We start from the raw sequence: 70768 nt of genomic DNA, 5'->3' as shown, positions 1-70768 counted from the left end.
CATGGGGCGGTGACAGCGCACACCTTTAATCCCAGCACTCAGAATGCAGAGGCAGGAAGATCTCTAAGTTCAAAGCCAGCCTGGTCTACAGAGTGAGTTCCAGGACATCCAGGGTTACACAGAGAAACCCTGTCTCAAAAGAACAAAAAAAGAAAAACAAGAAAGAAAAAAGGAAAAGAAAAAGAAACCAGATAGCCTCTCAGGGCCCTGTGAAGCTTGGTCCCCATGAGTGCTAGCAGGACACTGGGCCAGCAGAGTGATCTGTGCACGGCTATCAGTTCAGGATGAGGCATGACTTTTAATTTAGTTAGCACATGCACCATAGGGAGCAGAGGTTACCCTCAACTGTGTTCTTCAGGACCTTAGGAGACAGGGTTTCCTGCTGAACCTGACTAGCAATCAGGCCATCGAGCCCCTGAAATCCTCCTGTCTCTGCCTGGCCAAGGCTTTGATTGTAAGTACATCTTACCACACACACACACACACACACACACACACACACACACACACACACACCTTTTCACATGGGTTCTAGAAAGCAAACTCAGGCCTCTGTGCTCACAAGGTAAGCATTTGGCGAGCTAAGCCATCTCCCCAGCCACAGGCCTGGATTTGAACCTCACACAGAGCCAGCACATTTAACAGACACACAGGCCTGGCCTGCTCTTCTGCCCTCCAAATAAGATTAAAAATCTTCATCCACACGGAAACTTTTCCAAGAGGGCAAGAAAAAGGACCCTCCAAGAAAAATGACTCTCAGCAGGGATGCAGGCTGGACAGAGCGGTATACAGATCTCCCTCAGCAATGAAGCAGGGACCTGGGTCTCTAAGACTCATATCAGTAGGCCAAGAGGGACCCCCATGCCAGGGACCAGCTCCAGCATGACCTGTTGAGTGACACATGGCGCCTGTGTCTGTTTGTACTTTGCCTTCAACATTCCTCAAGGTGAAAGAGGCTTGATGACTGGGGACGTGGTGGGCTGGTATTGCCTTGCCTTCTTAATCAAAGTGCAAACATTCCTATAGGAATCGCTCTAGGGCAGAGGCCAGGGGTGGCAGAGAACATCAGGGAGCGCTAAGAACAAAGCCCTGGGCTTCCTGCTGGCGGGTCCCCAGGGTGCCCCCAGGATGGCATGCAGAGCAATGTGTTGTGACACTCCAGAGTGGGCAGGGCACACACCCAGGGGTCAAGTTTGGTTTTTCATGTGACCTTGAGAACTCTTGTCTTGGATCCTTTCATAACAGGGCTGCAAACATTCCCACCAACGGTCCCTGGGTATTTTAGGAAACACTGTAAACACCATGCTTTTACAACTGTGCTGCTCTTTAAAACACTTTTTTTTCCAGTATTACTCTTTTGCAGAATAACTGTTTTCGCGCAGACATAGAAGCGGGTGAACTCTCTGGGAATCACCATCACCCCCCCCCCAATTAAAAAGGTTCCTGCTGGTGGCATGAGGAAACCAGATGACCCAGGAGACCACCGCTTGGGGTGTGATCCCTCTGGGAAGACCTAGCTCAAACCGGTCACACACTTCCCCTGTCAGGGTCTCAGGCTCAATGTCCAATAAATGCTCCAGCATGCCTGCCCCATCTCATTTCCTGTGACAAGAAAGAGTCACCACGGAAAGGGTCCCCAGACACAAGGATTCCCCCTTCCCTGGAGGCATGAGCCCCAAGCCCAGAGCTCTGCTAGGGCCAGCTACACTCAAGCCAGCCTCACTGGAGAAAGCCCGGCTACGAAACTAAAGATCCCTCAGGATGCAAAGCCATGGGTGGTGGACACAGGGGACCTGGGATGCCTTATAAACTGCTAGCTCATGAGCTATGAGCATCTATTGCACACTCATCTATTGGATCTATTGCAAGAGCTACTGACAAGTCTGAGCATAGGGAAGATGTCCACCTCTGCCTTTGCAGTTTTAAAAATTTTTATAGTACACTGCCCTCTCTCTGGAGGGTGCATGCTCACACATGTGTATGTATACACAGGTACTTGTGTATACATGTGCGTGTGCGTGTGTGTGTGTGTATGCACGTGAATACAGAGGTCACCTCAAATGTTATCCCTCAGGAGTCACTTGTTTTTTCAAGACAAGATCTCTCACCAGGACTTGAAACTAGCTAAGTAAGCTAGCTGGGCTGGCTAGCCAAGTCACCTCTGGGATCCACCTGTCTCTGCCTCCCCAGAACTAGGAACAGGGGTAGATTTCAACCACACACGGTCAGTAGGGAGAGCTGAAACAAAGACACTGTCCCTCTAACCCCACAGAGTTTGCCACATCATCTCCCAAGTAGCAAAGAGCCAGTGGCTCCTACAGTGCCTAGCCTCCCTGTGTGCCTGCTGCCTCCTCACGGTCCCTGAAGTTAACCCTGGGGGCGAGGGAAGTAAGGACATCATCTCTTCCACTGCCTGTGAGGAGAAACACACGCAGACAGGAGATGGTGGAGCTCTGGAAGGACAGTGGACAAAGACAGGACAATAGGGTACAGGGGAGCAGGGTGTCACACCTCAGGAAGTCACCTCCCCTGCATAAGGCTAACTCCACAGATCGGGACCTCAGCGAGCCTCCCCGGGTAAGTTAGAAACAGCCACAGACCCATGTCCAGCCACACTGGACGGGAAGAACCAGGCAGGAGGCTGCATCATTGCTGCAGAAACCTGTATGCTTTGGTGATTTCTTAAGGAGAGAGAAAGTAATCCCAAACTGTCCCCCCTGCCGGCCATCCAAGGTCTCTGCTCTCAGACTGTAACTGGCCACCAGCCCCACCCACCAACTCCCCGTTGCAGGCTAAAGCTGGAAGGACCCACAGAGAGAAGCGAGGCTTTGCCGTGACCCAGTGCTGAAGGCCTTAGGCAAGGATCTCACCCTTTGGCAAGCATGGGGCATATCTAGTCATCCTGTCCTGGGCACTGAGGTCTAGGCTTCACCTCAGTGACTCTGACCATGACCTTCCCTGCTTCCCATGGGACAGCATGTGTTGTTTGCTGTGGGAAGCCTTTGAGAGCCAGGTACCTCACCTGGAGGCTTTTCCTCATAGACTGGTGGCTCTCACCCTCACCCTATGTTATAACTGCGATGCTCAGAAACCTGCCCCCATCTTCATAGAATCCAAATGCAGATAGCTGTGATTTCTGTGGGGATCAAGAGCAGCAGAGCTGACTGGAGCACACCGGTCACTCCAGTTATCAGCTGCTGTGCCTGGTACAGAGGTCACACACAGCAGCCATACAGTCCCTTCCTGCCCTGCTGCTCCACATATACTCCAAGCATGTGTAACTGCCACCCCCTGCCTCCCTGCAGGCTGGGCGTTACACCTGGCTCAGTAGTCCTGAAACCCACTGTGAGCCTTGACCCAGAGGAAGCACAGACCCTACAGAGAAGCATTTCTTCCCAACCTCACCTGGCCCCACTTTATCCTGCTGGCCCTCACCTCTGCTGTGTCTATTCCAGCTGGGACATTTGAGTCCTCCACGGGACCACCCTTTAGCCTCAGCATTCAAGACTGAGCTACTGTCAGTGTGACTCAAACCCTACTGAAACTTTGGCCATTGGGGTCAGCTTGGACACCCACTGTGACTTCTGTCATCGGTGTCACCTCTGTCATTCACAGTGACCCAGGCTGTGAGTGTCACCTCCACCACCCAGTGTGACCTCAGCTGTCAGTCTCACCTCCAGCACCCGCTGTGACGTCAGTGGTCAGTGTCACCCCTGGTACTTATTGTGACCTTGGTCATCAGTGTCACCTCCACCACCCACTGTGACCTCATTTGCAGGGGTCATCTGTGACACCTGCTCAGATCTTGCTTTCCTGCCACCCCGCTCCCCACTTTTAACCACACCCACATGCACCAGTTAACTGTGGTGTGAGTCTTTCTTGCTGGTTACAGCTAACCTACTGGTCTGGATGGGTCCTTGCTTTAGTCTTAGCTTTCCCACAACTGCTCCACTTGTGAATAAGTGCAGCTGTTCCTGGTGTTCAAAAACTTGCCTTCTGCCATCTGAGCTTCCTCTTCTCAAACTCCTCTTCACTTCCCCTCCATTGGCCAGCTCTGGCCTGTGGTGACCTCTCCTGCACAGACTGTCCCCTAACCAGTGTTTCCCCAATCCCTCACTGCCACAGCTATATCTGAACTGGTGCCCCTAATTAAGCCCATTGATGGACATGAAGAAAAATGGATGGATGATGGATGGATGATGGATGGATGGATGGATGAATGGATGATGGGTGGATGATGGGTGGATGGATGATGGGTGGATAGATGAATGGATGGATGATGGATGGATGGATGATAGGTGGATGATGGATGGATGATGGGTGGATGATGGATGGATGGATGGATGGATGGTGGGTGGATAGATGAATGGATGGATGATGGATGGATGGATAGATGATGGATGGATGGATGGATGGATGGATGGATGGATGGATGATTGGTAGATGGGTGATTGATAGATGGTAGATGAATAATGAATTGATGGATGGATGATGAATGGATAGATGGATAGATGATGGATGGATGGTAGATGATGGATATATGGATGGGTGATGGATTGATATATGGATGGATGGATGGATGGTTGGATGGGTGAATGGATGATGGATAGATTATGGATAGATGATTGGTGGGTGGATGATGGATAGATGGATGAATGGATGATTGATGGATGGGTGATTGATGGATGGTAAATGGATAATGAATTAATGAATGGACAGATGGATGGAAAGATGGCTAGAAGAACAGAAAGATGATAGATAAATAGATAGTAAATTCATTGATCCACATATTTCTCAAATCCCAAACACTTGAGTAGAAGTGGCTCAACCCAAAGTGGTATCCACAAAGCTGGCCATGCCCAGAACTGTGGCCTGTGGAGATTCATGACTCTTGAGTGCCAGTGGCCTGTGGAAGGATGGGCAGAAACTAACCAACCGTCAATTAGATCCAATGCTTCCCCCACAGGTCAAGTTCACTGTTGAGATGGCCCATTGGTCAGCTGGAAGCTGCAGGTGTGGTGAGTGTTTAATTGCTCAATGGCCAGCACTGAGGTCCGGATCTGAAGAGCCACAAGAGCTGATAGGAGCATGTGACTGCATCTGTCATTAAAGGCAAATGTGAATCTGGCATGTTCATCAAGAGTCTATGAATTGAGAGACTGGTCTGCACAGTGTCACTGTGGATGCTGGTGTAGATGCTGGTGTGGATGCCGTTAAGAAGCAGTACTTTGGGGAAGTCATGGGGTCTCTAGCAGTGCTGACCCAGAAGGAATTAATATACTTTATTTGGGAATCTGGTTACTTCTCGTTGTAATGACTCTCTATGAACACATGTATACGCACATATGCACACATACACTCCCAGACACATGTGTGGTGTGTGTGTGTGTGTGTGTGTGTGTGTATGTTTGTGTGAACATCACTGTGCCCTCACTATGGCCTTTACTGGAACCAGCACCAGAGCCATGTTCTCTGGGCTTTCAGTCTCCAAAACCACAAGATAAACAAACTTTTTCTTGTAAGGTTTCTGGTATTTTGCTGTAGCAACAACACAGAGATGACACGGGAGGAGGAAACACAAAGCCTCCATGAGATTCTCTACTCTCTCTTCTTCTTGCTACCTCATCTGAGGAGGCGGTAATGCATAGAGAGTGGAGAGAACCTGCAGACAGTGGGAGAACCTGCAGACGGTGGGAGAACCTGCAGACAGTGGGAGAACTTGGGAGACCTGTGGAGGAACTTCTAGATTGAGTTAATTAAGATGGGAAGACTCATCCTAAATTTAGATGGTGTCATTCTCAGAGCTGGGGACTTGGACTAGCTAAAAGGAGACCGTGAGCTGAGTGCCCACACCCATCTCTGCCTCCTTGCCAAGCATATGGCAGGAGCAGCTACCTCCTGCTGCTGAGGCTTCCCACCAAGATGGACTCACCCCCAGACTTCGAGCCAAAGTCAACCATTCCCTAGGTTGCTTTTATCTGGCATCTGTTGTAGCAACGGAAAAGGGGGCCTAATACAGAAGCTAATTTTGTTGGATCAAAATCAAGGTGCTCAAAGGGCTGGACTTCTTCCGGAGGCCTAGGAATAAATTAATCTCCTTCCCTCTTCTGGTTTCTGATGGTGGCTGGCATGGCTTGGCCGGTGGTGGCCTTGTCACTCAGCCCTGCCTGTGTGGTCACCGTCATCCTTCCTCTCTGTGAGGAGTCTCCTTTGCACTTGGGCCAGCGTCAAGGCCCTGCCTGGATCATCTCACACATCCATGTCTATAATTCAGCAGGACCTGCAAAGATTTTTATCCTGTGTTTAAGTTCTCGGTAAGAATGCTCCTGGGCTCTGGGGTTAGAGTGAGCTCTCTGAAGGTCATTGCTGGGTCTGGAACACCACCACAGACAGGTTGCCTTGGGCCTGGCACAGGGCACATGCTCCGCAACTCTAACTGCTTTCTTTCTTCTACATGGCATCCAAGGCCCTGGGCCACTGGGGAGGAAGAAGCCGAGGCCGACATTGTTACTGTTGCTGTGAGTTCTAAGGGTACAGAAACTATAATAATGGCATTCACAGAGCCCTTGAAACAGATGTACCCACTGTTTGTGTGCGTGGAACCTTCCTCTGCTGTGTGGTCACAGACCCCACCATGGCCACTTCCCTGAAAGGTGGCACCATGAGCCAGAGGAAGTGTGGCTTTAGCACAGCTGGGACATGGTCCCTGGGTGCTAAGATGGGTCAAGAGCCAGGGCTGAGGAGGAGGCACAGAACCCCTGCCCCTCAAGCTGAGAGCCACCCCGAGATATATTATCTCTGGCTAAGGGCCCAAACTTTCTGGAGACAGAGTGTTTGAACTGCAGACAGCAGAACCTGGTGTCTGTCCTGCATGTGACCTGAGAAGCCACTTCCAGATTAGCAGCTGGACATGGGAAGTTGGGGAGGACCTCTGTCTGGGAGCACTGCAGCTGTTTCTACTAGGTCAATTAATTTAGATCTCAGAGGCTGGATGAAGTTAACAATCTCTAATAAGATCCAAGGTTGGTGTATCCTGAAGAATCATCAAAGAATTATACCAAGGCCAGTGAGGATGGCCCACGAAGGCTTGAGGGCCTCAGTTCAAACACCCAGAACCTGCTTAACGCTGGGCAGACACTGTGGTGTACGTCTGCAGTTCTGGTGTTCCTACAGTAAGTGGTAAGATGGGAGGCTGAGACAGGAGACTCTGCAGGAGCTCAGGGGACAGCCAGTCCAGCAGTCTCTACCTCCAAAGAAAGAAATTCTGCCTCAAACCAGATATAAGGAAAAGGCTGACACCGGAGGCCATCCTCTGACTTCCAGTGTGCACATGGCAGGTGAGCCCCTGCATGCACACACACAAATGCACATGAGTACACATCAGCACATGCACACACACATATGCACACATGTGCACACATACATATGTGCACATCATACACACAGAGATGTAAAACCCGAAGCTGATCCTCTGTGTTTTGGGACTGTGGGGGAACGAAGTCTCTGTTCTTTGTAGATGTTCCCAGCATCTTTGAGTGTGGCCAAACCACACACCTAAAATCCACCTTCAAATGGGTCAATAAATTCAACCCTAAAGATACAGTAAGCAGACACGGCACAGGGCACACAAGCACCTGAAGCTGGGGAGGAGGTCAGGTCAGGCCGTCTCGGTGTCGGTCTCTGTAAGTGAGGCTCAGGAGCAAAGAAAGTCAATGACACAAACCAGAAAGTCTGACTGTCCCTTACCCAAGATTCAGTGTGGTGGTGTGGGGGAGCATCCCTGTGTGTCTGAGAGCAAGCACCTGGGTACCCAGGCCAGGGGTGCAGCAGAGAGATGGAATGGGAGGAGTAGCTGTGTTCAGGAGCTTTCCCAGAGCCACACCCAGGCAAGTGGCGAAACAACAGGGTGGCAACTGTCAATCACCTGAGGATGAGCCTCGGTTAAGCCCATGTTGCTTGCAGAGGCTATGGGTGGCTGATGAAAAATCGGGTGCAAAGGTACATACATCCTGGAGTCCCCAGACAGTCTCCTCTGTATTTGCAGGTCTACGCTGCAACACTCAAGGATCCAGATACCCGGACTCAGGAAGAAAAGCAGCAACGGGCACACATCCTGCAAGCTCAGGTGAACTCTCAGCAGCCAATCTGAGTTCATCGGGTCTTCCTAACCCATGCAAAATGGCTGGCTCATAAATGGCCATATGACCAGTTCTAGCCAGTGGCTTCTGGGAAGATGCCCACAAAGCTGGTGTCTTCTGTCTGCAGTCTGTAGATGTGGGACACAGAAACCATGGCCACCATCCTAGGGCAAGCCCAAAAAAGTGGGTGATGTCAAGGCTCCAGAGTAGGGCTATGGAAAGGAGCTAGGACCTGAAGCATGCTCCTGAGCGTGGAGCTGTAAGCCTTCAGCTGCATTGCTGCCTGCCCTGTCCACACTCTGCATGGCTGCAACCTTGGCTTCTGTGACTGCTACAAGCCCAGGATATGAAGTCATACAGTACCTTTGCCTTATCTGAGCAAGGAGCCCCTTCCCCTAGATCAGGGGTCCTCAACCACCCTAATACTGCGACCCTTTAATATAGTTCCTCATGTTGGGGTGACCCCCAACCATGAAATTATTTTTTGTTGCTACTCATAACTGTAATTTTGTCACTGTTATGAATTGCAAGGGAAATATCTGATATGTGACCCCCCCCCAAAGAGTCGCGACCCACAAGTTGAGATCCACTGCCCTAGAATGATATTACCCATCTCTAGTACAGAACACACAGATTCCCCAACACCAGGAACCTGTGCAGGAAACACCCCACACAGAGCTTTCACACTGTGCCATCTGCCTGCCTAATGCACCCAGCAGGCTGGGGAACTCATCCCATGACCTCAAGGTTTTTAGCCTTTGCAACGTTCACAGTGGTACCCAGGGATGAGCAGAGCCCCCATCCTCCAATCCAGGCATCCTTCCATTAAAATCCCAGATTCTTATTCAAATGTAGCTTCAACCTCATTCATTCCTTCCTTTCCAACTAAAGAGAGACTGTGGACCCCCATGTTGCAGTCCTGGACACAGGCCTGCCTGAGCTGCCCTACCCCTACCCCACCCCCCAAAAAAGACTTGCACAGGAAAATCAAGGCACAGAGAGAGCTGCCCTCTGCTGGACCGGCCAAGGATCTGAACCACAGGTCAGTGTCAGATGCAAGTTTTTTGTGAAATGGCCTCGAGATAGACAGATGAGTTCAAAATGGCTCAGAACCTCTGTGCTCAGAACCTCAGCACCCACAAGCCAGCCAGGACTCCGTAGCTTGGGAAGCAAGGGGTGTCTGCAGAACCCAGAGGACCCAGAACAGGATGAGCTTCAAGAGCTACGCACATAATTTAGTCTTAAACCCTGGAGTTCGGAGCAAGAGGCAGCTGGGCACTTAGCCTGTTTCCCAGCTCTCAGGGAACAGGACAGAGCTGTCTTCCTTCCTTCCTTCCGGGCTGGGACACACTGCCAGAGCACAAGGGGTCACGGAGAGCCCAGCAGAACCTCCGAGGACCGAGGAGTAGAGGGCTAGCTACCGTGATGAATTCCTTGACCGTCATCCCCTGCACTTCCACTGAGCTTCTCCAGCTCACAGCCCGAATCCTCTAAGGAGGGCAGTGCAGCATGGAGATTAAAGACTTGAATTGTGGGTCAGTGGGCTCCAGGCTGCAGGGCTGCCTCTGTGCCAGACTACCTGCCTGTTTCCAGCTGTGTGACCTTCAGCAAGCGACTTCACCTCTCTGGTCCTTTTTCTTGTCCACAAAAATGTGAATGACACCAGAAGGTCCCTCTCAGGACTTTTGGTGGGGCTAAGATGATGTGCGTGCACCAAGCGCCCAGGACCCACCACCCACCCTGCCGCACAGAGAGCATCTAGAAATATGTAGCAACTGCTAAAGATCCACAGAACTAGACGGTATGGAGAGTGTGTTCCTGAACACCAAAAACCTCTTCTCTGGCTGGAAGACACAGTGAACTGGTTCTGGAACGGCTCAGAGATTCCTCACGCTACCCCGGGCTGCAGAAGCTGACCCCCTTGGGCCAGTCTGTGGCCCCAGGCTGGGTTTCAACATCAGTACTCTGTGACTGACTTCCCCTCTCTGCTCCCAATGTCTTCATCTAAGAAGTAAAATCCTGCATGGTGTCCAGGTCTCCGGGGTCTCTGGTCTCATCATCAACCTGATGATACTTTCTGCTAGATTGACATCTCTGGTCCTGGTTAAATTCTGAGTGTTTGCTTAAGCCTTGTTGTCAAGGCCTCAGTGGGTGCCTTCAGTACCTTTCCAGTCCTCAAAGTAGCCTGGACAGATAAGTCACTGTATACTCGTTGTACAGATGGGGAAACCGAGGTACAGAAATAGGCATTCGACACGACAACTCCCTATACAAGTGATACCCATGAGATGGGAGTCTAACTCATATTGGTCAAATTCAACCTTGTACCCTGGTGTTGTCTCCACCCAGACTCTCTAGGGCTCTGAGCCAGTAAATCACCAGACTTCTCCATGGGTCTGTCACCTTGGACACGTGATTTTGCAACTGTGATGGTGGCCATACGGCAAGACCAGACCCCAAAGTGGATGAGCCCATGCAACCCCGTCATCACTGGGATCCACATGAGGAGAAAGCCAGCTCAATCCGGCTTGAACATCCATGCATAGTGCTGTGTGCTTGTACTGCAGAGGCATCTGCACCAGGTGTGTGAGGCGAGGCCCTCGGGAGCCAACCCCACCCTGGAGCGCCTCAGTGATGGGAGAACCCCAGAAAAGCCCAGACAGGACCACCAGGTCTAGGTTTACAAACTGCTTCTTCCTCCTTCTCCTTCTGAAGCCACAGGAACACCTGAGTCCCACTGGGGAGTCATGTGACTACACTCCAGCTTGTGTAGCCCAGAGCTGAAGAGACCCCCACACACACATCGTTGAAACTGCCCTTACCCCCTTACCCAGTCTGTAGATAGGAGAATGAGAAGTCTGGTGAACAGGGACCATCACCAAAAAAAAAAAAAAAAAAAAAAAGACCCTTGCCTGCTTCTCTGCAGCCTCAGAGTCATCATATTGATGCCAGTGGCTCTTTACATATGATGGAGACTTGAAATGTTCTTTAGCAGCCGACCCAAACTGCCTACAGCTCAGAACTCTGATTCTAACCCTGGGACTGCTTGTGCGCACTGCGCCCTTCTCCAGCCAGACTAAGCTTGTCAGGCTCTGCAAGGAACTGGGTTCACTGTCCCTGGCAATCACCCATGCTATGCCTGGGTTGACGCCCTCATGAGCCAACTGAGACATCTGATCCAAGCCCTCAGTCATGGTCACGCCGGAAGCTTAAGATCAGCCAGGTGGTGAATTACACCACAGAAACTGGACACCCTTCCCGCCCCTCCCCAGGAGCCCTAGCTGCTAAGTTTCTATCAGTGTGAAACTTGAAGTGGCCCAGATGCCCTTAAAGCATCTAGTTTTGGGGGCTGGAGAGATGGCTCAGTGGTTAGGAGCACTGACTGCCCTTCCAGAGCTCCTGAGTTTGATTCCCAGCAACCACATGGCGGCTTGCAACCATCTGTCATGGGATTCGATGCCCTCTTCTGGTGTGTCTGAAGACAGCGTACTCACATAAAATAAATAAATCTTAAAAAAAAAAAAAAAAGCCGGGCGTGGTGGCGCACGCCTTTAATCCCAGCACTTGGGAGGCAGAGGCAGGCAGATTTCTGAGTTTGAGGCCCGCCTGGTCTACAAAGTGAGCTCCAGGACAGCCAGGGCTATACAGAGAAACCCTGTCAAGAAAAACCGAAATAAATAAATAAATAAAAGGTTTCTGGTTTTATCTTTAGTATCCCATGCATTTTGTAGTCATCCACAGAATATTTGTTAGTTCCTTGCAGGATTTGGGGCTTGCATATGGACTGATATCAAACTCAACATCCTCCTGCCTCAGCCTTCTGAATGGTGGGATTACAGGCATGCGTCATCACACCTGGTTAAAATCATCCTTGGCTTCCCTAGGACATTTTTAAATGGCCAGCCACCTTGTTAGCAGTGGTGGGGAGATGGCCCAGTGTTGCCTCCAGCAGCCTGGAGGAGCCCCCTCCCCTCTCAGAGACCTCCACCCAGAGAAAGCTGGATTTTCCTTTAATTTTGCCGCAGAAAAGAACTTCAGGACGAGCCAAAGAGAAGTGAAGGTAGTTGGTTTATTAGATATTCAGATGGAGCCCCACAGAGAAAGACACTACACAGTTCAGACCAGTATGAGTTCCTCAAGGACAAGTGGCCCTGAGGTATCTTGACAGTGGCTGCACCTATGGTTCCCTAAGGATTTTATTCTTCGAGGATTTAATTTATGCTAAGGTATAAAGATTAGGCAAAGCTTAAACAAAGCTGGCTGAAGTCTGTTAAAGAATTTCCCTTTTGTGAATAAAACTGTCAGGTGGTCTGATGAAGCTCATTGTGTCGCCTTAGGCTGAACGAGCGACGCTGATTCAGTAGCACCCACATCCTGGCCCTACTAAGCACAGCTCACATCTTGTTCTGAACATCTTCGTCAAAGCTGCCTTTAGAGAAACATCTCAGTAGGCGACTTCGGCCCTGGGAGCTGTGTTGACATTTCTTGGCTCACAGCAGCGAGGAAGAGCCAATGAGATCCCTCCCGAGGGCTTCTTTGACGTTTGTGTTCTATCCTGCCTCAACATGACTGCCCTGCTCAGACTAGCTTTTGTGTGCTTGGCCGGCAGCCATGCCCCGTGGAGGCTTGATGCCTCTGACAGCCGTAAGCAGCGTCCGTCCTAAGGGTGGTGGCACACAGATAGAACTGAGGGGCACCAGAACGTTGAAAGTGTCCTGCGTGGCAGGCAGTGGGTGGCAAATGACATCTGCATTTGTTCAGCCCATGGGGTCCACCACCAAAATGGCACCCCCGTGTCAGCCAGCAGCCAGGCCTGGGTGATGATGACATGTCCACAAAGACTGGGGACCCTAGTGAGTAGGGTACTCCAGGGAGGGTCATGGAGACATAGAGGGAAAGAAGATCTGGGGTATGTGGGAACCCTTTGTGTCTCTCACCATCTGGGATCCCATATAAGGTTTATTTTTACATTTTTGAAAGAAGAAAAGTTGCAGAACATCGCCCAGGCCCCAGGTGTTCCCCCCTGTACCCCAGATCCCATCCCTCTGCCTCTTGGCTTTAATTAGCACAGTGAAAGTGGCCGGTCCTAGGACCGGTTCCTCCTCTGGTAGAGAAGAAGCTGCGGGCTGGGCAGGTGCCGCACCCTCCCCGGCAGATGTCTTCACCGTGCGGTCAGGTTTGGGGAAGAAGTGGCTGGAAGCCTTGAGTGGTGGTTCCTCCAGGTGTCTTTGGGCACCTGGGATGCGTCCTGTTAGGACCCCATAAGCTAAACTACAAGGGCCAAACCTGACTCTGCTCTCTACCGTCCAGAAGATGGTGATGGGTAGGGCTATTCCCAGAGTGTCAAGAGAATGCGGATGCCTGACTCTGTCCTCCCAGATAACTGTCCCCTGGGTCACCCTCCACAGATACTACTTGCTGTGTAATGGTGGGTAAGGTTCCAGCCTCTTTGAGCCTTGGTTTCTCCAGCTGTGACAGGGGCAGGGTCATTCCATTGGCCTTGTGTTACTAAAAATCGTGACTGCCCAAGCCTGGAGTCCAGCAGCCCCAACAACCCAGAATCTGCAGATGGCTCAGACACACATCCTCAATAGGCCAATTAAACAGAGAGGACAGATGACAAAGGAGATGGACAGAGAAAGGAGATATACTCGGTGTGTCCACAATGGAAGGAGGTGCGATCACACACACATACACACACCACCGCCACCGCCACTGCCACCACCACCACCACCACCACCACCACCACCACCACCATGTGTATCCAGGATTCTGATGGTGGCAATGTTTAAATAAAGGGCCAAGGGGTGCACAGATCAGCTGTCCTGGCCCAAATGTGGCCCTGTCCATCACTGTCCCAGCTCCAGACTCCCATGCAAGGTGGTCTGACAAGGTCAGAACAGTGTGAAGTCTCTTCCCAAGAGACAAGCTCCCCTCTGGCTGACAGCGGACCTCAGGCTTTTCTTTCCCCGGGATGAGACTTTCCTAGCACAGGTCATTTGTCTCCAGCGTCAAAGGAAGGTCACAAGGGTCTCTTTAGAAAATCTTCACGCTTGCCAAGACCCCTTTTTACAGCCACAGGGCAGTCACATAAATTAAACGACACACGCAGGCTGGAAAGCACGCAGCCTGATAAGCTTCGAGCCTCCAAACCTGCAGCCAGTGTGAGAGCCTTGTGCTTGGCAGTGTCTCACTAGCGTCCCACAGGTTCATCTAGATAGAGAACATTGCGCACACACACACACACACACCTCCTGGAAACAGTGGCTCCCCCACTCCTCAGTCTTTGGGAATGAGAGGCTTGAAACTCGAGTACAGTGCCGTGGAGCCCAGGCTGCAAGCACAGAGAGTACTGAGCACCCAGCACTAAGAGGATACTGAGTATCGAGCACTGAGGACTGTAGCAGTCATAGCCACAGAGACTGAAGAGGAGAGAGGTTGCCCACAGCCTTTTGAAATGGCCTTCTGGGTGGGGTATTCCCTTTAAACAAATTCTCAAGGTTAATAGCTGCCTGCTGTCCCTCTTTAGTGACTTTGGAGACATGTCTGTTTATCCACAGCCACCCCGTGAGACAGGATCCACCACTGTCCCACTGACAGGATGAGAATAATTAAGTGGCTGCATAAGAAACCATAAGATACCAGGCCAGTGTCCTTAGTAAGAGGATGCCAGTTCAGACCCGAATCACTAAGACTAGGTTTCTCCCCAGGTGCCAGAGTCTGAGTCTTTCTAGGTGCTGGAGTCTGAGTCCCTTTGGGTGTTAAGGGCTCAGTCACCATACAGAGTAAATGAATCCCAAGTATCCATGTCACAGAGAGTCGATAGAGAGTAAAGCTAGCCCTGTGAGCTAAGCAGACCAGCCTTCATTGTGACAAGCTCAGGCAGGGATCAGGTAAGACAAGCTTCCTCGATTCTTCGAGAAAGACAAAGCTGGACACTGGCTGAGGAGGGGACAGGGGAACGGCTTTCTCTGGAGATGTGACGCTGGACAGGAACTTGGCCGAAGTGAAGAAAACATCACTTGCTGAACAGTTAGAGGGATTTCAAGTGTGTGGCAAGCGGGGCTGAAGGGGATGTTAGAGACGGGACAAGGACCAGCAATGTGGCCACCCAGCCATCCCAGCCCTCAGAGAAGAAAAAACCCACACTGCTCACTGGAGACATCACTAAGAGCCTGAGTGGCCACCTCTGCTGGGGCAGGGGGGGGGGCTACATATCAATGACTCTCACCTGCCACTTTCCTAGTGGCAATGTAAAGGTATATAGCTCTGAGGACAGTGTGCATGATAGAATTTTTTTTGTTTGTTTTTGTTTTTGTTTTTTGAGACAGAGTTTCTCTGTATAGCCCTGGTTGTCCTGGAACTCACTTTGTAGACCAGGCTGGCCTCAAACTCAGAAATCCACCTGCCTCTGCCTCCCGAGTGCTGGGATTAAAGGCGTGCGCCACCATGCCCGGCAAATATATATATTTTTTAATTACAGTTCAGATCACAGCCCCAGGATGAAGACGACACAGCTTCTGCACGGTGGGCTGCCAGGGAATGGTTCTTTGCCCCCCTTTCAGATTTTATATAATGTTCTTTATGATTGTTTTTACGATTGATTCTTTAAAAAAAGAATCAAGGGAAGATGTGTTCCAACCAAGCTCATGACTGAGAGGGGGTGGCAGCTCAGCTCGGTTTCCGTTCCTCGTGAGGTGACTTCCCACCTGTGATTCAGGCTTCCTCACCACTGCTAGTGGAAGTGAGCCAGCCCCAGGGATGCCACACCCGCAGGGAGCCTCCTGCAGATGCACAGGGTGGCAGGAACTTCAGCCCCTAGATTCTCCAGAAAGACCATCTTGACCCAAACAGACTCTTGCTCAAAGTATGGTCAGATGTTAGCATGAGAGGGAGCCATGTGTTCCTGACAAAATTGAAGCCCAAACTCACCCTAGGCTCTGCCACCTGAGGCCTGTTTGTTTGTTAAGATGCCTCCTAATCCCAGATGGAGCCAGCTACCTCCTTCCTAGGTCCTTGGAGGCACTTGAGACCTACTACTAGCCAGAGTCGATGCCCACTCCTTTCCCTTCCTGGGATAGCCAGGTCCCAGACTTCTTCTGAGGCACTCCAGGCTATGGGCCACAGCCAGGGGTAGCCCAGGGCTCCACACCCTACATGAAACTCTCACAGAGCAGAAGTTCCCAGGGAGCCTTACTTGGGCCTTGTTCCCCCACCAGCTTCTCCTGCCTTCCAAACCGGCCACCTTCCCCCTGAGGCGCTTGTGAGGCTGGACCACTTAGTGTTGTCACCTCTATGTCACCAGCACAGCAAAGATGCTTTTTTCAGAGTCCTGAAAGCTTGGATTCCCATGGCTGGAGGTCCACTGTCTGTTCTCCCAACTAGACCTGCAGCACCCTGGCTGAGGCCCAGGACCTCCCTAGAAAAATCCTGGTTTATTTCCCCGGGGCTACCGTTTCTCTTGCAAGGGAGTTTTACGACAGCTGCTGGAATCTTCTGGGGGAGCCTGGGCTATAAGGAATGGTGTTCAAGAGAGAAGAAAGGGAATCCAGAAGTCTTTTGAGCTATGTCCCCAGCTAATCTCATACCATTTACAGTGGGCCTAGGTCCCACCTAAGAGACTGTCACTGTTCTCGGCCACCATCCTCAATAGTCCGATTCAGCAGACAAGGAACAGGCAGATGCAGAGAAAGGAGCTTTACGCAGAACACATTGTTCCTGTCAGGACCGTTGGAAAAGCAGCTGCCTGGCCTAGCCAGCCTTCCAGCCTACAGACCCTGCAGCCTCAGTTGTGGTTTCTCTTATTCTGTCAATGCTAGGCTGACACACACCGCCTTTGATGGAAAGGCCTCCTCCAAGGTGTTCTAGAATTCCAGCTTGCCCACGATCTCCTGTCTCACCCCAACGCTGGGCAATGAAGAGGGTGCTCCCTCATGGAGAGGTCCTCCCTCATGAGAGGGTGCTCCCTCATGAAGATGGTGTGGAGCACTTTGGTCAATACCCATCAGAGAAGGCAGGGGGCTGGGGAAGGGGACACAGGGCCCCACCCTGCGTCATGTGGACAACACACAAGGGATCAGGAGCCGGGAATATAGACGTCAGTGGAGGTGGAAGCGACAGAGAGCCGGAGTCTCCCCAGAGCACTCACTTGAGTGGTCTTAGGCAAGCTGCCCAGCTCTTCTGAGTCTTGGTTTTTCCATCCGTGAAATGAGAATAGTGAAGAGACCATGACCTTGTCTCCCTGGAAACTGTATCTAAACTCAGGACCAGTTACGATGCTGGGGACAGAGTAGTGAGGAATTGCGGGAAGTGGGATGAAGTTAGTAACCAGGCAGTTTTGAGATGGGTTGTTTTTAAGTCATCCTGGGCGACCATTAGATTCTCTACTTGGGAAAGTGGAAGGAGAGAGGTGGAAACTTGATGTCAGTACTCCACAGCTGTCCCTGACCGGGAGAGAATGAGTACTCCCCAGAGAATCTGGAAAAAGCCAGACAGTGACTGCTCCTGGAACCTTCTGGAAGGACCCAGCCCTAGAGCAGCCCTGTATCAGTTCAGAGATACTCCTGCACCTTTGGATCAGTTCAAAGACACTCTGTGGTTTTGTATCAGTTCAGAGATACTCCTGTCTCCAGACACTAGATATTGTTACTTAGATCCATAAACCTGGCTGCCTTGGTTTCCTTGGTTTGGGGATTTGTCTTGTTTTGTCTTTAAGGTTTCCCCCCTGTGTATAGATGTGTGACCTGCCTATAGGATATGCACCACCTGTATACCTGGTTCCTGGGGGGCGCACAGAAGAGGGCATCGGATCCCCTAGAACTGGAATTACAGATGGTTGTGAGTCACCATGTGGATGCTGGGAACTGAACCCAGGTCCTCTGCAAGAGCAAGTACTAACTGCTGAGCCACCTCTCCAGTCGCAGTTCCTTATATTTTAAAGTCTTCTTTTATTTTCTAATTATGGGATGGTCTGGGTATGAAAACAAGTGTGTAGGGGCCCTAGGAAGGCGGCAGTGATGGAGTCTTGAGAGCTAGAGTCATGGAGTTTGTGAACTGCCGTGTGAGTGATGGAACCAAACTGAGGGTCCCTGCAAGAGTAATGTGTGCTCTGAACCACTGAGCCATCTCTCACAGCAACCTCTCTTGATGTTTTTTAAAGAAATTAGCCAGAAAACCATAATTGTGTGTGTGTGAGGGGGGGAGAGGGAAAGGGAGAGGGAGAGGGAAATTAGCTAACAGAAATCAAAGAAAGTGAATGTATTTGCAGTTTTGGCCAAACCAGGCCAGGTGGTAAAGAAAATGAGTATTCACTCCACACCTGTGGTCACTTTACAATTTACAGAAAACCATGAGACGACTAGAACAGACACACATTTAAACTGAGGCAGATTAACTTCCCTGGGCTAAGAAAGTCTCACCCCAGGTTGCCCCAAGTCACTGATATAGACTGGTTGGTTGGTTGGTTGGGTGGGTGGGTGGGTGGGTGATTCAAGTCCAGACCAAGGAAAACAAATCTTTAAAATACCCCTTTTAAAAACAGAAAAGAAAGGGGTATAAAAGGCCCTTCCATCTCTAGGTGGAACAAAGTTCTTTGTCTTCAGTCCCTTCCCTTGGTAGATCCATTAGGGAAACTTTTTGAGTCTTTCCTTTGCTGGTCAGCCATGAGCTCTGAGAGAGTCCTGTCTGTTAAACACACTCATTTCACAAGGGAAAAGGAGAACAATGGGAGAAAAGGAAGGAGGGGGAGGGAGAGAAGGAGGGAGGGAGGGAGAGAGAGGGAGAGAGGGAGAGAGGGAGAGGGAGAGGGGAGAGGGATGGAAAGTGGGGAGGAAGGGAGGAGACGTGAGAGAAGAGGGAGAGAGGGGGAAGGAGGAAGGAAGGGGTAAGGGGGAGGGAGGGGAAGGAAGGGGAGAGGGAAGGGGGAGAGGGTAGAGGGATGGAAGGAGATGAGAGGGATGGAAGGAGGGGAGGAAGGGAGGAGTAGGGAGAGAAGAGGGAGGGGGAAGGAGGGAAAGAGGGAGAGGAGGGAGTGGGGAGAGAGGAGCATATGTCTCTCCTTAGATCTCTCTTCTCCTGCTTCAGTTAAACAGAACTCCTCAGGCTGGAGAGAAGATTCAGCCATCAAGGGCACACACAAGGCTCCTGCCGAGGACCGGGGTTTGGGTCTCAGCACCCACTGGATGGCTTGCAAGTGTCTGTAACTCCAGTTGCAGATCATCTGAGCCCCTCTTCTGACCTCTGCAGACTCTTAGATGCCCGTGGCCCTCAGACATACTCACACACATGTACACACAAATAAATATTTTTTAAATTAAAAAAAATTGATTATCTCCTCTGCAGGGCTGTCCAGATGGCTCAGTAGGCGAAGCTGTTGAAGCTCATTACCAGCTCAATACCCTGAGTTCGATCCCCAGGACCATAGGGTACAAGTAGAGACCAGAATCCCACAGGCTGCCCTCTGACCCCCGCTGGTGTGCTGTGGCACGCACACGAGTAAACAAAGAAGCAAATAAATGCAGTAAAACTCTCTGTTCCTAGGTGCTTCCCACAGAACACAGGTCATATAGAGCCTTCTCTCCCCAAAGGCTCTTTTTGTCACCTACAGTCGTGACTTGGGGCTCAGTGACAGCCATCTCCCTACAGTGCCCAGAGTCCCTAGACACAGCCAGCATGGCACACAGTCCTAAAAAACAGACCTGGGGTGGGAGACTGGACCAGGTCATCTGGGGATCTCAGAGATCTAAGGGTAGGAAGCCTGGGTGGTCGCCTCAGCACTGGGTCAGAGCAGACTCTTGCAGCCTGAACGTCCAGTTCATTCCTAAACGTGGGCAGAGAGTTTTGAATGTTGGTTTCTGCTCAATGACAGAGCACTGGTCTAGTATGTACCTAGGTTCCATGTCCAGCACATGGGACAGAAGGTATGGGGGCTAGGGGTCTTTCCTGGTGGTTCCGGAGAGCATCCAAGCTTGAGACTTCATCTAACTTAGAAAACACCCCCACCAAAGAGTCGGCAGTTGGCTTGCATTGGCTTGCAGTGTTTCGATAAAGTCCTGGCAGCAGTTGTCATAGTCTGCAGGCAGGCCACCACCTCCAACCCCACCCCATCCCTTATGGGTGACTCTGGAAACTGCCTGAGGTAAAGGTCACACAACTCTATGAATACAGTAAAAATGACCGGAGCCCCACTCTGTCCTCCCCTCAGCTCCCCAGTCCTGGGGAGAAGTATCAGCACAGAAGACAAAGACTTGATTGTGATATGTGTCACTCTTGAGAGTGAGACTGGACAGTGGCCCAGGGGACCATCATAGAGGGAAATGCAGGGTGACAGTGAACGGAGAGCCCGTCTTGCTGGCCCACAGGTTTAGGCAAGCTTCACGCTATGCTACTGGAGTGTCTGTGGCAGACAGCTTTCCTGAGAGGTACCTTCCTGTGCAGGTGATTGACAGGCCCGCGAGATTAATCCTGAAGGGACAGGCAAGTTATGTCTTCATTCTTTACCAGAAAACCTCTGCTAGGTAGGAATCCTAGGATCTTTCTGGAAGTTCAGAAAGTTGTGTCTCTCACGAGGGCCAGAGATAAAGACGTAGATACTGAACTTTAGATTGATGTATTACAGGGGATGTGACTTCCACCCCAACTAGACTGTTACAACACAGAGCAGGTGACTCTGGCCATGACAGTGTCCTTTATAGCTCCCTCTTTCTCTATCTCTCTCAGATTTATTTATTTATTATGTATATGAGTGCTCTATCTGCAAATACACCTGCATGCCAGAATAGGAAACCAGCTCCCCCGACTTTTACTATTCTTACAATGTTTCTGGATGTTTAAAGTTGCTCCTTGTGGCAGGAGAGATGGCTTAGCCATTGAGAGTTCTCAGTTCACTTACTATCACTTATGTTGGGTGGCTCAAAATTGCCTGTAACTCCAGATTCCTTCTCCTTGCCATTACAGACAGACAGACAGACAGAGACAGGCAGATACACACATAATTATTTTACAAGAAATGACTTTTGCAGCAGTTGTAACCCTTGAAGTGAGTAGGTTTTAGGGTCCCCTTGTACTCAATGCATATGTTTCCCGTGTACCCAGACTGTGCCTGTCATTTGAGGAGCACTGCACAGGAATTGACTCTCCATTATACTAAGATACCCAGGGGCTTGGGAGAGGAAATCAGCCACTGGAGATAGCAGCTACCTAGACAGCCCAGCCTGTGGGGATAGAGAGAAAGACCCATACCCAGGATCCTGCCCTTGACTTTGGAGGGGACTGCTGTAAAAGACAGGGTCAAAGCCAATTTGATGTCAGTCCAGAATCAAAGTCAGTTACAGGGTGTGGGTCCTGAAGTGAAAGCTACAAGCATCAGGCTGGGTGGTGGTTTTTCCATGGGGGTCTAATTCTGTCTCCCACGTGTCCTTTCTCGGCACCTGGACCAGCATTGGCTGCAGGAAACCCCAGCAACTATGTTGCAACCTCATGACCCTGCCATGAAGCCAGCACTGTCAGATGCAGGGGGCTGAGGAACACCAGGTCCCAGCAAAGCATGGTAAGAAATCCTACCTCTGGGGCCCTGCTAGGGGTCTCCCCCTTACTTTGCCCCCCTCCCTCACCCAGTAGGTGAGGTGCGATCCTGAAACCAGACCTGCCCCAGGCCAGTTCCCTTTCCAGGGCCATCGAAAACTCAGGGTTTCCTCCAGTGATTCCTCTTGGGGAGTCACTCGTCCTTTGGGGTGGGGTGAGCACGGCTGGATTCAGGAAGTTGCTGGCGTCCTCAATGTCCAAGTTCACCTTTCGGTTTTCTTATCAGAGAGGTGCGTGAGTAACCTCGGGAACCGGTGTTGTGGAACTACCTTGACAGGCAGGATCCCTGAAACTCTGCTCCCAGCCAGAGCAGGCAGCCAGGCAGGAACTTGAGCCAAACTGAAATTCAGAAGGAGAACCTGAAATAGAAACAAGAAGAGATATGGGGGGTGGGGGTGGGGGTAGCTGGCTGCACATCCACAGGACGACATTCTGCACCCCAGTCAGGGTCTCCTCTGCATGGAAAGGAATGGGCCCTCTACCTCAAAGATCACAACCCTTGCCTCAAAGCCTGCAAGAGCTACTTTGTTCTATAGACAAATACAATAGGAATGACCACAGCCCAGGAACACAGGTTCAGGTTTTCAAAGTAGCAGGAAAAAGAAAGCTATCGGCCTAGGCATCATTCAAATATACTAGTGGAAACTTAAGTAAAGAGGGTTAAGGCTTAGAAAGGGAATCTCTACTTTAGACCTCATGCACACACACACACACACACACACACACACACACACACACACACACCAATATAATGACATTCTTAGCTTTTGGGATGGTGGGAGCCAGGTTCTGTTTGTATGGTCCGAAGAACTTACTTGCAGTCACAAGAACGTTAGGTCACTCACAGAAGTGGGCAGTGAAATTTCAGGGCTGAGATAGCCCAGATTAAGTGGGCTTTTCTGCAACATTCTCGATCTCCATGGTCATTAAAGTATTTCTTTAAGATATATTTTTCTTTATATGTATATGCTACAGGTGTGCCAGTGCCTGAGGCAGTCAGAGGAGAGCATCAGATTCATCCGCCCCCGGCCCCGAGTCGGAGTTACAGACGATTGTGAGCTGCCTGACATAGCTGCCGGGAAGCCAACTTGGGTCCTCTGTAAGACCAGCCCATACCCTTAAACTCTCAACCATTTCTCCAGCCCCCATCACTGACATTTTAATCATCCTCAAATCTGCCTCAAAGAATGTGTAACAAGACAGCTCTTGTTTCCCTGGGAACTTTCATTCAGAGACCATAAGCAGAATTCACTCTCTATGACCCTGAGAAGACAAGAAGGGACCTGGCATCCTGAGCCACACAGGCCAGTGGGCACCGTGGGCAGCTGTCTTACACAGTTGTCACTTCCCCCTTGCTAAGTCTCAGTGGGACACCAACTATGCCCATCCTACTAGGTTATAGGGTGTAATTATCATGTCCTAGTTCTATATTAAATCTGATGCAATAGCTGCCCTATCAATCCTCTCTTAAAGACCAGGAAACTGTGGTAGTCGGGCCAAATGGCCTCCCCAGAATGAACCTAGTCTAGGGTCCTGCTCATCAGAAATCCAAAGAGCACTCTTCTTAAGAGTCAGAGACCAGGGACCTGAGATGTGGCTCAGGGGTTCGGTGCTCACCTAGCAGGCAAGAACCCTGCGTTCCACCCATGGTACAGCATGAACCTGGCATGAAGAATGCCTGTAATCACGGCACTGAAGGGGGCAGGAGAGCCCGGACCTCAAGGTCATCCCTGACTGTGTAGGGAATTGGAGGACAGCCTGAGCTACATGAGACTCTGTCTAAGTAAGGAAGGGTGAAGGATAGGAGGGAGGGAGGGAGAGAGAGAGAGAGAGAGAGAGAGGGAGGGAGGGAGGGAGGGAGGGAGAGAGAGAGGGAGGGAGGGAGAGAGAGGGAGGGAGAGAGAGACAGAGACTTACAGAGAGACAGAGAGAGAATTTAACACCAGACCTGGTACCAGGAAGAAAAGAACCCTGAAGTTTAATCCCCGTGAACCTAACTGTATTATCTCCAGTTACCCCTGCACCGAGGGCCCTTGTGCAAGGCAGACCCCATTGCTCACAAAAGAGGAAGAACTATCTGATAGGCCATCCAGTCCTGGCCCTGGGGGAAGCTTTGTTGCAGAGCCCGTGAAGGGGCAAACTTGTGAGAGAGCCAGACAGTGAGTGACAGGCTCTCCTAGGTTACTGAAGGAACAGCTGAGGGTGGGAGTCAGGCACTAACCCCACAACAGCTAGATCCTAGAACATTTTTCTCTTGCTCAAAAGGAGAGCAGGGAGCCTGGAACCTAGAGAGGAGCTGAGATGCTGCCCCAGCTCAATTACCCCCTTGGACTCATAACCACCCCAGCACACAGCCCAGTTCCAAGCAGAGGAGATGAGCTAGGAGCTGCTATAGCAGACCAGATTCACAGCCAAATGTCTGGAGGGAAAACTGCCTTCTGCACCCATGGCAATGAGCCCCCACAGGACATGACAGCAGCTTGTCATGAACCTAATGGCACAGGCTTCCATCTCTGCAGCCGACTTTAGCAGAGATGCAGTAACCAGGCAAGAGGCAGGCGAGGTTGGGATGAGACACCAGCTATGAGGTGCTGGGGCCCCAGAACTGAACAGTCTGTTCCTGAGCAGTTGCAAGTCCCTTGCCTCACACTGCTACTGAAGATAGCAGGTTTGGATCTTGTCAGCCCAGATCAGTGGCTCTGTGGTGGGAGCAGACATGGTCATGAGAGAGCATCCAAGTTCACTCTGGAACCGTAGATCTACAAGAAAGCCCAGAAGAGACAAGGACTTCACCTGGCCAAACCCACAGCATACACCAGGATGCTAACGGGGGTTGACTCTGAACCTGGGAGCTCCCCAGGCAGAGCTGATTCTGTGGGGTTCACAGTACCCCCCCCCATGCCAGCTGGATGCCCTGTTCCTTTGACCTATGGCTTTCTCTGGTCACTTGCATCCACCTAGCTGCCTGGACAAGGGTCATCAATGTGGGGAAATCACACTGGGGACCAGCACGTGGGCACTCTCCCTTCTCCTTCACGTGGATCTGAGAAACAGGAGTCCCAGGATATCCTGGCTTTACAGAGGAGGAAGGTAGAGCATGGGGCACAGAGCTCCCTCCCACAGCTAGAGCAACAGAAACCATTCTCCCTCCATCCCAGCCCCGCCCACATGACACCTGGCAGTGGTCACAGCCATGGCTCTGGCCTCCTGAGCCTAAAGCCCCCTATAACCAGTGCAGCACTCACAGCAGTCACATCCTGGACATTTGGCCACTCTCAGCCATCTCTGGGGCTCCCGCAGAGCCATTTCACGACTGGACATCATCCCTGCTCTCTGCCTGTATTTCATCGCACCACAATCATCCTGTTCAAAAGGCATCTTCTCCCTTGGGCATCCTGTAGTGTCCAAGCCCCATTCCCACTCCCTTCCACTGCAGGCCAGCACCCCACACACACACCTCACACTGAAGGCCAGAACTCCCCCTCCACATACACACACACCTCACACTGCAGACCAGCAAACCCCACCCCATCTCACACTGCAGACTAGCACCCCCACACACCTCACACTGCAGACCAGCACTACCCCCACCTCACATTGCAGGCCAGCACTACCCCCACACCACACTGCAGGCCAGCACCACCCCCACCTTACACTGAAAGCAACACACACACACACACACCTCACACTGTAGGCCAGCACTCCCCCCTACCTTACACTGCAGGCCAGCATTCCCCCCCACCTTACACTGCAGGCCAGCATTCCCCCCCCACCTTACACTGCAGGCCAGCACTCCCCCACACCTGACACTGCAGGCCAGCCAACACTCCCCCCTCTTATACTGCAGGCCAGCACTCTCCCCCACACACACCTTACACTGCAGGCTAGCACTCTCTCCCACACACACCTTACACTGCAGGCCAGCACTCCCCCCACCTCACACTGCAGGCCAGCACTCCCCCCTACCTTACACTGCAGGCCAGCATTCCCCCCCACCTTACACTGCAGGCCAGCACTCCCCCCACCTCACACTGCAGGTCAGCACTCCCCCCACACACACCTCCCTGCAACATGTTCTTCACTTCACACTTGAGAGAGAAAGATAAAAGAAAACCAAGAAAGGAGGAAGGAAGGAAAGGAAGAAGGCTGTGTTCAAACTTAGCACAAGTTTAACTACCAAGAACACAAGACATGATTTCCTGTGCTTTTTTTTTTTCTTCTGGTTTTTAAAAGAGTTCCAGAAAAGTTTCCTCTACAAAACTGAGACCAAAATGGTAAAAGATGCAAATGTGGTAGCCTTGCTTTGAGCCATCATCTGCACACAGCACAAGGCCATCCACAGCCACAGCAAGGTGTTCAAGGCCTAAGGCCTGCAGATCCATCAGCAGACAGGACCATTCCCTGCAGGACCAAGATGATATAGGCTCTGAGAGGGAAGGAAGCATTTCTCCCTTGATCCTGTGTGACAACCCTGTCACTCTGCTTGTCTCAGTAGATGGGAGGATAGGTACATGATAGGTGAAGGGATGGATGGATAAGTAGATGGATGGGTGGATGGTGGGTGGGTGAGTGGGTGGGTAGTGAGTGGGTGGGTAGAGAGATAAGTAGATGAATGGGTGGGTGGTTGTGAACAGATGGTAGGGAGATGAATAGGTAAGTGAATGAATATGTAGATGGGTCAATGGATAAACAATGATATGTGTGGGTGGGTGGAGGACAGGTGGCTGGTGGGATACATGCAAATGGAAGGGAAGATGAACAGGTGGTGGGTGAGCAGACAGATGCTGGGGTAGGTGGGTGGATGTGTCAGTAGATAAGAGAGTGGATGGATGGATGGATGGATGGATGGATGGATGGATGGATAGTTGGATGGATGGGTGGATGGATAGATGGAGGGAGGGAGGGAGGGAGGGATGGAATGATGGATGGATGGATGGAATGATGGATGGATGGATGGATGGATGGATGGATGGATAGTTGGATGGATAGATGGATGGATGGATGGATGGATGGATGGAGGGAGGGAGGGAGGGAGGGATGGATAGAGGATGGGTGGATATTTGAGTGGATGAATAGATGCATTATCAAGTGGATAAATGAATGGGTGGATGAATAGATAGATGTTTGGGTGGATAAGTGCTAAGTGAATTCAAGAGCAAGTGACAGGTGGATTGATCGGTGGATGGATGGAGTCACAAGAGTACTAGACCCTTTATCATCCACCTGGCTCTGGGCTGCAGGCCTGAAGATACACCAGGGAACACAAATGGAAGGAGTCTTGCCTTCCTTGAGTGTACTATAGAGGAGCCTCCCTTTGTACTGAGCTCCCACAGTGCAAAGGGAGTTGTTTATTTTATTCTGGAGGTTGGCAGAGGAGTCTGAAGGAGGAAGCTGTCAACCAGCTTACGAGGGAAGGAAGCAGATTCCAGGCAGAGGAAGTGGTGGGTGCACTGGCTCTGAGATCACTGGAAGGGTGTGTGGATCCTGAGAAAAGCGAAAGGAAGCTGTCGTGGCTGAGGTGGCAGGAAGGAGAAGCTGCTCAGAGAGAAACCAGGCTGGGGATCCAGAGTGTCGCAGGCGTGTCATCTCTGGACCTTTGGGAAAACTGTTCAGGTTGACTTTCTGAAGAGCATTCTTAAAAAATAGAAAATAAAAGTAAAGTATGTAGGAACTGCTGGAGACCCCAGGAACTGGGGGGGACCCGTGGGGGTCACAAAGATGTCTCAGCCTGTATCCCCTGGCAGAGCACATGTTCCTGAGCCCTGAACTGTCCCATTGTTATTGGCCTTTGGACTTGGAGAATCCTCTGTGAACAGGGGGAACAATTTCCTGGGAGACCAAGACCAGCACCCATAAAAAATCCACCTGTGTAGTGTGCCTGACATCCCAGCAGCTTGTGGTTTTATTTTATTTTATTTTTAATTTATTTATTTTGAGACAGGGTCTCACTGTGTAGCCCTGGCTGTCCTCAAAGTCATTATGTAGACCAGGCTGGCCTCTAACTCTGAGAGACTTGCCTGCCTCTGCCTCCTGAATGCTGTGATTAAAGGCATGCATCTCCATGTCTGGTCTCAGTATCCTCCGTTAAACAGGAGGAAAAGACTACAGAGTCCCAGCTGGGGGGAGCCTCTGTAGGACACCTCAAAATAGTCAAGGCTATGCAAGCCAGGCAGTCTGAAGGAGTCACAGTCAAAGAGATGTGACTACCCTAGGATATGGGATCATGATGGGTCCCAAGATAGGTAAAAGGGAGAGGAGACATTTAATAAATACCAGAAAAGTGTGGGATTTCATTAACAAAAGTGTGCTAAGGTTGGTTAGTTCCCTGCAGGGGTTATCCGTGTCAGGAGCAGAGGCCACCCCGGGCTGGGTCCATCATGGCTTGAGTTGAGTGGTGGGAGATTCTATTCACGATATGTGGTCCTGGACTTTAGCCTCTAATTTCCAGAAAAACACAGAGGCGGAGACTTAGCTGTCAACTGTCACTCCAGCAAGCAACTTTGTAACAAGGTCATCTCCTCCAAGCAACAAGGAGTCCAATGTTTGTTGTAACCCTCAGGTTGTAACCTTCGTGGGCTCTGCAGTGAACCTCTGTGAGGACAGCAATGGTGGATAAGGAGACTGGCTTCAGACAACACCACCAATCAGCCCTGAGCAAGTCGTTATGACCCTGCTGTTCCTCTGCTTCCTTGGTGTCAACAGAGACAACCATCTCAGGACATTATTGAGCGGCTAAAGGAGGTGAACCAGGATGGCAAAGCAGCCCATGATAAGGGTCTCGTGGACAAGACAACACAGCGGCCAAAAAAAAAATCCCCACTCTTTTCTGATATGAACTAAGCATTCCAGGAAGTCCACCCAGCACCCATCCAGGAATGCTCGAGGTGTGAGGTTGGTCTAGTTCTGCTCCAGAACACTAGGTTCTGTATCAGTGTCTGAAACAGACCTGCAAGAGAGCTGGGTGACACCCAACCTCTCCCGGCTAGGTGGTCTCTCGGACTCACCTTGCTTCATATGCCTCACCCTTTTGCTCTATCCATGACATATAGGAGAGTCCCACATCACAGGAGGCCAAGCAAGGTAAGAAGAAGGAGTTTCCCGTGTGATGCAGTAAAGATGGAGACTCAAGGCTGGAGAGTCCTCGTACCTGTTCATTGGCTAAGAAGGGCTGGAAGAACCTCCCAGAAGCCCAGTGGAGCCTTCCCTTGTATTCCCTGGATGTTATCCAGTCACAGACCCTTCTGGAAGAACCATTGCCTCAGAGATGTCAAGGCCCATAGCTGGGTGAGAATGGGACCCTCCCCTGAAACACACAGAGGGAGACAGAGTGCCTGACACAGTTAGGGTTCTGTGGTAAGGAACCTGTCAGGCTGCTGACCTCCCATCTTCCACTAAGCACTGGGCCACCTCATGACCACTACAAGCGGCTCTGCCATTTATAGCTCACCTCTGGGTCTTAATTTCTCTATCTGAATAGTGAGAGTGATGTTCTTGAAGTGGAGGGAGATGGGATGGGGGTTCCACCACCTGTCACAGAGTCTTCCTGATCATGACTGAGGTGACCTGCCCCTGGACGTGGCTGAGGCATGCAACTCATGGGTGAGGGGACCTGCCCTGGATATCACTGGGGCCACTCAGGATCGTGGGTAGAATCCAGCATGCTGGAATGGATCGCTGTCCCCACCGGGTTGTCTTCTAGTCCAGAAGACACTCGAGGCACTGTAATCCACCTGGAGAATGATTTCAAGGGATCAGCACATGGGTCACACTTAGCAGAGAGGGTGACCATATGTTCTAGAACCTTCAAGTCCCATCAGACCCAGCGGCTCCTCGCTTACACATCCACATCCATTTCACTGGACAAACATCTCTGGCCTGCTCTGTGGTGAGCGAGACAAGCCATCATCTGAAGCTTTGCCTTCGGGAAGCCCCTCTTTAAAAGTGTCATTCTCCTCCCACACCTAAGGCGATCTGTGTCCTATGGCGTCATTTACATCTCTCAGTGGCAACCGGTCCTTTAAGGTCAAGCTTGAGAAACGGGGGGGGGGGGGGGGGGTAAGAATTTTCTTTAAAAAGGTCTTTGCCGGCCCGGCCCGTGGTTTTGAGTGGAAACAAGTTCTTGGCTGTGACACCATCGTGGTCGGAGCTCACACCCTGAGAAAGGAAACATGGCCTCAAACTTGACAATAAGAAAGACCCTAGAACAAGAAGACCAAAGCAGGCAGCAGCCCCCTCCCTCTCCGCTCCGCTCTGCTCCAAAACTTCTGCCACAGTCAGGGCAGGAACACAGGGAAAATCTTTCCACAGAAGCCCACCTCTGGGCCAGCCCCAGGTGGCTGAAAGCCCAGCAGGACAGAAGACAGATGCCAGTATGGACGGCAGGCTGGCAGAAGGAAGTGGCTTTCTCAGCCGGCTGCCTCGGGGAAAGAGCAGAAACTTAACCAAGAATAATACAGGGCTATTTTCAACCTTGGGGTTTCCACCCCAGTGTCCCCAAGTACTGGGGGGCAGTGTGGCTCCCATGTGAGAAGGACAGGATGCTGATGAAAGAGAGACAGCTGGGAGGAAGTTGAGTCCGGAGAAAAGGGGATGATGTGACCCGCCATCCAACCCAGGATCCCTAACTCCCATCCCGGGAGTCCTGGGTTTCTCCTCTGAAGGTCAACATTCTGTGTCACTGTCCTATGGCTGTGGACAGTGCTGTAGCAGTGACTTAAAAACAGCACACACCCGTTCCCTGACAGTCCCCAAGGTCAGGACTACAGATTGGGGTGGTGGTTCCTTCTAGAACCTCCTGTGTTTCCCTGCCAGTCCTCAGCTTCAAGAGTCATCTCAGCCCAACTAAATCCTGTCCTGCCGTGTCACGTGTCTTCTCTGGCTCTGACCCACGTGTCCCTTCTTCATAGTTCTGACTCAACCCTGTGACACTGGCTTGCATGGATAATCAAGAAGACTCTCCCATCATCAGATGTTTGACTTGTTCTCAGAGGCCTTGGCAAGAGTCACTTTATTCTGGCCTCGGGATCTCTACCCTGCATTGACCAATGCCCCGCTCATGGCACTAGAGGCTGAGAGACCCTTGCAGAAGCCACGGACAGGAAGGAAAAGGGGATCCAGGGTGGCTGAGACACTGGTTTTTCTCCCCCAAAGCTGGCTAAGGACCTGCTAAGGGGATACCTCCCATGTCCCTTTTGGGGTTTGGGCAATTTTTTAAGTTTTTTTTCTATATACTTCAGACAAAAGCAAAGTAGGGGATAGTAGGGATAGCCCTCAGCACAAAGTAGGGGATAGTAGGGATAGCCCTCAGCACAAAGGTATGACCCATAATGCCAACATATATTGAGTTCAGTCCCAATCTGCAACACAGCTCCAAGCCAGGGTCACTCAGAGCTCAGTCCTCCACTTGCACATGCTAACGGGATGGGGGGGCAGGACAGGAGGACCCTGCTCACCGGGCAGCATCCACGAAAGCCTATTCCCTTCCCCAAACCTCACCACAAGGGATCCTAGAGCCCAGATTCTGCCCTTCCTTCCCTCTCCCGCCCCTTCCCCTCCCACCGCATAGGAAAGGCTAAACCAAAAGCACACTATTTTGATGTCCTCTAAGGGATGCTCACAGCGACTCCTCCTGCAGGATGTGCGAGTCCGTAGGACTGCCTAAAGCAACATGGGATCACCTTCATGAGGGGATCTCAAGTCTCTCCGAAGCCCTGAGCCAACCACTGATCCCTTCTTCCCATCACAGGGCTCCCGGTGGGTGGATCACAGGCAACGCCTCACTGGCCTGTCCCACCACCTGCCGTGAGCATCAAAACCAAGTTTGAGGTCAGCCTGGAATATAGATTAAGATTCTTTCTCAGAAACAAACAAACAAAATAATAATAGTAAAAGAGAAAGCTACAGAACTCCAGGCTCTGGTCCGGAAGGGAAGCCAGGATCGGGGAGTCAGCAAGGCAGCCCTTCCACTAGGCTAGCACAGACTCTGTGTAAGGAACCTAATGAGAGAAGTTTAATAAATTCATTACTGTTTACAATGGAAGGCTCAGAAATGACCACATTAATATCATATTCAATTAAATCGGTGTCCATAAATAAAGGGAAAACATATAACTCTGCACAGTCATACGTTTCTTTATCACTCCAAACAATTGAGTGCTAATTCCACTATTGTTGCAGCTTGGTTTCTTGAGACAGTGTTTCACTGTGTAGCCCAGCATGGTCTGGAACTCACCATCCTCCTGCCTCAGCTTCTGGAATGCTTGGCTTACAGGAGTGCACCACCACACCCTATTAACAATTACATTATTGACATAGTTGATTGACACACACACACACACACACACACACACACACTTACTTAACCATTGGCGTTGTAGCGTGTCAGCAAGGACTATTTAATATTTATAGTTCAGCTCTCTAATCACTCCTGGCTTAATTACAGATGAGTGGTAAACAGAAATACGGTTATTTTGGGTATTTTCTGAGCGGCAGGCTCTGCTCTGTGCTCTTCGGGCCTGTTAAGCCTCTTTGTGTGTGGTATCAAATCCCTCTCGATGGTGAGGGAAATGGGAGACAGAAGCATGATGAGTGGAACCCTAGCCTGTCCTCTGGCCACACAATCAACCCTTGTCTTTCACCGGCCCAGCCAATACCTCACACAGCAGGCACCCCAGGGCACTTGCCTCACCCCACCCTGCTCTTCCCTCGATGTCTCTAGGGTCCTTGTCTTCTGTGACTGGTATGAAGGGAAGCAGAAAGTTTGTTCTGCTCAGGTGGACCTTGCAGACATTAGGGAACTAAGTAGCCACTCAGAGTCATGTTAACACACACTAACCTAATAAGGGTTTTATATGATCCCAAGAGTGGTGGTTAGGTAGCTGGCCTTTCCTTCAGGACCAAACAGTCTCCACCCAGAGAAAGTCACATTCCTTTGAGGACCCAAGTCCTGTCCCAGGAGGCCCCAGCCTTCAGAGATGCCAAATTCCCTCCCGCACTTCAGGGAGACAGCATCCACTCTTGGCCCAGAGGTTGAACTCTGAGAGACACAAACAGGACTGGATTCACTTTGCACATCCAGAGAGGAGCTGTTTATACACAAGACCCCCGTTGGAGCCCTCTGAAGCCAACGGGACTCCCTGCAGAAATGGCTGCTTTACTTTGCTCTGCAGTCAGCTGTCCTCTGGGCCAAGGATCTTGCAGAAGCTCTAACTGCACTCCCGGAACAAGGGAGGCCTCACTCAAGCCAAACATGGCCCTCTCCCGCACTTTCCACATGGGTAAGCTGGGACTAACTGGCCCTGTCTCTGAGATCCCATGAGAGCAGAGACAGTGCACACTGCCTCAGAGACAGCAGAACTAGCAGTCTGTGCCCACCTGCGGTGTGGGGGTGGGGAGGGCCTTTGTTCCCAGTTGCTACTGAAATGGCCCCTGGGCTGGTTATAGCACCAGTGAGGGTCATTCTGAGCCGGTGTCTGGCATAAGTATGTGTGCACGAATGGAAGATCACACCTCAGCGCTATGACTGGTGACCGTCCCACTAATGCTTCTAGAAGCTTCCAGAAGGGTGCTGTCAGCATAGTCTCCTTCCTCCATGCCCTCCCATGCTGCACGAGGCCTGGGCTCACTGAAACCCTAATCTACATCTGGTAGAACAGCGTGGATTGCCCGCCCTCTGTGCTCTCCTGTGTCTGTTATTCTCCAGAGCTTTCTGCTATTGTCTTAAGAGAAGAAAAAAAAATCCCTAAATCCTTGAAAATCTCAATCCATTATTTCTTAAAAGTAAATTAAAGATTTATTTTAAAGATTCCTTTAAGGATTCACAGTGACTCACACCTCTCCTCCCCTTGCTAAGGAGGCTGAGGCAGGAAGATTGCAATGAGTTCAAAGCCTGGGCTGCAGAGTCAGATCTGGTCTCATTTTTTTTAAAGACTTTTTAAAAATAAATTTACTTTATGTAGATAAGTACACCGTCGCTGTCTTCAGACATCCCAGAAGAGGGCATCAGATCCCATTACAGATGGTTGTGAGCCACCATGTGGTTGCTGGGAATTAAACTCAGGACCTCTGGAAGAGCAGTCAGTGCTCTTAACCACTGAGCCATCTCTCCAGACCTCTGGTCTCGTTTTTTAACATCAAAATTTAAAAAGAAAAAAAAATCCTGGAATCTAATGAAAACTATATTCAAAAGTGATTTTTTAAAAAAAGAAACAAACATTACTTTTGTGAAAGAGCAACTTTTTTTAATAAAGGATGAAATCAATACTTCTTAAGAGAATACAAAAATAAATATTTGGACACTAGCACTCCTTGAGGCAGGTGGAAGGTGACATGTGACAAGGGGCCTTGTGAACAGGTTGTCCTGGCTTCGGAAGGGACACTCCTGCTTTGACTGAGGGGGAGAAGCAGGGGCCCAGGATTCTGTTTGCATGTATCACACACTCCAAGGATTCTGTTTGCATGTATCACACACTCTGTCGACCCTGTCTGTTGAGCAGGCCCCACCCAGCACCTTCACACAGTAGCCGGGAAGGTCACCGTGGTCCTTAGCTTTTCAGGTTGTAAGGTATGGCCTGTAGCTTGTAGCTGCTCTGGACCCTCAGGCTTTTCCCCAGAGCAACAGTCAGCAGGTAAGGCTTTCCTGCAGTTCCCCAGGGAATGCAGAGCACCTAGGCTTCTCTAGCTGCGTGGAGCATGTAACCCAGCTTGTTACAAAGTTGAACAAACGGAGAAGCTCTCCTTCTCTCAGACAAAAGCAGATGATGACTCTCCCTGCCCCCACATCTGCTTGGCTTTCTGCCCCTGTTGTGTACTGACCCTCAAACTAACTCCTTTTCAGCGGCTCCCTCCTCCGGGAAGTGTCCCTTAGGCGGGGCTATAGTCACTGATTTAGATTACTTACAAACTAGGTTGGACAGCCAGATTGGGGGCGCAAATGGTGCGGTAGGGGGACATTCCGCTCTGTGCCCACTGGGTAGGGTGTGTGCCTTTCCCTGGTACGTGGGTGGGCACTGATGAGCCCAGAGCACAGTTTGGACGTGGCTTTTCACTGGGTCTTAGGACTGGGTATGGAGCTGGACAAGGAAGGGTGAGATGCCAGTGAATGGGTCTTCTCCACAGTGCCTGGTCCTCCTTTGATGCCCCACACAGCCCTGTCAGCTGACACAGAGTCTGTGTGAATCAATGAACCACAACCAAAATTCCTGCGAAGGCTGCAAGCAGTATCTACACCCATATTTAAAATCTGCCCCACTTTACAGGGAAGGTCTCAAGTGATTGACAGCTGAGCCTGTGAGAATACAAATATTGTCTTAAAAAGAGTTTTTTTTTTTTTCAGAGTTCTGGCCAAAAAGAAAAGAAGCTGAATAGTAAAGATTCTTCTTCTCCAACCAAGCAGAGAAAGTCATAAATCTCCGCCCTCGGCCGCAGAAGGGCAAAGGCGAGTCTGCTGCCACCAGATGATTTGAACTGTCGAAAGACCTCAGCACACAGAAAGGCCAGCCATTAGTGGTGAAGGGGGAAACGCAGGAAAGGAATGCTTTAATCACAGGTTGCGGCCACAGCCCCTGCAAGCTTCTGACACCTGCCTGAGCAGGAGCGCATCCCTCTGTGGGCTTCCGGAGGCCCCTTGGAGGACACCCGCCCACCCCAGTCAGAGGGCTCCACATCCTTTCGGAATTCTCTTAGTCACAGACTCTTGAAGCTTGAGCTCAGGCGAGGTGGGGTGCCCGGACTGAGGCTTAGACGGTGATCTGTTGATTTTCTCTAAAAAAGGGTCTCTGGTGTGAGGTACAGATATCCGGAAACATGCGGAAAGCCTGGTCCGGCTGGGGCTCCTCCAGGGCTGGCATCAGGGAGCCAGCACCGCAGCTCTTGCCCGCTTCCTCCACCAGCTGCCTGGCATACAGCTGCTCTACCTGCAAGGGCCATGTGCAAAGTCAGAATCAAGGTGGAGGGGAACTGGGGCCATCCTCCACCACAGGTCCTCCAATCCCCTCCGAGACAAGATGGAGCCAGGTGGGCAGCGTTCCTGCACATGGCTAAGAGTGTTCTCCCAGAACTGCTCCAACCAGGCTGGCTGCTCCTCAGACTGTCACCATTACATCTACAAGAGTGCCACCGTTCAGACCATAGTCAAATAGACCGTGATCTGTCACTTAGATCTTAGGGCCACTGGACAAGCAGAAATTTCCTGAAGAGGGAGGAACAGGAGAACAGAGGGAGGGAAAGTAGGAGCAAGCAGAGAGGGGAAGAAGGAAACACAAATGAAGAGAGTCCCAACGTGGGAAGCCATCACAGAGGTGACAAGAGCCACGTATGATCTAGTCCCCGACCTCTGCCCAGGTGGAGCCCCCAGTCCTTGCTGTCTCTTCTCACCCTGGGCACAGGCAGACACTGCTGCCGGCTCTCACCTGCACCAGAATGAGTTTGGAGCGCAAGGGCACAGTGTCCGGAAACTCCTCCCCGAAGCACAGGACCACCCTGCTGTCAGGTAGGCGGCTCTGGGTGGCGTAGAATTGCTGCAGCTCTGGAAGAACACAGACACCAGTGAACCGCTGAGCTGTGTGTAGCCAGGGCCCAGGGCTGGGGTACAGAACTTGGAAGGAAGTCACAGATCCCCCAACAGCCAAGGAAAGGGGCCTAGGATACAAGGCTGCTTAGCTAGAAGCCAACCAAGGACCCATGGGATTTGTCACTCCCGAATACTGCTAGGCGATTTGGGGAACTTTTTGTTGGTCTGGATTTGTTTTGGGGAGACAGGATCTCACTGTGCAGTGCAGGCTGGCCTGGAACTCTCTCTCCATGATCCTCCTGCCCACTAAATCATGCCACATCCCCTAGGGACCCTGTCAGGGTAAAGAAGCCGAGCCTGGGCAGGCTGAGGCCCTGGAGTCTGCATTGCTAAGCCGTTCCCAGGCTAGGAACAACCATCAGCTTCGTCAACTCCAAAAGGAAAGGCTCCAACTCTGCTGTCCTTATACCGAGGGGGAGGTGAGGAAAGGGTTGCCCAGGCGCTCAGAAAGCACAGGCAGGCTAGGCTTCCAAGGGTTCCCCCAGCTATACCACTGCCAAAGCCATGCAAGAGTGCACTTGGCCCATGATACAGGAGGCACAAGGAAGGAGGTGGGTGTGACCTCTAAGGCAGGGACAGTGGGTGGCAGCGAGGTGACTTGGTACTGACCTCGGATGAACTGGTTGGTGTCAAAGACCTGCACCACCTCGTCCCGCTCCAGCTTGTTGGGCCTGCCCTTGCACACCACCGCGTTGCCGCTGCAGAACACGCGGCCCTGGCACAGCCGCTTCACGAACACGCCCTTGCGGTTGCTGTGCAGTAGCACGCCACGTTCCAGGTGCCCAAACAGCTTCCGGGTCACCTGCCTCTGCCGCTCACTGGGGATGGTGTCGGCCGTCGGAAAGCACACGGGTTCCAGGCCATCCGGCCCATACAACTTAGGCAGCCCCGGCTGGCTCAGGGAGAGACGGCAGCCTTCAAGGCAGGTGGTGGTGGCCTGGCCCACCAGCTTGCCCCCGTAGTAGAAGCTGATGACCATCTGGGAGAAAGCTGTGGGAGCCAAGAGCACAGGGCCATCAGGCCTAGAAGATGGGGAGCCCCAGTGCCTCCCCTAAAGGCTCAGAGTCTATTCCTCATTCCAAGTGCTGTTTGCTGGTAATCTCAGCCCATGAGAGGCAGAGAAAGGCTGACCCCGGAGGCTGGCTGGCCAGCCAGTCTCACCTAGTTGGTCAGATCCAAGCCAGCAGGAGACCCTGTCTCAAAAAATAAGACGGGCAATGCCCAAGAAATGATACCTGAGACTTGCCTCTGGCTTCCACGTGTACATACGTGTGAACACGCATTCACATACACATGAACCTACACACATATGAACACATATTCATATACACACACATCTCCACACACATGAGCACAGGTGTGAACATGCATTCATGCATACATGTGCACATGTGCATGCACATGCGCAAACACAGAGAGATCTAGGAAGGCCTGTACCAAGCTCAAGACATACAAGCATGCCAATGTAATTCTCATGAGCTGCCTATGGCTCTGGTTCCCGAGTCACCCTGCACTCGGTAGCCCCCATTAGAGATGGGAAGAAACCCACCTGTGAAGGTATCAACATTATCACAAACACTGTGACCTGGACTCAGATCGAAAGCCTCTGTACAATCCTACACACAGCCTGTCCTCCAGAAAGACCTAGAAGCCTTCTCTCCACCTATGAGCAGCACAGGCAGGAGCTGTGACCATAGGCTACATCCTAGCCAACCCTTCTCTCTGTCACCTCAGGAGCTGGGGTGCAGGTCGGAGGGGAAGCGCTCCCTCACGCACTCAAGTCCTAGGCTTCATCCCCAGTGCCACAACGTAAACCCATCAATCGAAAAACAAAAACAAAACAAAAAACAAAAAAGTTTTAAAAAGAGAGAAAAGCTTCAGTCTGGCACCAACCGACCATAATAATCCCAACGATCTTTTTTGGGTGGGAGGGAGACTTTGAACTTGAACCCTGAGGCTGGAAACGTGCCAACCCAGTATTTGGCTTTCGTTGACTTTCCTTTTCTTCCGGCCTCTGGCTTCCTGTCTAGCAGGCGGTACTGAAGGTACTGACGTCCTCTTGCAGGCAAGGACAACCGGATTCCAGATAAGGTTACAAAGTGGAAAGATGAGAAAAACACAAGGCAGAGGGCCCAGCGGCCCCTGACTAACAGCTAGTGTGGAGGCGGGGCTCCAGGGAGGGAATCATAGAGGCGGGACTCCTGGGAGGGAAGCTCGGACACCAGGAGCCCAGAGCTAGAGGCTTGTTGTTGGAGAAGCTTTGTAACTGCTATAAACTGAATTCTCCACTGTCGGCAGCCTTGTGCATCCTAAGCTTCGCCTCGCCACCTCAGGCCAATCCAGGCTTCTCTCTGGAGCCACACAAGTTGATAGCTCCCCAAACTCATGGTGTCCTAAAGCTGTGCAGTCACCAACTGCACCACTGCCTGGGTGGGCCTGTGTGGGTGACACCAGCAGCTCGCCCCACATTCACTCCCAGGCCCACCGTTAAAATCGCTATCAGCATCATCAGCATCGCCATCTGCATCGCCTTCGTACTGAATTCTAGCACTGCTTCCTCACAGCTGTGTGACTTGAGGCAAGCGGCTCCACCTCTCTGTGCCTGCTCTTCATCAGCAAGGTAGCGATGACAAGAGCGCCAGCTTTGTGGGGGGGTCTCTTGTGAGACCACAGGAGCCAGGGAAACGGGACAAAATATGGTCCACAGGTGAGACCCCTGAGACTACGTACTGAAATCCCTGGTTCTGCGGGGGTTGGGCATATCCATACATCTGGCCCCTGTGGTACATCGCTGGTCACCGCAGCCATTTTGCAGGCTGAAGAGGTGAAAGGGCAAGCCCTGCCACTCCAGCTGTCTGCTGGGGGAGCCTGGCATTTTTCTCCACAGCAGGCTGGCTCTGCCTCACCCTGAAGTGCTGACACACCAAAAAAAGCCTTGCTGTTTGACCCATTCCTTAGATGCACACAGGCTGGGAACAAATTGGCAGCCTCAAGAGGTCTGACAGCAGAGCACCTCTGAGAAAGCCTTGGCGTGGGTGGCAAATACAGAGAGGGGTGCCTCATGCCAGAGCACTCGAGGCCGAGGCAGGAGGATTGTGACTTCATGACCATCTCGAGCTACACATCTCTCAAGATTGTTCTAAAAATAAATCAATAAATCAATGAATAAAATAAAATTTAAAAGCCAGAGGTCTGGGTTTTTCTGATAAATAGGAAGTCTATCCTAGCCTGGTCTCAAGACCTATAACACTGCTTACCACAGGGAGGCAGCTACCATGGGTTAGACCTCAGAGTCAAGGCTCTGCACAGTGCCATGGTCTCCCTTACTCCCTGTGGTCCCCCTGCCTCACCCATCTCACCCCAGGTCATCTCTGCAGTCAGGAAGCCCGGCTGCAGCGTATCTACAGAGACGGGGCATGTGGCCTGGGTTCTGGAAGAAGAGCTCCCAGCTGTGGCTGAGGGCACCTCGCTTCCCTCACTTGTGCTGAGGCAGCTGTGCAAGGCTCAAGGGCACTTCCTCCCCACAGCCTGCCTTTACCTCTCACTCAGAAGGCCCCAGGTCTGGCCCGGCCAGTGTGGCCCCAGAATGCATTGGTCAGCAGATTCTCAGGGCCACAGCCCGGGGCTGACAAGGCCAAAGGCTCAGCCCGTGACCCCGGGCCTCCTGAGTGGGTTACAGAAGCCTTGAGGGCAGTCGAGAAGACAAATGCTTGTGGAAGCTGTACAAGCTAAGCTCGCCATCCACAGCCAGATCTAAAAGGACCCCAACACATGGACAGGCCAGCACTAGAGAGAGGGGCGAACGTCTATTTGTGTTTTTCTTACTTGGTGAGCACCTGCCTCTACCTTCGTGACAGCTCCCAGGGCTTCTCCCTGAGCCCCACCGAGCCTGTCCTGAAACCAGGCAGCACGGTGGCTCGCAGGACGGCACAGAGATGCCACCTGCCTCACAGCGAGCAGCAGTGAGGATGGCAGATCCCCACTCTGAGACCCATCAGTCACACTGCCCAGGGCCTTGAAATGGGAAACGACCTGTCTTCATAACCTAGAGGAGGTTAATAGCATGGGAAAGAGACAAGAGCCCACAAGAATGTCACCCTTGACTCTGGCACCCAAAATCACACTACAAACACCAGCCATCACTATCAGCACCATGACCATGGTTGCCAGCGTTATCACCATCAGTACCATGATCGCCACCACCATCAGGATCCTCAACATCACCACCACCATCATCATCACCAGCACCATCAGTCTCAGCAGCAGCACCACCACCACCATCACCACCATCAGGAGCGCCGTCACCTATAGAAATAGCTTTTTTCCAGAAACACCTCTTGCCTTCAGCAACTGAACTTTTGTCAGGCTCTGCAACCAGGTTAACCATTGGCCTTGAGACCATTTAAAATTACGTCCTTGCTCTGCCTCCATACTGTGTTCTCGGCCCGTTTAACCTGCCTTTGAAAGACCCATGCAACCAACCTTATGTCGCCTCAGTTTCCCAGATTCTCAATCAGCTTTTAAAACACAAGCTAAATGCATAGCTTAAATCTCAAATTATATACCCTTCCGTGCCTATGACCAGAGTAGTGTGTGTGTGTGTGTGTGTGTGTGTGTGTGTGCATGCATACATTGTACACACTATGGTAATCGTTCGCTGAAAACAGCCAATAGGTTAAAAGCAACCATAATCAAAAGAAATATCCCCTAAGAGTTGGAAGGCACACGAGGATATAAATCAATAGCATGTCTGCAGGGCCGCACGCTATTCTCAGTCAGCCGGGGTCAGCAAAGTAACGTCTTAACTTGAAAAAAAACTCCAGATCTCTATAAAAAGATAATCCCTTAGTCCTTTCCCATACTGTACCTATTGTGCTGTTCCATAAATACAGAGCAAAGCACTTTGTCAGGGACAGACAGACATCAGACACACACAACAGAGAGACAAAATAACACAGACCGCAGAGGAGACAGCCAGAAGACCGCAGGTGGGGAGGGAGCGGGAGGGAGGGGAGAATTCAGATGAAGGCTCGCTCTTCATCTACAGTGCTCCAGGAGAAAGAATCATTTCACTCATTAAGGCAGCTGTAGAGGGAACTTCATACATCTGTATGGACATTGTTCCTGGAAACAGTCAATCTGACGGCCTATGGCTTAGGCAGGAAATAGGAAGAGAGACATCCCGGAGGGAGAGAAAATTCTGGGATAGGGCGAAGTGCGGGAGATTCTCCCGGGAAGTTGTGATGAGAGGGACACATGGTCCCTGAGCACAGGTAACCAGCCACGTGGCAGAATGTAGATTAAAATAAATGGGTTATTTTAGGTTATGATCTAGTCAGAGAAGAGCCTAGCTTCATACAGGTATCTGTAAATATTATCTTGAGTCTGGGAGCATGGGGGCTGGGAGGAGGAACCAGGTCCAACTTCTATAGACAGCACTGATGCAACCACATCATCACCATCAGCATCCATACCAGCATCAGCAGCATCTGCAGCATCATAGCCATTCAGCACCATCAACATCTGCACTATCAGTATCATCTACATCAGCACCATCAGCACCACCAACATCTGCACCAGCCTCAGCACCATCAGTATATCAGTACAACCATCTCTAGGACTCTTGCTACAGAGTTGGAAGTGAGAGGAGGTGACAGACCCTACATGGGAGACACTGGCCAGCTGTGTCCCTACTAGACCGTGTTAGGAATAGTACAGCATTTCACACATGATGAACCTGACGCCCCAAGAGGTCAGATCCCACCACGCGAGGCCAAGGCAGTCCAGCAACCTACATTCCCGGCTGCAGAGCTGTCCCTGAGGACACTCTTGGATGACTATAACTGCTCCCAAACCACACAGAACGAGGAAGAAGAATCAGTCTCTGGAGCCTACCCCTAGGCCACACTTGTCTGTGGGACCTCATGACCCCATCTACATCATGGGGCTATTTTCAAGCAGAGCCTGTGCCATGCTCTCCCAGAGTACCCTGGTACCTGAATGGTGTGTGTCATAGGCGGCATATCCGGTCACCAGTGGCAGGCCTGTAAGCAGAGAAAAGAAAGGATATGCCTTGCTGGGCTGGTGCAGGGAGGACCCAAGTATCCCTGAGCTATAGATGAGAGGCTGACACTGCTGGTGTCAACATTAGTGGGCAGACCTCACTCTACGTGAGACACAGAAACCTACCATGATGGAGGGGACTTCCTCTGCACTACAGGTTCCTGTCCTTGTGCTAAGCTTCCTTGCTACCCCAAGGACCATACACAATGGTTGGGGACTTGTCTCACAAGGAAGCTGGAGTCCCAGGCAGTTTTGCCAAAGACACACCCCTGCAGCGCAAGGCCCCTTGCAGGACACTAACACCCACAGCCTGGAAACCTCACAGTCCTGCAAGGCCAGTTAAGACCTCCCAGCAGTTCCTGTCTTAGCAGGAGAGAGGCAAAAGAGGAAACCAAGATGTCTGTGAGCCATAAAAGTTGCTCACACACTGAGGTAGGGGCCCAGGTGAATGACCCTCTAAGTAGCTACAGCATGGGTGTACCTCCCAGATACTATCAAAGGGGTGAATCCTTTATTTAACTTGTGGATCCTACCAGGCAGGTCCTGGTGGCCCATTTTATGGATGAGCAAACAAGAGGCACCACCAAGACATGAAAACTGCCCAAAGTGGTTCCAAACTAACGCCTATTCCTGACTGAGCTCCCCTCCCGCTCCTAACGCCCTGGCTCTCTCTGGCTCTGGGGCTGCCCTGACAGTGAGCCAGGAAGAGACAGGTGGCTGAGAGCTGGGACCTCCCTTGAGGCTTGGGGATGTTGGCAGGCTCCTCTCAGCTTCCGGGGACTACAGGAGGGGACTGACCATGCATGACTACCAAGACCTTTGTGCCTGCCTGAGAGGCTGCAGCTTGGCTGTCTCGGTCCCCGGCTGTGACTCATGACCCTTCCACAGGACATGGATCCTAGCAGTGGCAAGCACCTCCTACCCTAACATAAAGAGCCTAGTGGTTGCTAGTGCCGGACAGCCACACTCACCTGCACTGGGCTGCTGGACCCACCAGTCAGGGAGGATCTGGCTCCTGCAGGCCTCTGGTGGGGATGGGCTCCTCTTGGTCATACCCATGTACTCATCCACAGAAGGCTGTAGACCCAGGTGACAGAAAAGAGCAGTTGAGTCCCGGGTCACCAGCACAGCACTCACCTGACCCCATGTTTGTAAAACCCAATATCAGACACACAACTAAATCCACAACTTTTATCTCATGAGAGAAAAGCAGAGCTTCCCTTTGCAATTCATCAGACCCTAAGCTACAAACCCACTGGGCTGGCATCCTGACTAGCCTTGGCTATGAAAGAGTTCACTGGCCTTCAGATGCTGGGAGACATAGCCCAGTTCTGGGGCAACCCTCTGGGGTGACACCAAGCCAATTCTACTGTGCTGAGAATCTCACTCAGAGAGCCACAGGGCTCTCGGGCCTTCAGTGGTGGATGGGTCCAATTAGGAGACGTCCTGAAACCTCCTTTGCTTGTGACCCTGGTGTGACATCATCACCATCTACTGGCTCAGGCAAGTTGGCAGTAAAGGCTTATACCGAAAACAAGACAAGGTGGGGGTGGGGGAGACACAGAACCAAGACCACCCAGAACATCACAACGGCCATGTGCCGCAGAGCTGGGCAGCTTGGGAAGGTGATGCTGGCCGGCTGCAGTGCTCCACAGAATGCTGCAGACCACACAGCTGATGTGTCGTTGCTAACAACAGTCTTGGTTTTATTTTTATGATGTCACTGAGCTGGGGATGGAAACCGGGACTTTGTGCACGCGAGGCGAGCGCTCTACCACGGAGCTATGTCATTGCCAGCCTTTTTCCCCTTTTGATTTCAAGGCAGGGTCTCGTGAAGTTTTCTACCTTGAATTCATTCTGCAGCTCAAGCAGGTCTTAACCCCTCCTGCCTCCGCCTCCTGAGTAGCTGAGGTGACAGGGTCTGGGCCAGCTGCCGTCTAAAGAGACCTCATCTTGCTTATATAAGCTTAAAGGGTTGTTTCAGCTATGGAAACCCCACCTTGTACAGACACAATATAAAGGCTAAAAACAGACACACAAAAAAGCCATCTGTTTAACTTAAACGGAGCCCACTGAGCCTTCAGTTCCAGGCTGCCAACCATGCATGTGATGGGGGATTATTCTAAGATGTGTGTTTTGTGTATGCTGCTGGGAACTGTCGTACACGATAGGTGAGCGCTGAGCCACAGGCTGGTCCCCACCACCTTTAGTGGATCCTACGGGCCTCAGTCATCCAATCTTATAACACACTCAGGAATAAAACCTGTGTCTTGAAAAGCAAGCCATCTAGTTACCATGAGGGCCGACGGGATGACCAGAAGCGATGGAGACCTCCATATGAAGCTTGGCTAAGAAACAAGGCTAAGACTCCATGGAGACCTTCAAAGCTGCTATTCAATGGGTTTAACTATGCTTGGATGGGCAGGGCCTGACCAGTAAAGGGAGGCTGGCCTGGGGAGGTAGCTGGGGTGTCCCTCACTTCCCTGCAGAGCCTGAGGCTCTCAGTGCCTCTGAGGGTTAGAAGCAATGTCCCATCCTCCCTGGAAGACGCCTGAGACCCCCTCCACTCACTTCCTTGATCAGCTCCTCAATCTCTGAGCGGCCACACTCCATCTCAGGAACTTCGCTCATGCAGCCTGCAGGTGCCACGCCCAGCTTGCCTATGGGAAAGGGGACAGACACCATGACCCAGGGCAGCCGAGCACACTGCAACCTTTTCTTAAAATGCTGAATTAAGGAAACGGGAGTAGTGAGCGTCCTCGCTGGTTTTGACCAGCAGCTGCTGGAAGGTTTGGGAAAGGCTCAGCCCTTGCTTCTCATGGCCGGGTCATCTGATCTGCCAAGTCAAAAAGGGAGAAGTGGTGGGTGGTGGAGGGGTTGTAAACACTGGCTTGTGAAGGACAAGCGCCAGACTTTGGCTTCTTCCTTCTATCTGAACCCCACCGGGTGCATTTTATACCAGGCATTTATGGCCCATATACTGAAGGTAAGTTTGCTAGGCTGGGTTTTTATCAAACACCCAGAGATTTCCTGGAAGGTAGGGAGTGCCAGGTAACAGAAAATCTTTTTGCCCTTTTATACGTGTGCATGTGCGTGTGTGCGTGTGTGCGTGTGTGTGTGTGTGTGTGTGTGTGTGTGTGTGTGTGTGTGTGTGTGTGTATACGTGCCACATGGGGAAGTCACACACATGACATTTCACAGCCTCTGCCTGCCTCCCAGGGGACCAATGCTTTCATCGGCCAGTATCCTGGTCCAGATGGGTGCTGACCCACTTTGTACCTCTTCCCTGGGTACATTTGCCTCAGGAAGTTAACCTCCATGAGACACAGCAGGAACAATAACCCCTCCGCCCCCCACCCCCACCCCCCGCCAGGCTCCCCACCCCCAGGAACCTGTATCATCTCTCCCCATTGCTTCATCCAGGTGGAGAGACTCACCTAGAAGCCATGGCTGGGCAAGCAGAGGTTGAGAGCCCCACCCACCCACCCAGCCAGCCAGAGAGGCAGGCAAACCACTCAACTTCACAGTACAGTATACCAAGACAAATGCCATGCAAATGCTATGTCCTTCTGCCTCTCCTTCACCCCCAAACCTGCAGGTGAGGGGGCTCCACCCACACTATAAACAAGTCAGGGTCATTAACCAGATCAAGCCTGGCTGGTCCTGGGGGAGCAGGGCTCTGAAAGAAACTTCCCTATTGCTTCAAATCACTGCGAAGACAAAGGAGCCGGCCTTCCAGAAGCAGTACAGAACGGACCAGGCCCTGGGAGCCACGAGGCTCTGCTGGGGAAGGCCAGTGTGCGTTCATTCCTTTACAGATGCTCTTAGGACATTACCGCTGGAAAAGACCTCGGCATTGATGTTATCCTCTCCAGCAGTGACACACCGAAGCCATCAGTGATGTCCCCACTGCCGGCCCGTCTAACTGGAGAACTTTTCCCTGGACCTTACCGCCCGTCCCTGCCTTGCCCACTCCTCCCCAGCCTCCTCTGTAGACTGCCTGGAAGCAGCAGGGAATCCTGCATCACAGACTTCAGCAGAGCCTCAAACCCATTTGGAGGAGTTTATGCTGAGCTCCGGGGACTCGCTCCCTCCAGCTTCTGGCTGCCATGACCCAGAGTCCACCACCCTTCCCTGCCTCCACTGGGCCACTCCCTCTGCAGGAAGCTGCCACTTGACAGCACATGGCGTATGAGGTCAGCAGAGCAGCTCTCTATGTCTGCTTACACAAGAGAGAACAACTCTGGTGAGCTAAAACCAGGCACCCAAACCCTGTGGGTGGCATGTCTGCTCTAGCCCTGTGGAGACTGAGGGCTTCAGGAGCTAAGCGTGGGGGGGGGGGGGGTGAAGGAGGTTCCTAGAGGGCTTCCTGGTCCCAACAGATAGTTACATTTTTGTTCTTCCTCGGGGACAATTCGGTAAACTTTATATGGCTCAGAAATGTCCAGCTGGGACCGGTCAGTCACTTCTTCAAAATCTGGGCTCTTGTTCAGAGCACAGCGTAACCTCGTCTTCCACGTGGCTGGTTCAGCTTTGTCTCCCTCTTTAAACTTCCCTTTAAAAACTGCCCAGGCCTGAAGAACGAGAGAGAAACTCAGTAAACACAGAGGGACACAAACCACAGAGTTCAACTCAAAGGCCGGCTGCATACCGCCCGCCCCCTTCCCCCAGAGCCTTTCCTGGCCATCAACCCTTGTCCAAGGTCAGCACCCAATTGGACTTCAGGAAGACCACTGTATCTCAACAGACAAGAGCTGGGTAAGGGTCCCCCAAAACACTCAGCAAAGCTGGAATTTGAACCCAGGCTCCCCACAGCCTAGGATGCAGCTTTGGCAAAGTCCTCTGGCTTGAAGGACCTGGGGAGGAGGCAAGAGGGGTGTCTTAGGTCATGAAGTCCAAAGAGGAAAATGTGGATGGCTTCACCAGCACCGTCAAAGACTTTCTGCTTTGTCACATAACACCTCCAGCATGAAAAGGAACACATGTGTATCCACCGGTCTCTCCTCTTAATAGAACATCTGTTTGGGCTTTTTTTTTTTTTTTTTGCATGATTCTAGCCCTTTAAGATGCAGCCAACTGTTGTCCCTGTTAAGTGCCTCTTTTTTTTTTTTCTTTTTATTTAATTTCTTTTTTCTGACCCATCCAAAGCTTGTGCTTTAAGCAAAGGCCAGAAATTCAAAGCAGGGGCCAACTTAATACAGTGCTTACCATGTAAACATAAAGGCCCAGGTTCAAATCCCCGGTGCCCACAGAAAAAGATGGGTATGTGTGCCTGTGACCCCAGCCCTGGGGTCACGATAACAGGATCCCCAGGGTTCGTTGGCAGTCAACCTAGCCTAATCCCTGAGCTCCAGGTTCAGTGAAATCGTTTTTTGTGGACAATGATAGACCTCTGGCCTCCAAATGCACACACACACACACATGTACACCTACCGGGGACACTTATGTTCCAGGCCAATGCTCTCTGCACTGTTGATGCCAAGTTCTGTATCTATGCTCAGCAAGAAGCTGGAGGAACATTCCTACCCCCGAGCCTGAGTGGTCACTTCCTCTCTGACATGGCTGCAAACCCACTTTTAGAAAAAATTTTTTTAAGTAGACAGTTCCAATTCTGGCCTTTATTGTAAATGGCACTGCTGGCTACACATTGACTTGTGGGCTGTTGTGAACTCCAAAGCAGACTGGAACAGTGACTTTGGGGCTGGGCTACATGGAAACCTCTGCCTCTTTGCCACAGACACAGTGAAGACCACCCTACACGGTAAGGCATTCCCCAGCAGTACCTCTCCCTGGATGTAGCAGCCCAGAATATCTGGCACACAAGTGAAAAACCACACCCCTTAAGTCATTGGGTGAACCCACTCTCCAATGGCACCCGAGAAAGCACAGATACCCCAGCAGTATCTCGGTCAGCTGGCGCATGCCAGAACGGTGGGATCTCAGCAGTACTGCCCAGTTTATCCCTCCATTCTGGTCTCATGCTTCCTCGGGGAGGAAAGCCTGGAGATACCAGGTACCAATCAAATCAGACTCCATGGTCAGGGAGCATCGTGAGACAGCACTGGGTACTAGCACAGGCCTACCCTGAGCCTTGCCACATCTGGCCAGAAACCATCTCTGCAGGGCTATCTTAGCTGCATGGTCTCTCAGGGCTGAAGGCACAGAGTGAGTTGTCCTGGGACCCGCAGGGGCGCCCACTGCTTGAAGCTCTTCTCTGCTGACATTGTGTTGCACTGTGTTTGAAAAATTAATACTAGGAGTGTAGCTCAGTTGATAAAGGAGTACTTGTCCGGCATGCAAGAGCCTCGGGTTCAATCCTCAGCACCATATACACCACGTATGGTGGCCCACACCAGTAATCCGAACACGCAGGAGATAGAGGCAGGAAGATCAGAAGGTCAAGGTTATACCCAGCTACAGAGCAAGTTCGAGATCAACCTGAACTACCTAAGTTCCAAACTCAAAATAAAGTAAAGTGAAAATTAACCCCTATTCCGTCCTTCAAGACCCTCTGCACACAGAGTAAGTGGTAAACGGTCAGGCCTATCTCGAGCGAGGCCCAAGGAATCTCAGCCCTTGCCTGGCTGAGGTAAGCTCAGGATCTTTTTCATTCTCCCCCCTGCGGTCTACACAGGAAGCAAGCCGCAAGACGCTGCCCGGAGACAGCACAAGGGCTCTCTGGTGTAATCCCTTTCCCTGGTAGAGAAGCAAGCATATAACTTTTCCTTAACACCTACATTTCTTAAAGGTTTTAACTGGCTGAGAAAAGTGGGTTTCTTACTTAAGCAGACGGCCCCTAAGATGGCTCTATCTGCCCAAGGCCTCATCCTACGGTTCCTTCAACAGTCAAGTTGAGTCTGACTGAAGATGCGGAGGTACCCGCCCCACTCAGGACAGCTCAGAGAAGACCCTCTCTGCCCTGAATCTCCTGCCACTTGCCCGCCCGCCCGCCCGCCCGTTGATCTCCCGCCATTCCTGCTGAGATTGATGTCTCATTTCAGATTGCCACACAGAGCGACTGCGTAACCAACGGAAACATCGGGAATCTTGCACATTCTCCTCAGGGCTGTTGAAACGGCTTGCTGGCCGTGAAGAACGTTGCATAAGATGCATAAATCTGGGGCTTTATTTCAGGACTCCTGCTTTGCTGAAGCAGGGAACTGGATGAAGCGAGGCCTGCTGTCTCCTGCAACAACTGAGGCCCCTGGTCCAGGACTCTGCCCTTTTTTCTGGAAGATTCGTGATGGCCTTTCAGCCAAGCACACTGTGCCTCCGAGTTTAGTGTCAATGCTAGTCACCATATGCTTGGTTCAGAGTTCTCACTGGAAAGGGAAGACTGTGCCCCAGGAGGGACCCATCCAAGACAGTTTTGGTAGTCAGAGTCTCTGCAGGCCCTGCTTCCTGCTTGAAAACGGTCTTGAGTCAGCTTCTGGTCCTCTGAGTTCAGTGGGCCTCATAACCTTCCACCCTGCCCCAGACATACTGAGCTAAAGGCAGTGGTTTACAACCTGGACTCTGGGTCAAACCACCAAGGCTGCAGCTGTTCACAAAGTAGAAGTGTGGGCTGGCCATGACCTAAGACTCTGAAACTCCCAGAGACGAATGTAGGTGCCTAAAACCTTAGGGACACTCATACATGAGTGTAACAACCCTCAGGGGATGTCTGACCCTGCCTGCCTGCAGAACTGGGCTGGGCTGGTCCTTAATGAGAAATTACCCTAGTTCTCTATACTATAAAGGGTTAAGACCTTGGACCACCCAGTCCCAAACACAGGCTCCATCACACAGGAGCTATGAGATCCCGGAGAAGTGGCTTCTCTCCGTGGCAGTACAGAGTGCAAACAGGAGCATCACCTGCCACCCAGGGTGAGATGAGAGGGTGCCGACTCCTCTCAGGCCAGCTGTGTGACTTGCCCTCGGTGATCGCACTCAATCCTCTCAGAGGGGAAACATTAAAACACAAGCTCAGGGTGTCCCTCAAACCTGACCCAGAAGCAGTTGTGGAAGCCTGTCGCCCTTTATAGCTGATCCCTGCATGCCAAGGAGTCGCACTTTGAAAGAGCAAAGCCTTCCTTAGTACACCAAGCAGAGCATGTCAGTACACCGCAGCAAGAAGAGCGGAATGGGCAGGAAAGTCACTCTCAACCTCATGAGGGAACGTGCCAGAATCAGACACTCCTCCTTGTTTCTCTTGAAATAGTGGGCTGTTTAGTCATAGGATATCCCTAAATACCTCCAGAGCCAGAGGGAAACCAAAAACCACTGAGTGGGTACGCAGGAGGCTTTACCTTGAAGATGGAAGCATCCACCTCCTGATTGTAATCCTGCTTGCCGGCATGCTTCCAGGGGATACGGAACATGGTCTTCTCATCATTTTCCCAGATCAGCCCCGGGTACATGCTGCTGTCGATCTGTTCGATCAGCCACTGCCGCAGCCGCCGCCCGCCGTTCCGGTCACACATCCTTGGAAAGAAAGCAAATCTTTCAGGATAACAAATACATCTCTGTGAGTCAGAGCAGTCCCGGAACTGACTGCCGGAAGATCAGAGGTCCACGCAAAGGTGCCGGCTCAGGAAGACATCTGGACCAGTGCCATGAGAAATCAGCAGTGCCCGGTGGCCCTAAACCCAAAGGAAAACCGAAAGGCTGTTCACAGATGTGCCCCACCCACAGCTCTGGCTCTGGGTCCAGCTCTTCCCTGACCCCCTGTCCCAGACACTGAGGGCACCTGCTAGGAAGAAGTCCCTCTCCTACAATGCTGTGCTTTCTCTGAGCTGCTCGCCTCTCTAAGAACCAGCGTGACTACTGATACCCAAGGGGCCAGTGTTCCTCACAGAGTTTGATCCCAGCACCACCCGAGAAAGAGGACACCCTCAAGGCTGCTTGCAGGTTGCCCTTTGCCAGCTAGGATAGTAATAGTAATATCAGACAGTATAGGGTCCTGTTCCCACTGGGATGGAGTTAGAGCTGGAGTCCTGTGCTGGCTGGGTGTCCTTGAAGCCAATAAACCTTAGAGTGTTAAGGATTCGGTCTGGGAGCTGTGTGTACAGTACCTGCAATCAGAGCCTGTATCCTAGAGGACTCCTCCAACAACACAGGGAGTCCCTCTTACAATCAGCCCTCAGTGAGAACAAAGGGACAGTACAAAGCCAGCTCAGGGACTCCATATCCAGGCCCGCCATCCCCAGACACCTAATGGCACACTTGGACACTCTCGGGTCTGCTTTTCCTACAGCGTGGGGAGAGAGGGCATTTGTGCACAGGGACTTGCAGCCAGCATTTACTAGAACAGCCTGGAAATCCCCAAAGCAGTTGGACAGACGCCCACCCTGAAAACCAGAACACAGCACTTCTAGTCTTCCAACTAAAATGACCTCTTGGGGTAGGGAAAAAAAAAAAAAAAAGAAGTTATCATCAGTGAGAAGTCAAGATATCCCCAAGAACATAGTCACATCCAGAGCCAGCATGTCCCACAAAGTCAGGATTGCTGGAAAGAGGCCTGAGGGTCAGAAACTCCAGGCCGCTTGCAGGTGGTAGTGGGGCCAGGAAAGACGGCAGCAGCCTGAGAGGAGGGAGATGAGGTCTCTCCAGGGCTGGTTTTAGCCACACAGCAGCCCTAACTGCCACCAGTGGGCTTGGAAGGGAGCGAGGGCTAAAGCGGAGTCAGACTCCAGTCAGTTTTGAGTTTTATTTTTGAGGCAGGGTTTTGTATCGCAGGCTGATCTCCAACTCCCTAGTTTGATGAAGATGGCCTTGGACGCCTGATCTTTCTTTCTGCCTCCGTTTCCCCCGTGCTGAGGACTGGACCCAGAGCTTGTGCCTGCTAGGCAAGTGCGGTGCCACCTGAGGCACCTCTCAAGCAAATCATCAAGACGGCTGGGAAACCCTGACCTCAGCAGGGGCTCTTCACCTTGGGAAGCCATTGGCTCCTAAGTCTAAGGACCCTCACAAGAAAGGCAGGAAAGAAAGGTTATCTCAAGAAACCCAGTATTCTAAGACCACTGAGTTCATAAGTGACAAGTCAGAAAGGAATACCTAGGGAGAGAACTGAAATGGCATTGGGTACCCCTAAAACCAAGTAGAGTCCTGGCTCCAACAGCTTGTTCTGGAGAGGAGATAGGAGGCTCTCCTGGTTTGGTAGTGTCTTGTGTGGCCTCTAAGGATGAGGGTGGGGTGGGAGCTGGGGTCAGGGGTCCAGAGTATCTGAGGATGTGTCCATTGAAAGCCTCAACTCAGCTCCTGGAGATAGATTTGTGACCCATACCCCCATGGTCCCTGAGCCTCCTGAAATCTGAAGGGACTTCCCTGGCATGGCTGGAGTTTTTTCCAGAACAGGAATGGCACTTTCTTGTCAGGGATCCTGGGGTACCCAACACCCCAGAACTGTGAAAGACAGATGTCTTGGTGGGTGACAGAGAAAAGGGGTGTTTAAAAGGAAAGGTGAATGGCAGACCATGGAAGCTAGGAGGTTAAAATTCTCTAACCCAGCCTCTTCTACACTCGGAAGGGGGAGAGACTGGGAGGGACCACCATCCCCTGGGCAGGCACAGCACAAACTGCCAGCACCCTGCCAGTGACAGTACACACAGAAGGGATGCTTTCTTTCATTCATTCTGCAGATGAAAGAACACCTGACAGGGTCCGGCTCTCAGCACCTGGACAATCTCCTCTATTGCCTTGGAGGCCAATCTGAGGTCCTAGACAGGCATAGCCTGACTCTCTTACAACTATGGACAATTAATGGTTTATAAACACGCTCACATGATTCTAGCTTCCTCTTCTTGATTTTGAGGCAGCATTCCCTGTGGGCCCAATCCTGCCTACAGCTAACTTACATCTAGAGCAACGTGTCTTAGGTCAGGCTTCTCACAAGGCAGGGGACAGAGGCTCGCCTAACACAGCTGTCAACATCTGCACCAGCCATGTTTGGCGGGGCTCACACCACACCGTAATCCCTTTCATTCAGCCCTGGGCCACAGTCTGACCACCACTGAACGGAAATCCATCACAGACCCATCTCTTTCTGGCCCCAAGCTTCCTCAGGGACACTGAATCGGTCCCAGTTCTTCATGAAGGAGCCTGCCATAACTTAAAGGGACAAACCTAGAACTGTCACGAAACTGCTCTTATCGTTTGACTTTAAAAGAAAAAAACAGGGCCATTGAGCACCTGGGCACCCCCCAAGCTCCGCCTGAAATCCTAACACTCAGAAGAGGTAGGCGGATAACCGGGAGCTCATTGGAATGAGCCTGGGCTACAGAGTGATACCCTGTATCAGAAACAAAACAAAAACAAACAAAACAGTGATCTACCATTTTAAGATTCTAGTGAATGGTTTCTATTAGTTTCTACCCCCTGAACGCCCTTCCCGGCTGTGGGTAAGTAATCTTTCTCACCAGGGGAAAAGTCTGCCCCTATAGCCTGGGGCCAAGCTCACAGCAAATCTGGTCTTGAGAGCTGTGTGGGACCCACACGGAAGACTTTCCTTCCGGGGCCAGCTGGGCCACTGGACAATCAGAGAAGTCCAGCGCCACTGGGCAATCAGATTGCCACTAGTCAGAATCAAAGCCAGTCGGTCCCTGGGCGAGCCCAGTCGCGAGCTTTGGATAGTTCATGCATGGAAGCCGGGCTGCCGCGCGGTGATTGGCAGATCTATTTCTCTTCATTATGAAGTTGGCCATCAGGCAGATTTTAAAGGGAGAGGTGTTTGTTCATTTGGTTGGGTTTTGTTGTTGTTGTTGTTGTTGGTTGTTGTTGTTGTTTTTGGAGAGCAGCCAGAGCAAGCACCTGCTAACGTGCTGTGCACTCCGTTTGGGCGAAGGTGGGAGAGCCACAGCCCCGGCCCCCGCGCCCACCCCATCGCGTCCTACCTGCCGCCGGTTCCCACGCTGCCCGCGCCTCCGGGACCGCCCGCGGGCTCCTGGAGGCCCGTACGCGCGCGCCTGCTTTTATAGATGGGGCGGGGGAGAAGGCGGGTCCCGCGCGCAGAGCGACGGTCGCGCGAGCTAATTGAGGAGCGGGAGGGGCGCTGGCGCGGCCCAATCAGCGCAGCCTGCCAAATCCGCCTTCTCTGAAGCGCTCTCTTTCCGAGAAATCACTTTTGCACGTCCCCGACCCCGTGGAGTCCTTTTCTCTCTTTACTCCGGGGGCGGCGGGGGAGGGGGCTGCCCCAAAAATGGCCGGGGGGCTGGGGCGTCTGCCTAAGGTCAAGGAGGCTGGTGATGCACGGATCATCCTCGGGGTGTCGTTCAGGTTTGGAGAGCCTCTGTCCCGGGCACGTGTCCAGGGGCACCCTGAGTGTCAGCTGCTCAGGCTGGAGTTTCAGAGCAAAGACCAGTCCCAGAGCTGCGTGCTGGGTGACAGCCACTTGCAGCGCGCCCTCCTGGATGGAGGATGACCGCCTGAAATTGCGCAGGAAATCTGGGAAACCAGGGGAGTCGCGAGCGCTGAGGCTGGGATGCCCCCAGGAAGGCTACGCATTATCGGTTCCCTTGTGTCCCCCAGTGATGTCAGGAGCCCGGTCGAGCCTGTTCCCAACCTGAGTAGGATGTGGGAGCGGGGAGCCTTAGGTGAGGGTCGAGAGGGACTTTCGTTGCAGGCTGCCCAATTACACACCTGCGGCCACGCTTACAGGACTCTCACCCGTCTGGCTTTTAAAATACTTAGGAAAACGTTGGAGCCGCGACAAGAATTTTTGATTGGTCCACAAATACAAGAAGTATACGGCTAGGTTTCAAATAAATACGAATTCAAATAAGGATTTTCCAAACAGAACCTTCTAACTCTAGTTTATCCTGATGAGCATTGTGGTATACCTGAAAGGCACTTAAGACATTACCGGGTATTAGTTCAATGATAAATACCATCCAACAGTCAAAAGCCAAGTGGAGTTCCCTGGAGCCAAGGAATTTCAAATGAAAACTACTTTTCAAAGCTCATTTGTTTTATTACTATTATTATTGGGTTTATTGTTTGTTTTCCAAGACAGGGTTTCCCTGTAGCCCTGGCTGTCCCCGAACTAGACCAGGCTGGCCTCAAATTCACAGAGATCTGCTAGCCTCTGCCTCCCAAGGGCTGGGATTAAAGGTGTGTGCCACCATAGTCCAGCTCAAATTCTTTAATAGTAATATGGGAGTGTTTTAATAAGTGTTTGCTGTGAAGGGCAGAGTCCAGAAGTCAGACACGCTCAGATTACTACAACAGACTCCTGTGTGCATTTATACCCCTTTCATTTCCCAAATAGGCACCTTATAAGCGTATGCAGATTTTCCTACTTACAAATATCAAAGGCACAGAACAGATCCCAAATGTCCACCCAGTGTGCCTGCCTCTTAGCTAAAGGTAGAGAGAGATTAGGGACACCAGCCCTAGCTTCTGGTCCTAGCAGCAGGTGTCTCTGTACACACTAGAAGACACCAGCCCAGCCTGCCTGACAACTGTCCTGAAGCCATATACATCGGGGTGTGAGTGGGGTCTATTTTTTTCTAACTGTTTTCCTAGAAGTCTGAAATAGCTCCACTCAGGACCTAAGAGAACCCAAGCCACCTACAATGGGCACTGACTCACAGCTGAATATTGATGGGGTCTTTGAGGGTGAAGCTATGAAGGTGGTGTCTCATGTGAGCCACGTGTACATTTCCCACACGCCAGCGATAGCCACTCAGGAGAGATTCAGTGTAGGATCTCCTGGCATAAGTCATATGTCGGGGGTGGAGCTAGGTCACATCACTGCATAAGAGAAGAGGCATGTGCAGGGCTTAACTAAGGAGAAGAGGCCCCGAAGTGTTCTAGAGAGTCCATCACCACCTCCCAGCCTCTCCAGAGGAGGCAATTAAACATGTCCTCCAGACCCAGTGTACTGACTGGTTCTCTGGGACAACCTGACACAACCTGGAGTTATCACAGAGAAAAGAGCCTCCCTTGAGGAAATGCCTCCATGAGATCCAGCTGTAAGGCATTTTCTCAATTAGTGATCAAGGGTGGGAGGGCCCAGACCATGGTGGGTGGTGCCATCCCTGGGCTGGTACTCCTGGGTTCTATATGAAAGCAGGCTGAGCAAGCCAGGGGAAGCAAGCCAGTAAGTAGCATCCCCCCGTGGCCTCGGCATCAGCTCCTGCTTCCTGACCTGCTTGAGTTCCAATCCTGACTTCCTTTGGTGATAAGCAACAATGTGGACGTGTAAGCTGAATAAACCCTTTCCTCCCCAACTTGCTTCTTGGCCATGATGTTTTGTGCAGGAATAGAGACCCTGACTAAGACACCCAGAGAGCACACCCCCACCCAGAGAGACCAGGCTGCTGTTGCTGTGACCCAGGCTTTTTCTGAGGTTCCTTGCTATGGGTACTGTCACCAAATCTCTGTCCCTGTCTCACTCTCTCTGTCCCTGTCCCTCTGTCCCTGTCCCCTTTCTCTCTCTCTCTCTCTCTCTCTCTCTCTCTCTCTCTCTCTCACACACACACACACACACACACCTTCCTGTCACCTAAAAACTGCCTCCTCTCCACTCACTGTGTATGGCCACTAGAACAAAGACAGGCACTCCTCACCCACTTGTGTCAGCAGGTCCTTCTGAGGAGAATCGGTGCTCAGAGAGGCCATGTCCAGGGAAATCCTTGGCTTGTGAGCTCGTTCATCTCCAAAGCCAGCAAATGTGCATTCATGTCCCTGGCTCTTCTCTACAACCTCCCTGGTCCACTAAGGCAGCGGTTCTCAACCTGTAGGTCGGGACCCCTTTCACAGAGTTGCCTAAGACCGTCTGCATATCAGATATTTACATTATGATCCATATCAGTAGCAAAATTACAGTTATGAGGTAGCAGCAAAATAATGTCATGGTCTGGGTCAGCACAGCAGGAGGAACTGGGTTAAAAGGCCACAGCATTGGGAAGGTTGAGGGCCACTGCACTAAGGGTTTCGTGGCTGTACTGGGTTCAGCTGGATGACCCAGAGTCGTTGCTCTAGTCAACGTCAGATGAGGAGTATCAGTCCCTGACATCATTCTTGGTTCTGTGGATTTTGACTTGGACATCTTTGGGGAGCCATTGTTCTCCTACCACCTCCTTCTCCTCAAGATCCAGCTTCTGACCTCTTTCCTATGCCGGCCTTCATGGACCTTAATTTTAAAAAACCCAGATTCCAGCCACACTGATATCTTTTAAAAATTACATTTCATGCTTTAATTTTTTTAAATTTATTCTAAATCTGTGTGCATGTGTGTGTGTATATGTATGTATATGTGTGCGTGCATGTGTGTATGTGTGTATATGTGTATGTCTGTATACTCATGTGCATGTGTGTATGTATGTGAGTGTGTAGTCCAACTTACTCCTCTTTGTTCGTGATCAAAGTCCCCTGTGTCCTACTGAAGCAAGCTTTGCCAACCCCTTTCCTGTGTAGGGAGGTTGCTCCCCAGTGAGCATGTTACCCTCTATGTGTGCCCCCCCCCAAAAAAAACCCTGCATTTTTCAAAGCCTTTCTCATCTATGCAGGTCTACCACCTGCAGTCTGATGGGGTTCCCAGCACACACACATTCATACGCACACTCACATGCACACACATACCCGCATATGCACAGCACACATGCACAGAAGCACACGCACATATACACACATGCACACTCACACACACACATATATACATGCACACTCACACACACACACAATAAATAAAACTGATAAAAGTGTGAATTGGTTGTGAGCCTAGCCTTTAACGGCTGAGCCATCTCTCCAGGGGCTGGTGAGATGGCTCAGTGGGTAAGAGCACCCGACTGCTCTTCCGAAGGTCCGGAGTTCAAATCCCAGCAACCACATGGTGGCTCACAACCATCTGTAACAAGATCTGACGCCCTCTTCTGGAGTGTCTGAAGACAGCTACAGTGTACTTACATATAATAAATAAATAAATCTTTAAAAAAAAAAAAAGTGTGAATTGGTATTCTGAGTAGTGGGAGGAGCCAAGGCTGGAGAGACACCAAGTGGTCTAGAAAGAGCAGCTAAACCAGAGGTGGGCGGGGCAACACCTGGGATCCCAGCACTAGGATTGGCTAAACCAGAGGAGGGCGAGGCAGCACCTGGGATTCCAGAACCCGGATTGGCTAGGCCAAGGTGGCGGGGCAAGCCTGTGATCCTCGCACTGGGAGTTAACTTTTAGCCTGGGGAACACATTGAGCCTCTGTCTCAAAAAGAAAAAGAAAGGACTTCTACTCAGAACACTTTGTAAAATTCCTGTGAGTCAATAAGAGAAGACAAACGACAAACTGAGCTGTAGTACAGCTCCGCGGTAGAGGCCATGTTTAACCCAAGCAGGGGCGCTGAGTTCCGAAGCCGGCACCGTGAAAGAAGAAAAACCAGCGCGTGCTGGTTCCTCCCGTCCCAAGAAGAATCACTTCTGTCTGGTCAAATCCCAGAAGCCACTTCGTATGTGTTTGAACACTACCTCCTCGGAGCACGATGCAGAGACAGCTGTGGCTCACAAGAGCATCTGGGCTATTAGAGTACTAATCCTGTAACCCTGGCAACAAAGGCCAGAGTCTGAAGACTTCATAGCCACTGTCTGTCTCTAGCGCAGCCTCTGTGCATCCGTGGGTTATCCCTCTAGCCCAAGCAAGTGTTCAGGGTTTCTGCCCCACCCCCGAAATTATTTATTTGCACAAAGCTGACCAACTATGGGGGTCATTAACGATCTCAAAATATCTTTGTGAGGAAAAGGACACAAAACAAATGCCAACTCTGAGTTGGTCCCTCTTAGGAGTATCGGCATTAAGTAGGCTTAACTTACCAAGCCCTGAGTGCACAGACTTGTCTCCAGCAAGCAAGCTGAAAGAGGAGGAGAGAGGGAAAGACTGACAGAGTAAGGAGAAGGAGGGAGGGAGGAGAGGGAGGAGGGGGAGGGCAAGGGAAAGGAGGGAGGGAAGGAGGGAAAGGAGAAAGGGAGAAAGGAAAGAGGGAGGAGGGGAAAGAGGAGGGAGGGAAGGAAAAATGGAGGGGGAATCAAAAAGCTTAAACAGCCATGGCACTCAGAACAGCCTAGAGTCCTGATGAAAATGGTCCAAATCTGCCGGGCTTGGTGGTGCACGCCTTTAATCCCAGCATTTGGGAGGCAGAGGCAGGCGAATTTCTGAGTTCAAGGCCAGCCTGGTCTACAGAGTGAGTTCCAGGACAGCCAGGGCTGCACAGAGAAACTCTGTCTCAAAAAACAAAAAACAAAAAAAAACAAAAAAACAAAAAAACAAAAGAAGGGAAGGGAAGGGAAGGGAAGGGAAGGGAAGGGAAGGGAAGGGAAGGGAAGGGAAGGGAAGGGAAGGGAAGGAAAGGAAAGGAAAGGAAAGGAAAGGAAAGGAAAGGAAAGGAAAGGAAAGGAAAGGGAGAAAAGAAAATGGTCCAAATCTCCCAGGGGAGCTGACTATAAGGTGATGTTGTCACTCTCCAAGATGACTAGAATTATAAAACGACAGTGCAGATGCTGGAACCACGTGAAGGATGAGACTGCCATTCCTTTAAAGCACTTTGGCAAACAGCTGGAACCTCCTCTAAGTCAGGCAGGCCAGCTGCTAAGCACACCCCAGAGAAGTGAAGGCAGGACGTCCACAAAGGCAGAGTCCAGTTCCTTCATGCTCCCCAAATCCCTGGAGGGTCAGGGCTGTAGCTGTAAAACTCTCGGCTAGACACAAAGCCCTGGTTGGGTCCCCAGCACTGCCTAAGCCAGGCATGCAGGTACATGCCTGTAATCCTAGCACACAGGAGACGGGCAGGGAGATCAGAAGTCCAAGGCCATGCTTGGCTATATTAGTGAGTTTGAGGACAAGCTGGGCTGCATAAGACCTTGTCTCAAGAAAAAAGAAAAAAAAGAAAACAAGCAAAAGTCTTTAGGGGAAAAAAATCACAAATTTCTCAAATAGCACAACCACTGTGGTGGTTTGAATAAGGATGGCCCTTATAGGAACATGTATTGGAGTGTTTAGTAGCAAGGGGGTGAGTATTTGAAAGGATCGGAAGGATTGGGAGGTATGGCCTTGTTAGAGGAGGTAGGATTTGAGGTTTCAAAAGCCTACCCCAGACTCCACATCTGTGTGTGTGTGTGTGTGTGTGTGTGTGTCTCCTCTCTGTCTCTCTCCATCTCTCTGTCTTGTCTCTCTCTGTCTCTGTCTCTCTGTCTCTCTCTCTCCCTGTGCCCACTGTCAGGATGTAGGTCTACTGGTCCAATATCTGCCTGCACACCGCCATGCTTCCCGCCATCATGAAAATGGGCTAAACCTCTGAACTGCAAGCCAGCCCCAGTTAAACTCTCATAAGAGTTGTGGTGGCCACAGTGTCTCTTCACAGCAATAGAATGGTGACTAGGACACACACAAGCATTAGCAACCCCACTGTGGAGGGCACTGCAGTAATCAGAACGGGCTATTCTGCATCCAGCCACAGCACAGGATGGACCTCTGACACCAGACTGAGGGAACAAAGCGGACGGAGGCCTCAGAGTCTCGTGGGTGTGCACTTGAAAAGCAGTCAGGCTAGCTGCTGGGATGCTCAGGAGAGCTCTCCTGTGGGCGGAGGTGGGGCTGAGTGGGAACCAAGACCACTGGACACACAACACAGAGCCGGGGCACGTGGCGTGTTCATCTGAGTGGTGTCTGAGTGGTGTAGAGTGACATACATCCAAGGGAAAGCCATCCTGCTGGACACGTAAATTGACAGGACACAAAGCCACACAAAACCACAATGATCAGAGTGGCATTCAGCCAGGCTCAGAATACTCCTAGGGCCAGAGTGGAGGCTTGAGCCCAGGCTGCGGGTGCAGGGCTTCAAGTGACTCACCTGGGGAAAGGCAAAGAGAATGTCAAAGGCTATAGTCGATCCCAGAAGATAAGGGAAGAGTCATCAATTCTTTTACTAAACCCAGCACAGGATCTCAGCATTTCAGGATGCTCAGGACCATATGCATACAGTCATGAGTCTGTGTGCGTGTGCATGCATGTATGTGCATGTTTGTGGTGTATGCATGTGAGTGTGTGCATGTGAGTGCTCCTGTGTGTGTGTGTGTGTGTGTGTGTGTGTATGTGTGGTGTGCATCTATGTGTGTGTGCGCGGGTGTGCATGTTGTGTGCGAGTACATGTGTGTGGTATGTGCACGTGTGTGAGTGTGTGTGTGGGTTGTGCATGTACTCATGCACAAGTGGATTTTTCTTTCATGCAGGAAGCACCTCCTACCAATAAAAGTGAGATTACTTCAAGCTAGCTAATTGGGACTTAGCAAGCCATTCAGGACTGTGGCGAAACTTATCTGTGCTATAGAGGTGGCCTTTGCCCTGTTCTCTTAGCCCCAGTTTCTCTTTTACAGGATCCGTCCATTCTATTTGCTCAAGGTGGACTCGGGCAACAGTTGACTAGGTGATAACAATACCCCATCCATTGCTTCAGAGAAGAAACAAGCCAAATCTGAGACCCACCTGTGTTTATTTGTAGCTTAAATAAACTGCTTTCACCTTTGAGGGTAGCTTTAGTTCATGAATCGGCTGCTTATTAAATACCCAGAGTGTGCTAGCTGTCATGTTCAGAGCACGCCTGCAAGATGCATCAAAGCTGATGAAGAGTTAAGATAAGGGGGAAACGCAGGAAGCATTCAGCAACTCCTGCCTGCAGGGGCTGGAGGTCGCTTGCATTTATTATCCATGGAAGTGCCTAGAACAGTCCTAGAAAGAACAACTCTTCCAAGTAAATGGATTGTAAGTGTACATAAAACATGTCTTTGAACTCTCTTGGGAACTATTGCCAAGAGATATCAATTTACTGAAAACGTAGATTTCCCTGGGTTTGTTGGCACACACCTGTAACCCAGCACCTGGGAGGCGGAGACAGAAGGCTCTGGGATTCAGGTTATCCTGAACTAAATGAGTTAGAGGCCAGCCTGGGCTACATGAGACCCTGTAAAGAATACACGTTTGTGTGTTTAATATAAACCACACATGACTCATACCAGTGTGCTTATGACACACACAAACCCCCAGGAAGATGTACCTAACATATTTCGGGCAGGGCCAGGGGAGCCACACACTCAGAAATTTCAATGAATTCAGAACGATGTATCCCCACCTGTGTACAAGTGACCAGACACACAGCAAGTCTACATCTCTAATAGGAAGACGGCTTAGGCACAGGAAAAACTTAGTACAACAGCAGATAGGGTACCCAGAAACAGAGTCACCAACTCACCAGATTACTGACATCGCTTACAAGAAATCCTTTTTTAAATTAAGTTACTTTTTTTTTTTTTTTGATGAGCATACACTTTAATGAGAACGGCTTCCTCAGTAAGTGTGTCTGTGAGCTGAAGCTGTGTGGCGTCAGGACGTCACTTCCAGCTCCACAGGCTTCAGATGCCACCACATGACCAACTCCCCGGTGCCCCTGAGGCACGCGCTGGACATGGTCTTTTCTGTGGGAAGTCCCTGTGGCAGCTCCAGGCGCTGGATGCCTATCTAGGGTTTAACCACTTTCAGCTTTGCATCCACCGGTGGGATGTTCTTGTGAATTTGAGGGCTGTGTGCCTTCTGTAGTCCGAGCATCTTGATCGTATCTTTTTCCCAGTATGGACGCCTCTTTTATTTTTTTAAGAATTATTTATTTATTATATGTAAGTGCACTGTAGCTGTCTTCAGACACTCCAGAGGAGGGAGTCAGCTCTCATTACAGATGGTTGTGAACCACCATGTGGTTGCTGGAATTTGAACTCAGGACCTTCGGAAGAGCAGTCAATGCTCTTACCCGCTGAGCCATCTCTCCAGCCCTGGATGCCTCTTTGTACTTCCTATTCTTATGACAATGTACAGTCTATGAGGCCTCTGGGGGTCCCCGCTGTACTTTTCATGATCTTCAGGTCTAGGCCGAAACACTTTATCGGGAATTCTTGAACTGGTAAATGTGTGACGAATCCATTCTGTACCAATGAGAGATTCTGCACCTTCCTTCACAGTCTGCAGTCTGCCTGGAGGCCTCTGAAACACTGAGCTCAGAACCCCAGCCATAGATGTGGTGAGTCTTCTCTTTAGAGGCGGCGACCGCCGTGTCCACTCCGAATCTAAATTACATTTTAATTAATAATTTTGTGTATGTGTGCGCTATGTGTGTGCATATGAATGTGCATGCATGCATATGCATGTGCGTGTGCGCACGCATACGTGTTTAGCAGGGAGCCCATGCCATGGTGCCTGTGTGGAAGCCAGAGGGTTGCTTTTTCTTTTCACCCTGTGGCTCCTGGGATGCAGATCAGGTGTCAGGCTTGGTGGCAAGTGACTCTACCTGCTGAGCCATGGCGTCAACCCTGCAAGCAACCTCATCAACAAGTGGTGACTGTGTCCCACAAGGAGCGCTTGCCCCTTTCTAAGCCAATCTGCTCACTGGTGAATTGGGCTGCGCCCCCTCTTTAAAAGAGGTTAGTGCTTCAGAAGGCTCCAGTGCTGTCCGCTTCTCAGCTTGGTTAGGTGTTGTCTGTTTGGTTGCTTTCCGGGACTTGAGAGAGTTTGATGTTGATTTGGGGGTGGCGTTGGGTTTGGAGAGTTGGAAGGATTGTTAAGTTGTTTTTTGATTGTTTTGTTTTGTTTTGTTTTGGTCAGGGTCTCTCTAGGTACCCCTGGCTGTCCTGGAGCTCTCTTTGTAGAGCAGCCTGGCCTTGAACTCACAAAGACTCTCCAGCCTCTACCTCCTGAGTGCTGAGATTAAAGGCATGCACCATCACGCCTGGGGTGGGTTTTTGTTTTTTTTTTTTTTGTTTTGTTTTGTTTTGTTTTGTTTTGTTTTGTTTTGTTTTGTATTTGAGACAGGATTTCACTATGTATCTCAGGCTGGCCTTGAACTTGTTATACAGTCAGGCTACCCTCCAACTTTCCATCCTCCTGCCTCAGACCTCAATGATACCACACCTGGCAAAAGCTCACACTAGAGTAAAGATCAGAGGTGACTTGGGTGTCCCTGTGTCAGCTGGGGGAAGGGGTTGTGGTTCAACCGATCAGTCTGTGCCCTTAGGTCAACTTTACTGTTTCCTGGAGGGCCTTCAGCAAGTGCTTCAAGGCCCCTTGAGTGGCTGCTCCTTTGTGGTCCCTCCACGGTTCTTCCTGCACTTACAGGGCCGACTGAAGTGCAGCTGAGGACTGCCCAGCAAAGACTCCTGTGAGGAAGGATCGAAGGCAGAGCCCACATCCCAGTTCAGAGCTCTCGAGGGACCCATGGGTGACCAGCTCTCTAGAACTCCATGCAGACAACCAAGAACTGACCTGCTGAGCAGCCTCAAGCGCTAACAGCAGCAACTACAGTCTGCATTTCCCGCTCTCCTTTGCAAAATACTTGCTTAGGCATTGTCATATTTTGGTTATTCCCATTTGAGAGTTGGAAAAACTGAGGTCCAGCAGGCCACTCTCTCGGCATCAAACCGTAGGCTTTCCATTCTTCCAGTATGTTCCACTCAGGGGATGCAGGTGCTGCCCAGAGGACAGGGGCGTAATTCACACCTCTGTTTCCTCTTCTGTGAAGTGAAAGCACCGAGCTAGTCAGGTCTCAGGGTTTATTTTAGCTCTAAAAGCCTCAGTTTGCCCAGGCTTGGTGGTACAGGCTTTTCATCTCAGCCTTCAAGAGTCAGGGGCAGGAGAATTCTAAGTTTGAGAGCACATCTCAAAACAACAAAATAACAACAGCGATTCCATTGTAGAGCCTACAGTTGTGTGTAAACATCTGCACACTGAGAAGTCATCAGATACCGGGAAAGAGAGAGGCTGGGTACAGGACACGCATGGCTGACATTTCTTTACCAGTTAGTCATTTCCTTCCTGAAGTCTTCTTCTTCTTCTGTGCCCTTCACTCTTACCCCTGTGACCCAAACATGCAAATAAGTGCACGGTCACTTGGGAGCCAAGCTAGAGCCGTGTCAACGCACATCTGCTGTGCTTGCCTCTACTCGGGGGCTGTGCAGAAGTCGGGGCTCGACGCAGGTGTGAGTGTGTGCACCTGGGGTGAGGCTCCTGTACTCTGCTCCACTACAGTTCCGGGGTTAAGGGTGACCCCTCTGTAAGACGGTTAGTTCCCAGGGGCTATTTGGAGGTTGGTGGATAGAAACCTGGTGTTCTAGGGCAATTATGAACACAGGGAGATCATGGCTGTGTGTGTGTGTTGCTCATTAGAGCTGACCTGACCGAGCCGGCTGGAACAGGCCAGCAGCTCTCTCAAGCGCTGGAGCTCAGATTCCTCTTCCCCCGAGTGTCTTCTTGGCTCTTACGATCTCTCCATTGTGTGGACTCTGTTATTAACTATTTCAACACACAAGTTTCCACAGATAGTTAATTTCCACATGGCTGGTTAATTGCTCACTGCACACCTGTCGAGAGCAAGGTCCTTTCTGTTTCCCTGAGGTGGCAGTTAGCCACTTTCAAGGACCTTGAGCCTGTTGGGTATAGTGGCACCTACCTGTAATGCCAGTATCCCAGAGACTAAGGCAGAAGAATTGCCTAGAGTTTATAGTCAGCCTGGGCTACAGCGAGAGACCTGTCTATAGATGAGCAGAGGGCTCTCTCACTCTACGGGTCGAGGAATACAGTTGATTGATACTACTCACTTATATTTGAACCCACATGATGAAAGGAGAAAACCAACTCCAAGAAAAAAAGAAACTTGAGGCCCATATTTGAATTAATCCAGATTTTAAAAAAAGATGGTGCATGAGGAAGAGGGCATATTTAAAAAATGATTTGTTTTCTTTTTTTTTTAAAGATTTATTTATTTATTATATGTAATACACTGTAGCTGTCTTCAGACACTCCAGAAGAGGGAGTCAGATCTCGTTACGGATGGTTGTGAGCCACCATGTGGTTGCTGGGATTTGAACTCCTGACCTTTGGAAGAGCAGTCGGGTGCTCTTACACACTGAGCCATCTCACCAGCCCATGATTTGTTTTCTATTCAATTGTGTGTTTGTGAGTGCAGTGCCCAAGGAGGCCAGAAGAGGGCAGTATATCCTCCTGGAGCTGGAGTTACAGTCAGTTGTAAGCAGCCCAGTATCTGTGCTGGGAACTGAGCCTGGGTCCTCTCCAAGAACAACAAGTCTCTTAACTGCTGAGCCATATCTCTACCTTAAGAAATTTTGTTTTGTTTTGTTTTGTTTTGTTTTGTTTTGTTTTGTTTTGTTTTGTTTTGTTTTTCGAGACAGGGTTTCCCTGGCTGTCCTGGAACTCACTCTGTAGACCAGGCTGGCCTTGAACTCAGAAATCTGCCTGCCTCTGCCTCCCAAGTGCTGGGATTAAGGGCGTGCACCACCACCGTCTGGCTCAAGAAATATTTTTAAATAAAAATTATGTACCATCACTTAGAAATACAGGTTTTAATATCTATAACAAATATCAGAAAATCAAGTTGGACACCTCAGTTTTTACAGAATGACAGGGTCAAGTTTAACCTAAGGGTGCAGGAAGCTTGACTCACAAGACACAATATGGTAATGGGGGGAGAGGCAAACAAGCAAACAAACTGGATGGCGGCAGCGCATGCCTGTAATCCCAGCACTTGGGAGGCAGAGGCAGGTGGAGGTTCTGAGTTCGAGGTCAACCTGGTCTACAGAGGGAGTTCCAGGACAGCCAGGGCTACACAGAGAAACCCTGTCTCAAAAACAAAACAAAAACAAACGAATATTGTCTAATTAAGACCCTGTGTGTATACACAATATTTATTGATATATACAACATATGGAAACAAATCTGCTGCATAGCATACAGGTGTTCACAGGGAAGTATGCGGAATGTTACTGCAAGTCATAAAAAGAAAACCTACCTAAATTGTGTCAGTGGGGAAAGCCCAAGTGCTTTAAAAGAATCTGGAAGATCAACCCCACAGATCTCCAGTCTTAGCATGAGTCTGTTGGAAACGAGAATGTGAGGACAGCCAAAGTTAGAAGCTTTAAGACAAGGGCTGGAGAGATGGCTCAGCAGTTCCGAGCAGGTACTGGTCTTGCAGAGGACCTGGGTTCGGATCCCAGCACCTACAGCAGGCAGGTGACTCAACTGCCTGTTGCTGCAGCGCCCTCTTCTGGCTTCTGTGGGTACTACATGTGATACAAGTAATTTAAATGTCTAAAAACAAACAAATAAAAATCTTATGATGAAGGAGCAACAGGATTGGCTCAGAATCTATCACATTGGCCGTGTGAAGACACACGTGTGACAGAGGAGTGCTTGACTCAGCAGAGGCAAAAAAGACTGGTTAATCAGTCATGTTCTAGCCATGGGAAGACTCACACCATGTACCCCGATCCCACTCGTCTCTCTGTCCCTCCATACCCAACTTCTGCATTTGCAGCCTTCCACCTAAAAAGAAAATTAAAAAAAACAAACAAGCAAACAAAGCTTGCAAAACATCTCGTGAAAGTTGTAGTGTGTCACGGTGTGTGTCCCACAGTGTGTCCCTCCATCCACACATCTTTAGTTGAGTGTGTTCACTGCAGTGAGTCACTGGTCTGGCTCGAGGCCTCTGGCTTCGGCTACTCCATCAGTACTGGACCCTCACCTGGACTTTTCTCTGTTATCCTGTCCTTGCCCTGTGTCATGGAGATCCTGCAGCTTTGGATCATCAGGACTGGCTCCTTCACGCATCTCAGCCATTCACAGACGTTGTAGATTTTGGAGTGGGCCAGTTCAGAGCCCTGGGTCTGAGTCTTGGTGGCAGTTGAGTCAGTCAGCACACTACATCTGCACCACCAGGGCAGGCTTCCCTGCACTGCTCTGGCTAGTTCACCCAGTGCTTCAGCTGGCAAGGGGGCAGAACCAGCCCTACCTTTCTTGGGGCTGGCTCACCTGTGCCATAGTTGTCAGGGCCAGCTCTACTATGTTGCCCAGATGAGGTGCAGGACCCGCTCTCCCGATGCAGCAACCAGTGAGGGGCAGGGTTAGCTCTCCTACTCTTATGAGCTCAGGGCTGACTCCCATGGGAAGATTAAAAAAAAAAAAAAAAAAAAAAAGACCTGGAAGCTGTTCCCAAAAAATAGTATAAGCAGACTATTATCCCAAAAGAACCAGGGCTCCCACAAACCAGAAAAACACATCAAACCACTAACTAGAAAACACGCAAAGGGCACAGATGGTAAAGTCACGAGTTCAAATCCCAAATGGATCTGGGTGGTCAGAGAGAAGGTATACTCTGATATCCTCATGTTTATCATGGTATGTGCACGTGCACACACACAATCTCACACACACACACACACACACACAGTAAAATAAAATAAAACATTTTTAAAGTCACAAATAATCACGTGACTTAGTAACTTAGCAATTCCATTCAAGCTGTATACCTAGGAGGAATGAAACATGCTGATTTAGTCTCGTTACTGTTGCTCTCATTAAATACCCTGACAAAAATAACTCAGGGGAGAGAGGGCTTATCTTAGCTCACAGTTCCAGGTTACAGAGCATCATTGTGGGGCAGTCAAGGCGGCAGGAACCTGAAGCAGCTGATTGCATCAAAGCCAGGAGCAGAGAGAGTGAGTGCGTGCATGCTCATGCTCAGATTGTGTGATCCATACACTCTTAACACAATCCAGGACCCAAAGCTAGGGGATGGTGCCGCCCATAGTGGGCAGATCTTCCCACTTCAGTTAACACAGTTAAAGCAATCCCCCAGAGACAAGCCCACAGGTGAGCCCTCGTGGAGACTGTCCCTCAGGTGACTTAACTTTGTGTCAAGTTGATGATTAAAACTGACCATCACATATGTCCACACGGAAACACACGTGACTCTTCCTAGTAGGTTTTTCTCATAAGCATCAAAAAGATATATAACTTATCAATAAATAATTGATAAACGAGTAATCAAAATGTAACATAGTCACGTGACTAGTTCATATTGACTGTCAGCTTGACCGGAGACTCAGCCCGAGTATGGGCAGTACCAGCCCATGGGCGGGATACAAGGGAGAAGATGAGCAGAGCACCAGCGGTCACTCCTCTCTGAGGCAGCTGGCCTGCCCTGTGGAAGGCACTCTGAATGGGCTACCATCTCCCTTTAGGAATCTTAGTGGCCACCGGGCTGGTCCCAGCACCCTGCTTAGGACACAGTAAGGCGTCCTTGAGGACCAGTGCAGGGGCACACATGGGCAGATGTCTGAGGAGCACCAAGGGGACTCTCAGAGGCAAGCATCCCTTCCCATCATCAAGGCATGGAATGCTCTCTGTGGAGCTTCTTCCCTGGCTGTGGATGGGACAGATGAACACACGGTGCCATTTGGGAAGATTTCTGTGGGTGGTTGCTCTCCCTGACTGCGACCCTGGGAATTTCCAAAGGGGCAGCCCTCTGTGTGGCTCTTAGCACCTCAATCGGAATCTTTACCCACAGGACCCAGTGTGGCAAATATTTCCCTTCCATAGCTCTATATGGCATCAATCCTATTGTAACAATAAATACTATACAATTCTACATAGAAAAAAAAAAAAGAAACCTGAAAACTCACTCTCCATTAACAGCCAAGCTTTCTAGGTGTCATGTGGGTCAGCCTTATGACTATACTCAGGTGCAGTGAGCTGAGTCCCCTAGATGGAGACATGCCAATAGGAAGCCTATCAACCAGGGCAAGTTCTAACCAGCAGGCGTGGGTCTGGGATGGATCACATATATACAAGATCGTGGTTAATTTTAAGTGGCTATGTCATTTCAAAAACTAAGACTGAGCCAAACCTGGTGGCGCATGCCTGTAATACAAGCACTTCAGAGGTAGAGGCAGTGGGGCCAGGAGTTCAAGGCTATCCTCAGCCACATAGGTAGCTTTAGGGCTAGCCTGGGCTACATGAGAACCTGTCTCAGAGAGAGAGAGAGAGAGAGAGAAGAAGAAGAAGGAGGAGGAGGAGGAGGAGGAGGAAGAGAAGGAGGAGAAGGAGGAAGGAGGAGGAGGAGGAGGAGGAGGAGAAGGAGAAGGAGAAGGAGAAGGAGAAGGGAAAGAAGAAGAAGAAGAGGAAGAAGAAGAAGAAGAAGAAGAAGAAGAAGAAGAAGAAGAAGAAGAAGAAGAAGAAGAAGAAGAAGAAGAAGAAGAAGAAGAAGAAAAGAAGAAAACACTCTGCCAGATGGCAGGGTCAAAGTGAAATCGAATCTTGATTTCCCATCTCCAAAGCTGCCAAGCAACATTCTTCGCCCGAGGTTCCCACTTCTCTATTCTGGTTTTCGCTTGGAGGGATTTAAGAATTATGTCATCTAAAAACACTGAGGTCACTGTCCCTTCACCACGCAAACACTAACTATCGGCAAGAGGCAGCGAGGGGAAAGGGCAGAAGCGCACGCGAGGCCTCTGAAGCAGACAGCGACAGGCAGGTCACTGCCCAGTTCTGAGGAGGCTCCTGGAAGCCGAGGCCTGAGACAGAAGGGAGAGAGAAGTGGGTTGTGTGAGTGCTTAGGGGCCAGCACC

The 70768-nt window shown here is 50.8% G+C and overlaps 1 protein-coding gene, 2 long non-coding RNA genes and 1 pseudogene across 7 annotated transcripts in view; 1 reads left to right on the top strand and 3 right to left on the bottom strand.

The window, feature by feature from the left end:
* The window catches only part of Gm33199, an 8388-nt gene extending 4744 nt beyond the window's left edge, over positions 1 to 3644 (bottom strand). For 2 of the 4 annotated variants that reach the window (XR_388108.4, XR_388111.4), the window contains exon 1: positions 3436 to 3635. This is a non-coding gene — a long non-coding RNA (predicted gene, 33199). Of the gene's footprint in view, positions 1 to 3405 lie in introns of all 4 variants that reach the window. The other 2 variants (XR_388109.3, XR_388110.4) reach the window with 2 other exon arrangements.
* A 16831-nt stretch (positions 3645 to 20475) lies between these two features.
* On the top strand, positions 20476 to 23156 carry Gm39266. The gene is made up of 3 exons (XR_879260.2): positions 20476 to 20573; positions 21575 to 21684; positions 22695 to 23156. It is a non-coding gene; the product is annotated as a predicted gene, 39266 (long non-coding RNA).
* Positions 23157 to 33936: 10780 nt separating this feature from the next.
* On the bottom strand, positions 33937 to 54273 carry Irf8 (interferon regulatory factor 8). 2 transcript variants are annotated; one of them, NM_008320.4, is made up of 9 exons: positions 54222 to 54273; positions 50640 to 50814; positions 46742 to 46925; positions 44923 to 45011; positions 43323 to 43428; positions 42285 to 42332; positions 36898 to 37278; positions 36128 to 36243; positions 33937 to 35632 (listed from the first exon to the last, which is right to left on the bottom strand). In NM_008320.4, the coding sequence occupies exons 2-9, from the start codon at positions 50811 to 50813 to the stop codon at positions 35456 to 35458; spliced, it is 1275 nt and encodes a 424-aa protein (NP_032346.1). In that variant the 5' UTR covers position 50814; positions 54222 to 54273; the 3' UTR covers positions 33937 to 35455. The 2 variants fall into 2 exon arrangements, with proteins under 2 accessions (NP_032346.1, NP_001288740.1); NM_001301811.1 differs by lacking the exon at positions 54222 to 54273 and adding an exon at positions 51405 to 51992.
* Gm18709 (predicted gene, 18709) lies at positions 62620 to 63420 on the bottom strand (annotated as a pseudogene).

This window comes from Mus musculus, chromosome 8, assembly GCF_000001635.26.
Source record: "Mus musculus strain C57BL/6J chromosome 8, GRCm38.p6 C57BL/6J".
Taxonomy (NCBI): Eukaryota; Metazoa; Chordata; class Mammalia; order Rodentia; family Muridae; genus Mus; species Mus musculus.
The sequence above is the reverse complement of the archived record's forward strand: the minus strand, read 5'-3'. Positions and strand labels throughout refer to the sequence as shown.

Excerpts from the sequence above, each read along its gene's own strand:
- Irf8 (NM_008320.4), bottom strand. The coding sequence starts at position 50,813 with ATGTGTGACCGGAACGGCGGGCGGCGGCTGCGGCAGTGGCTGATCGAA. Across the intron at positions 46,926-50,639 it reads TGGATGCTTCCATCTTCAAG|GCCTGGGCAGTTTTTAAAGG; the intron begins GTAAAGCCTCCT and ends CTCGTTCTTCAG. Across the intron at positions 37,279-42,284 it reads CTATGACACACACCATTCAG|CTTTCTCCCAGATGGTCATC; the intron begins GTACCAGGGTAC and ends TGGCTCCCACAG.